Genomic DNA, 62655 nt, shown 5'->3' on the forward strand with positions numbered 1-62655 from the left:
TATGCAGTTTTCTCCTCTTTGTCAGTTAGAGTACAAACCACATTTTGTTTGTACACAGAGAATATAAGCGTACGGATTATTTGTGACGAATCACCTTGTGGTGTGTGATATGTATATATATATAATGTTGTGGGTTGATAATACCTATTATGACGTTAGGATTACGTATACACATTAATTAAATTATTATGTGCATTTATATATATAAACACAGGGATTACAATAAGTATGACGTTTAGGGTAGGTATAGCCCTTGTAGCAAAGGGGGTGCTACATATTTTTGGAACAGCCAGATCATTACTAGAACCATTCCAGATTTAGTGTTACAAGTTGTGTTCCTACGGTCATGTCAACTTTGGAACAATAATATATTACAACACAGTTTGGAACGGTTGCATAAACACTGGAATGACCCACCAATTGCACATAATTACCGTTCCAAAATAAGGTCCAACGTCCGTTGAAAAATAGAAAGTTGAAAAATTAATTTCAAAATGAGGTACAATTTGAAACGGTTTAAGTACTTAGAAAAAGTTGTATTACAATGTCCGTTCCTACATATAGTATTTGTGGGAAACTGTATGTATTCGAAGAACCGTTTCAAAGTGAGTTACAATTCGTCATGGCCTTGATGGATAGAAAATATGGTATTATAATAACCATTCCAACGGCGTTACAACTTTGCCGTACCTACGCATGTTCCAGGACCAGTTCCTAAATGTGTTGCAACAGCTATATTATAAAGCTTATTTTTGGAGTTCCAAACACCATTCTAATGCCCGTTTCAAATTTTCCTATAGATATATGCTTTTTACATTTCATTTAGCCTCACTTGTAAAATTTTTTAGTTTTTTTTTCACTAGGACCAATTTTTTTTCTTAAAATTACTGTTCCACCACAAACAGTTCCAAAATGTACGGTGCATTGGTGAAATTTTAATTTAGAATGATTTGTTTTCAATTTTACAATTTCAATACCCGTTCCACTCCTGCCAAAAAATGGAGGAAAATTCATTCGTTGGAACGATTTTTCAATTTGGCCATTCCAAGATGAATTCTAACATAATTTCATTTGGCACCTCTTGCAAAAAAAAAAAAAGCACCAAAAATAAAACTTTGAATGGTTATATATTAAATAACCGTTCCTAATTATATTTCTAAAAAATCGTTCCTAACTATATTCAGTTATTGTTCCTAATTATAAATTATCGTTAACCATTCCAAATGTTGTTGATAACCATTCCAAAATATGTATAGAAAATGTCTAGTGTACGTTTTGATTAAAATATCTCAACATCCACTTGTCAGATTAGTTCCAAACTTAAACACTTATAAGATTCTCTATATTTGAATACATCTGACATTCTGATTTAAATCAAATGAGCTAATTGAAGGTTGCACCATTTTGAACCTCGCTGACTATGATCAGATACGATATCTCAATATCCGTATAACAAAAATGTCCAAAATTTCATCAAATATAGTCTTTTGATAATTTAATCATATCTAACAGTCTGATCAAATTTTAACAGTTTCATTAGGCGATGCAGTATAATAGTCTAAGATGCTAGTTACATCTATGTAAGACTAATAATTTCGGATATACAAAATATACTTGGCCTTATGAACATGTATCAATTTTAAGAAAGAATTATATGTTTTCAATGGTTTATATTAATTTATGGTCTACTTTTTTTTATAATTAACATGTCTGGAATGATTTTTCCTTCATTATTAAGTTTTTCAGTTAAAAAGAAATATATATTTGGCACTTAAATTGGAATAATTTATTAAATATATGAATGGTCATTTAAATACCCTCTATAAATGATATCATCTTCAAATGTAGGAATGGTTGTAGAAACTGTTATTTTAATATATGATCGTTCCAAAGTGAATTCAAAATGTGACTGTCCACACTACATAAAATGATGACGTATTACTTAGTTAGTAATGATTTTTTAGTACCTGACTGTTCTAAGACCCTTCCAAAATTTTAATATATAAGCAACACGTAGCAGACTTTTCCCCCACTTTCTCTCTTTCTCCTTCTTTATTCCTCCTTTCTCCCACGCACGTCCCTTCCTCTCCCCGCCGCCAGCTCCGTCATTTCTAAAGGACAGATTTCTTGTTATTTTTTTGATAATTATTTATTTTTATTTTTTGGTAAATATTTGTGATAATAGATGTGAAAATATATGTTAACATATATTTGTTATTTTTTTTCTTATTTCAGAAATAATGTGTAAATATATGTAAAAAAAATTTTGAAAAGTATTTGGAAAAATATTTTCTGAAAATATATTTCCTAAATATTTTTCAAAAAACATTTTATGTAATTAATGTGTAATTTTTAGAAAATTTTTTATGTACTTAATGTGTAATTTTCTATAATTACTGTGTAATTTTCTATTATGATGTTTATTATTTTATGTAATTATTGTGTAATTTTCAATAGTTTGAGTGTAATTCTGTGAAATTATTTATGTAATCTTCTGTCATTATTCGTAACATTATGTAATTATTGTATATGTAATTGTAATTATTCTGTATTTTTTGTAATTTAATGTGAAATTTGTGTAATTTAGAACATATTTAGTACAAGAATCACAATATCTTTTTATTTTAATATTATGTTATTTTAAAAATCACTAATTAACATGTTCTTCCAGGTGTAGCCGCAAATTCTTTGAGTGCATCAATACGGTGGTGCGAGGACCCTTGCCCCGAGCGAGGAAGATGTAGATGTCGTTGATGAGGAGGGTTTAGAGTAGATTTTATATTTTTTTATACTTGGTAACTGGATAATTTTTATTTTAATATAATATTTTTCGCTTATTATTCATATTTCATTATATTTATTGTATTCTATTATTTAATATTTATTGATACCTTGATAGTTAATTGCTAACTTGGGTTTACCTCTCTTTATCTCACCATGATTTCTTATCAAAAAACCAGGAGTACTATAAGCAAAGACTCTAGGCTCGGTGAGTTTTAGATTGATATGCTCCTCGATAATCTCCTGTATATCTTTCTTATTCTTTATATTCGTTTGGATAGGCTTGTATCGAACATACTCCTACTTCCAGTTTTCTTTGACATTCAGAGTTGCTTCAGTTTTGTTCCTATCACACAATGCCAGAGGGGTCTCACTGAAATTTTTCTGGATAAATATCTCTTGACATTATCAAGAGAGAGTTTGATTTCTTTGCTTTATGTCTGGTGATCTTAACTCCTATATGGCTTCCTTGAGAATTTTAAGTTATTCTTCAAAAACCTCGTAAGAAAATTCACTGACGCTTGAGACCACGTTGCCTGAAAGATAAAAGAGTTTTACCAAATTTCTTTTATCCTATATTTTCATATGAGCTAATTTGGCATCGTCATAATCACCATGCTTGCTGCAAAAATATATGGGCATTATCCTGTTGAATGTCTTTTCTCTTCGCAGAACCTGTATCTCACTATCACAGTTAGTAGTAAAAATCAACAGAATATTGTGGTTATCCTATATGCGTTTCAAAGGTATGGATAATGTTATTTCCTAGCAGAATATCTGCACTTGTATCATGAAAGTAGATACGAGATGTTTTTACCCTGAATCAAGGTGTTTAGAATGCTCCTTCAGTCATGATTTTGGCTTCTCGTATTTCCTTATTGAGTATTAGGATTTTTTGTGAAAAATCCTCCTGCAATAATGGGTAAGGTTTTCATAGCTTCTCTAGAAAAAATTCTAGGTTTTGCTGTACAAATACTTGATTCTGAATCAATATAAGCTACAAAATATTCTGAAATATATTGCTCGTATAACATACGTACTTTTATGTATATAGAAAAGGGATTGGTCATTCAATCTTTATGGTAACACTGTCTAAACTAAATTTCATATCTTTACCCTTTTTTCCCATGGTTACAATCTTCGAGAAAACTTAACCCCAAAGTCATACTTCCTGCAACACCTGCAACCATGATATCATGGCTTGCTATTTCTAGCAATGCCTTCATATTTACCAACAATAGTTGTTGCAAAATGATATAAGTCATCATAGGAAAAATAATTTTCTTTCTCAGTAAAGTCAAACACAACTTTAATTTGTTTCCATCCTTCAGGGCATCTAAGTTTTACATTATCAACCTTAATTGCCTGTGGAGTTAAAGCTTTAACAACTCATTGTCTTTCCCTTTGTAACCTACAATCCTATCTTTCGAAAGGAACATCCTGCTACTAAACTCAATTCTAGAGCTAAGTGTTCTCTCTAAAACTGGGTGATCCTTTATCACGGTATCAACACCACCTTTTCTAGGGATCCTAATTGGATCTCCTGTCATTACCTTAGCAAATTTCTTGAAAATTTTAGGAATCTCAATATACTCTTTCTTTTAAATAAATCCGAATAATGTGTGTTGGAAAAAGCAAAAGATATTCTATATGTTATAGAATATGGTCGATTTTCTTCTTTTGTAAGATCTTTTCTCTTAAAATCCTAATGAAGGGTCATGACATGACTGATATCTTGGTCAGGTAGGTTGTATGCAATTCTAGGGTGAATATCAAACATTAATTTACCGGCATACAAATTTTCTATCATTGTTTCAAGGCATCCATCTCTCAAGTTATTGATTCTTCTATCCATTAATGATAAATGTATTTCTGAATCAATTTATTCCTTAAAGGTTGCTTTTATTACTACTTCAATAGTTACTATGTGGATTCATTTATATAGTTTATTCTCTAAGGTTACTTAATTTTTTCAAAAATTTCTTCTTTAGGAATAAGTTGCATTTCTATCACATTTCTTGTAAGTTCCATATGAATAGCAAACTCACCTAAACTTACTTTGCAGATTATGTGATGCTTTCTTTAGTTCAACCATATTTGGCTGAGGACTCTATTGATTCCTCTGATCCTAAATCCATCGAATAGGTTGATATTAGAATCTTGATGCATGATTCTTTTTATGGTTTTTTTTTTACACCGTCATCCTTGAAAAGAGTCCAGATAGGCTCTTCGAGGTTTGAAGCTAATCTCCTTCGTTCTAATTATTCTGACTCAGTTGAAGATCCAACTAAATCGGTCTCTATTTCTTCCTTATAGATGTTTTCATGTGAAGGAATGCCCTCGAATTGGTATATGGGTTCCAAGTCGCCATAGTAAACTGTATCTAGGGTGTCATCCATGGCTTCAAATTTTTGTAAGTGACCACATTTCTGTTGTTAGTTTGAAGATATATGTCCCTTTGCTCTGCATGTCCAGCAGTTACGATCCTTGAAGCTTTATTTGGCTCTCGTATGGGCTCATTTGAAAGTTCTCTTTGTAGTTCTTCCCGTGGATCTGGCCTCTGTTCGTCTCGATCTTGAGATGAAACCATTGTTCGTCCTGTTTTCTGTCCAGATTTGTATGATCGGACCTTTGAGTTCAACCATCGTGATCTCCTTCTAAAAGAGGTTTTTTTGGAACTCCTAGAGTAGGATTCACTGCTTTGTTTCTTCCTCTTCCTTGGCTCTCTTGATTCTTTTATAATTGTGGAAAAATCATTATTATCGTAACAGAGAGGGGTTCTTTTGATCTTAACTTTCATCCTCTTCATGTTCTTTTGGACAGATGTTTGATAGCAGCAATACTTTATATTGTTTTTCAGGAAAGACATCCTCCTTGCTCTTGAATCTAACTATTCTTTACGTATTTTGTATGATCGGATTAACATTTTCCTCCATGAACTGTAGATCTTTGCAAAGAACATGGAAGTGGCTACTTCTGTTGCTACTCCATTCTAGAAGAAATACTTGCGAAATGAATAGATATGTTTATCCACTGCGCAAATACTCCTCAATTCAAGGCCAAAAAGAGTTTGTCTGTATTCTCTAGCCTTGTTAGTTCTACTTCCTTCGAAGTATCCATCTCCAATGAAATATATCTTGATAAGTCTTTCTAGTCTTTTTTTCCATTGCACTTTTAGATTCTCTAGTAAGGATACTCGCTTTGGTATCTTGTGAGATATTATCCGATCCGATCTTCACAAAACCTTAAAAGCTTAGCTCCAATAATCTTATGAAGTTTTTTTTATCGAGTTCTAGGATATTTGTTGTTATTTTAATGGTTGCAACCCATTCATCTATCAGATTCTCGATGTTTTGGAAGTCAATAACATCCAGGTTGAGTATAGTGTCGTATGGATGTAAAGGCTGGAGCATTGTCCTTACCCAAGGTGTATTTTCAAGCATTCTTCTTGGGTTCTGTCCTGGATTTTCTCTTAATCTGTTCCCATAAATATCGGGGTGGCGTGGGTGTGAAAATTCGTACTTTCTCACAATGGATGATCTGGTGAAGGATCATTTGAACCTACACTTCCCTCCGGCGGTGGTAGTGTTGGGGTGATTTCATTGATTTAAATGTTAACCAGATCCATAATGTCAAGTTGGAAAAAGGATTTTGCTAACTCCATATAAATGTGATAAATCCGCCCTAGAAACCTTCATTATTTTATGGATATGATGGATAATGTTTTGGATAATTTTACAAATATCCAACTCTATAGAAAAATATAAAAACAATTAATTAAATGTATTATTTTTTATAATTCACCATTTATAAAAAATGATCTTACTTTTTAAAAAATAAAATAAAATAGAAAGCAAGAATAAAAACTTACTTAGATAAGTTATAAGAAAGACAACTAAACAAAAAAAAGATGGATCATAAAAAAAAAAATTCAAAAGCTCAATATTATTTCAGAAATTTGAATAAAAAAAATATAAGGAGTACAAATCAAAATAAAATGGGTAAGTTTAATTAAAATCATAAACATAGCAACATTGTCAATGACCATAAAAGAACAAAATGACTTTCATTAATATAAGATAAGATTTTCATAAAATAAGAATATTTTAAAAAATAACTCGAATTACACAGACATGAAAATACATATATTTTATAAATGTAAATAAAGCATATGATTATAGATTTAGTTGGATCAAATTTAGATAGTCCAAGGAACAAATTATATTTAAATTAAAATATGATGATGATGATGATGATGATAATAATAATAATAATAATTAATAATAATAATAATAATAATTATTATTATTAATAATAAAAAAGAATAAAAAAATTAAACTATAAAAAAGTTTAATGGATGAAACTATAATATATATAAAAAAGTAGGTGTCTAAAAATATAAAAAATAATAAATAAAAATAAAAACTAAAAATATAATTTTAAGTAGAATAATACAAATAAATATTAATTAAAATATGTACCTATTAGCAGTGAAATATAATATATTAAAAAAAATGGTGTATAAAAAATTCACAGGGTAAATATTTAAACAGGAATAAAAACTAAATTGTAGTGTGAGTAGAATTATTACAAACTAATATTAAATAACCTATTAGCACTAAAAGAATTTGTTCCCTTTTGTTGTAAAAAAACTAAAAATAAATAAAAATAATTAAACTATAAAATAAAATTTTAATATACGGACTGAACCGTAATATTCAAAAAAATGGTTTATAAAAAATATAAAAGGAATAAACTTTAAACAGTAATAAAAACTAAATCATAGTTCAAGTAGAGTTATACAAATAAATATTAAATAAAATATATATCGAACAACGGTAAATAAATCTGTTTATCATTGTAGTAAACAAAAATCCAAAAAATATAAAATTTGAAATACAACAATAAAATTAAACTATAAAATAAAATTTTAATGGATGTAATTATAAAAGATAATTATAAAAAGGGAGGGGGGATAAATACTTAAATAAAAGAATTCAAAATTATTATGTTTTATCTATTAAAAATGAAAAAGTTTATTTTACGAAAGTGATTCCTTTATTAAGTAATATATTATAAAATATTTTATTTAAATATTTAAAAAAAATTATAATCATGTATAGCACGAGTTCTACGTTAGTACTCTACGAAAGGAATTTATGGGCCCAAGCCCTTCAATCCCACCACACATCCAGGCTGACTCGACGGAAAAAATATACTTTTAATCTTGTAAATTATAATGTTAGTATTTTTAGTTTTACAGGGACTGTTTATAATTTGGTAATTGAATCTTTTTTTGATTAATTTGGGTGGAAAATTACATGTGATTTGAACATAACCTAATTAAATTGCAATCAATTTTAAACCTAATTAAATTGTATTCAATTTTATAACTTGGGGAATGTTGGTATTTTTAATCCTACAACTCAATTTGACATTTTTTATTCTGTATGAATTTGTTTATAAGACTAAAATTATAAGTAAATTCCGATTTCCGATCAAATTGGCCGAAAAAATAACTAAAATTGTCAAAATTATGAAAAGACTAAATTATGAAAATTAATTCGTGTAGAACTAAAAATACCACACTTTAAGTTACAGTAAATTATGAAAATTAATTCGTGTAGAACTAAAAATCCCACTCTTTAATTTACAGTACTAAAACTATAATTTTCCCTGACATTGGAGCTAATTTGAGAGGTCAATTAATGCTTGCTGTATGTATATATCATTTTTGAGAGGTTAATTAATGCGTGCTATATATATATATATATATATATATATATATATATATCCTCATAAAGAAATGAGCCTCTAATAATATTTGCTCTTTCAAGTTTGGCAATCTCCTTGGATTTAGGGTAAATTACAACGATTTTTCTTGAAATATTGTAAAATTATAAATATCCCTTATTATTTGTTAAATTACAAATATCCTCTTAATATTTAATGAAATTATGTAATTTTTGAATTGAGGTATGAAACTGTCATTTATGTCCTTACAGTATTTTTTTTCTTTTTTAAAAAAAATCAAAAGAGATGGATGTAAAAATTTAAAAAATTATAAAAAAAATTATGCACTTAGTTTATAGAAAAATCAAAATTTTTCAAAAAATAAATAAAAATGATAATTTTTAGTGCATAAGACCATTTTGATCAATTCGCCATAAAAAATAGATGCAAGTCTAATGGAGACTAACTGAATAGGCTAATTGTTAAATGATCGTTAAAATTATGGGGGTATTGATAATTTTTTAAAAAATAAAAAAATATTCATACCTATACCAAATTTTAGGAAAAATCGTTATAATTTACCAATAATTTTCTTTGTCGTATGCGATGTGGGAATTTGAAGATCATGTCCAAATCCATGTCCTTTTACATGGATAGGAATTGATCCAAGAGCAGAATCGTGCACTCTCGGGCAACATATGCTTAATCCGAAACGACAAAGGATTCGTTGACATATATCTCTTCCCTTAACGAACTGTATTATTCTCCTCCCTATAAATATCATCATATCCTCCAAAATTTTGGAAGGTGACAAAATATTCTTTTATCATACTTTTTTCTTTTTTTCTTAAATTATATTTATATTTTTTGAATTTAAATTGAAATAGGATAGAATTGCAATTAATTCCCCGGTGTTAGTAAAAATATTTAAATATCTCGGACATAAAATAATCATACTTTTTTCTTTTTTTCTTAAATTATATTTATATTTTTTGAATTTAAATTGAAATAGGATAGAATTGCAATTAATTCCCCGGTGTTAGTAAAAATATTTAAATATCTCGGAAAACATAAAATACTAAAAAGTTTTCGTGCGAGTTTTAAAACATAACAAATAGCCCCTTCAGCCCCGACGATGTAGCACACACGCCTTTGATGCAGCTTCATCTTAATTTTTAATAATAAATTAATGTTGCTTCTTAATATATGAACCGTAAGATCTTACTTGTTATACATCTAATGGTTGGAATTTTGCAAAAAGTATATCAACAGCTAAATTTCATTAAATGAAATGAAGGTCCAGACTTCACTTAGTTTAAATTAACGGTTCAGATTCAATATACAAATATCTGTCTTATTTTTATTTATTAAATATGAATAAAATATTTAAATATATTAGAAATATATTTTAAGAAAATGTAGTCTTCTTTCCTAAAATTCATTCAGTTCGGTTATTTCTCAAAAAGAAAACGAAGAAAACAGAGGATCTGTTGAATTTCAAGTATTCAGTTTCACCACTAAAATAAGGAGACTTACTTCACATTTGGAATTACACAAAAAAGACTCCTCATCTCAGAGAGGTTTGCGAAAAATTTTGGGAAAACGTCAACGACTGCTGGCCTATTTGTCAAAAAAAAATAGAGGACGCTATAAAGAATTAATTGGTGAGTTGGATATTCGAGAGAGAAAAACTCGTTAATTTAAAGCGTGATACCGTTTGAACTTAGTCGTTTAAATTTTGATGAACTTCTTTTTACTTTCAGCAATCCATGGAAGAATGACTCGGGAAAAAACTTATGATTGCACCAACTACAAGAAAAGACCTCATGATAGTCAATATGGGCCCTCACCACCCATCAATGCATGGTGTTCTTCGACTGATCGTTACTCTCGATGGTGAAGATGTTATTGACTGTGAACCAATATTGGGTTATTTACATAGAGGGATGGAGAAAATTGCGGAAAATCGAACAATTATACAATATTTGCCTTATGTAACGCGTTGGGATTATTTAGCTACTATGTTCACAGAAGCAATAACCGTAAATGGACCCGAACAGCTAGGCAATATTCAAGTACCTAAAAGGGCTAGCTATATCAGAGCTATTATGTTGGAGTTGAGTCGTATCGCTTCCCATTTGTTATGGCTTGGCCCTTTTATGGCAGGTATTGGGGCACAGACCCCTTTCTTCTATATTTTTCGAGAACGAGAATTGATATATGACCTATTCGAAGCTGCTACCGGTATGCGCATGATGCATAATTATTTTCGTATCGGAGGAGTCGCTGCTGATCTACCTTATGGTTGGATAGATAAATGTTTGGATTTTTGCGATTATTTTTTAACCGGGGTTGCTGAATATCAAAAGCTTATTACACGGAATCCTATTTTTTTAGAACGGGTTGAAGGCGTAGGCATTATTGGCGCAGAAGAAGCACTAAATTGGGGTTTATCAGGACCAATGCTACGAGCTTCCGGAATACAATGGGATCTTCGTAAAGTTGATCGTTATGAGTGTTACGACGAATTTGATTGGGAGATCCAATGGCAAAAAGAAGGGGATTCATTAGCTCGGTATTTAGTACGAATCAGTGAAATGACAGAATCCATAAAAATTATCCAACAGGCTCTGGAAGGAATTCCAGGGGGACCCTATGAGAATTTAGAAATCCGACGCTTTGATAGAATAAAAGACCCTGAATGGAATGATTTTGAATATCGATTTATTAGTAAAAAACCTTCTCCAACTTTTGAATTGTCCAAGCAAGAACTTTATGTAAGAGTCGAAGCACCAAAAGGGGAATTGGGAATTTTTCTGATAGGAGATCAGAGTGTTTTTCCTTGGAGATGGAAAATTCGCCCACCGGGTTTTATCAACTTGCAAATTCTTCCTCAGTTAGTTAAAAGAATGAAATTGGCTGATATTATGACGATATTAGGTAGCATAGATATCATTATGGGAGAAGTTGATCGTTGAAATGATAATTGATACAACAGAAATACAAGCTATCAATTCTTTTTCCAGATTTGAATCCTTAAAAGAAGTCTATGGGATCATATGGATGTTTGTCCCTATTTTGACTCTTGTATTAGGAATCACACTAGGTGTACTAGTAATTGTTTGGTTAGAAAGAGAAATATCTGCAGGGATACAACAACGTATTGGACCCGAATACGCCGGGCCTTTGGGAATTCTTCAAGCTCTAGCAGATGGTACAAAACTACTTTTCAAAGAGAATCTTCTTCCATCTAGAGGAGATACTCGTTTATTCAGTATCGGGCCATCCATAGCAGTCATATCCATTTTACTAAGCTATTCAGTAATTCCTTTTAGTTATCGCTTTATTCTAGCCGATCTTAGTATCGGTGTTTTTTTATGGATCGCCGTTTCAAGTCTTGCTCCCATTGGACTTCTTATGTCAGGATATGGATCAAATAATAAATATTCCTTTTTAGGTGGATTAAGGGCTGCTGCTCAATCAATTAGTTATGAAATACCATTAACTCTATGTGTATTATCAATATCTCTACGTGTGATTCGGTGAGACATAAAATTTCCCCTATTTCTTTTCTTTCTAGCAAGAAAATTGAATGAGTGGAATATCTATTTTTTTTTTATTCATCATTGGGGTTGATGAACTAAACCAGATAGTTATATGAGTGAAATAAAACAGCTTACAAATTTGCTGTTAAAGGAATTCAATCTCATTTCCTATGTACAAGAATTAAGTGAAAGTAAACATAAGCAGTCGAGACTGTTTACCCCAAGATTTCTTGATTAGTCATCATGGCTTGAAGCGGGTTCAAAAGATCAACTGTATGGGGTTTTTATTATCTATTACCATAGATGTATTACCCTAATGAGCGATTCAAAAAAATGAGTGGATGGTTAGGAAGACCAAGATACACAAAGGATTAGTAATAGAGATTCTGTAAATTATCCAACAGGATATTTCTTTATAGAAAAGTAATGCGAATTGGGGCTTTAAGTTGGTAGAAATGATTAAGAAGTACTCTCTTTCGATCCAGAGTATGTTCCTATCCACCGATTAAGTAAATAACTATCAAGAACGAAGAAATCTTTTACTTTGGGTAATGTCCCTTTTTCTGAGAAAGGAGAATAGGAACGAAATACAATCGAAAGACTAGAATTGCAAAAACAAAAAGAGATCTTTTTGTTTATTCAAAAGTCTTTCTATTTTATTTAGAGAAATACAATTCTTGTTATATAATGCAATGTCTAATTCTTTTTCGTAATCAAAAACGATAGGTTGAAAAATCTATGTGATATTCAAAAGTCTTTTTTTTTATTCAAGGCAAAGAAAAATGAAAATTCTTAAAAGATGAGATCAATTCAGAAGCACTTTTTTATTATAAATCTAGCAGACAGAATTCCATTGGTCTAATTCTAGGCCTTAGGATAAGAGTTTGACTCTCTATCGATCCTACAAACACATCAAAATAAATAATGCCGAAAGGTCCTTTGATTTATTTGTGACCTATGAGGAGCCGTATGAGGTGAAAATCTCATGTACGGTTCTGTAATAGCGACGGGAACAGTGATGTTATCATCGACTATGATTATCTAACAGTTCAAGTACAGTTGATATAGTTGAAGCGCAGTCAAAATATGGTTTTTGGGGATGGAATTTGTGGCGTCAACCTATAGGGTTTATCGTTTTTCTAATTTCTTCTCTAGCCGAGTGTGAGAGATTACCCTTTGATTTACCAGAAGCAGAAGAAGAATTAGTAGCAGGTTATCAAACCGAATATTCAGGTATCAAATTTGGTTTATTTTACGTTGCTTCGTATCTAAATCTACTAGTTTCTTCATTATTTGTAACAGTTCTTTACTTGGGGGGTTGGAATCTTTCTATTCCATATATATTCGTTCCTGAGCTTTTTGACATAAATAAAAGAAGTCAAGTTTTTGGAACAATAATCAGTATCTTTATTACATTAGCTAAAACTTATTTGTTCTTGTTCATTTCTATTGCAACAAGATGGACTTTACCGAGACTGAGAATGGACCAACTATTAAATCTTGGATGGAAATTTCTTTTACCTATTTCTCTAGGTAATCTATTATTAACAACTTCGTCCCAACTTCTTTCACTGTAAAGGAATAGAATATTCTATCTTCACAACTTGTCTCAAACAAGAGAAAGAAAGAAGTCAAATTATTTATAGCTATTCAGATATGTTCCCTATGCTAACTCAGTTCTTGAATTCTGGTCAACAAACAATACGAGCTGCCAGGTACATTGGTCAAGGTTTCATGATTACCTTGTCCCACGCGAATCGTTTACCTGTAACTATTCAATACCCCTACGAAAAATTGATCACATCGGAACGTTTCCGAGGCCGCATCCATTTTGAATTTGATAAATGCATTGCTTGTGAAGTATGTGTTCGTGTATGTCCTATGGATCTACCCGTTGTTGATTGGAAATTGGAGACTAATATTCGAAAGAAACGATTACTTAATTACAGTATTGATTTTTGAATCTGTATATTTTGTGGTAATAAAAAATAAATAAAAATTATAATTTTTAGTCCATAAGAGCATTTTGGTCAATTCACCATAAAAAATAGATGCAAATCTAATGGAGACTAACTGAATAGGTTAATTGTTAAACGATCGTTAAAATTATGGAGGTATTGATAATTTTTCAAAAAATAAAAAATATTGATAACTATACCAAATTTTAGAAAAAATCATTGTAATTTACCAACAATTTTATTTGTCTTATGCGATGTGGGAATTTGAAGATCATGTCCAAATCCGTGTCCTTTTACATGGATAGGAATTGATCCAAGAGCAGAATCGTGCACTCTCGGGCAACATATGCTTAATCCGAAACGACAAAGGATTCGTTGACATATATCTCTTCCCGTAACGAACTGTATTATTCTCCTCCCTATAAATATCATCATATCCTCCAAAATTTTGGAAGGTGACAAAATATTCTTTTATCATACTTTTTTCTTTTTTTCTTAAATTATATTTATATTTTTTGAATTTAAATTGAAATAGGATAGAATTGCAATTAATTCCCCGGTGTTAGTAAAAATATTTAAATATCTCGGAAAACATAAAATACTAAAAAGTTTTCGTGCGAGTTTTAAAACATAACAAATAGCCCCTTCAGCCCCGACGATGTAGCACACACGCCTTTGATGCAGCTTCATCTTAATTTTTAATAATAAATTAATGTTGCTTCTTAATATATGAACCGTAAGATCTTACTTGTTATACATCTAATGGTTGGAATTTTGCAAAAAGTATATCAACAGCTAAATTTCATTAAATGAAATGAAGGTCCAGACTTCACTTAGTTTAAATTAACGGTTCAGATTCAATATACAAATATCTGTCTTATTTTTATTTATTAAATATGAATAGAATATTTAAATATATTAGAAATATCCCCAACCCCATCGGCGCTTTCTCACCCCCGCCCCTTCAAGCCGTCGACAACCCTCGTCGTTTTCCTCCTCATAGTGACTGATGCTCCAATATTGTTTGCCTCCTCCATGACCCATCATTGTCCATCGCCCCCTCCCCTTCACACCTTGTGCTCCCCTCCCATACGCCTCCTCCCCTTCAGGCTCCTCCGTGCACCCCCTCCTCCTTACTTGGCGATGGCCGGGCAACGATCCGTGTCTCTTCACCCTCTCTTTCTATATTTATATCTAATATTTATATATAATTAACTATCTACAATTTAAAGATATATAAAATTATAATTAAATAAATAAAAATACACACAATTTTAGAATATATTTATAAATTTAAATAATATTAATAAGATATAAACCATTCATTTATATAATTAAGATGAGGCCCTAGGGTGCATATATAGCGTAAAACTCTCATTTCTACTTACGAATAAATAAAAAATAAAAAACAGCGCGTAATGCACCTGTGGCATGAGAGGGGATGTTTTGCTATATTTTGAAAATTATGGAAAGTTTTTAGTGTCTTATTTTTCTTAGAGGGTATTTCAAACAATGTTACGAACACAAGTGTGTAAATTGCATTTTACCCTCAAAATATACAAATATTCTCTATCCTTTATAAAATTATACGGTACACTTCATTTGAGAGTGTTTGTGTAATTTACTTGATGAAATTCAGCAATTCAGGTGAGCAGTTCAGGTGATAGAGGACAGAGCAACATTGCGTGTTGTTTCTGATAGAAGTGTTCCTTTCTTTGTGTTGTAGTCGTGTTTTAGTGATTACGTTTCTGTTTTAGTTATTTTGCAACTTAGTGGTTGTTAGTTTAGTTATATCCAACAGTGTATATATACACTGTTCCATTTTCTTCTTGTGAATAAGTCCGAACTACTCTGATAATTCCCAAGAAATACAAAAGCTTTGTTTTCTTTTCCTACTCATGTCTGCAATTCAGTTTCTCAACATGGCATCGGAGCGGGTGAAACTCTAAAACCCCTTGAAACCACCAATTGCTGCGCCATTGTTATTTGTTTTTTAACCAAGAAACCTGCAGAATCCTACCATGGAAGAGAAAAACTCCTCTGATTTCACCAACTTGAAATCACAAGAAAATGATCAACCTGGAATGAACTTTGTGTTGGCACCTCTGAACGGAAATAATTACGTATCATGGGCAAGATCCATCAAGATAGCCCTAGGAGCAAAACAAAAATTGGGCTTCGTGGATCATACGAGAAACCCACAGAAGGCAAAGAAGCCATAGAGGCTTGGAAAAGGAATGATTACATGGTGGTTTCGTGGATCTTGAGTTCCATTTCAAAGGAAATTGCAGAGGCTTTTCTGTTTGCAAACTCAGCGAAGGACCTGTGGACAGAACTTGAAGCAAGGTTTGGTGACAGCAACGGCCCCCCTACTCTACCAGATTCAAAGAGAAATTGCCTCAATCTCACAAAAGGACATGACAGTAGCTGTATATTTTACAAGGCTTAAAAGACCGTGGGATGAATTAGGACCGTTAGACCCTCTGCCTGAGTGTTCCTGCGGGGCAAGCAAGAAGTTGTCCAATAGGGCGGCCTCTTATCAATTAATGCAGTTCCTCATGGATCTTAGCGATGCCTATGACCATGTTAGAAATCAAATCTTGCTCATGAACCCTCTGGCAACAGCTGCGAAGGACTATTCTATGGTGCACAGGGTTGAAAAACAAAGGCAAGTCAACTCTGGCATCTCTGAATTAGAAAAGGAAGAAGCTATGGCTGTGCGGACTTTTGAACCAAGAAAGCAAGGTGATACAAAACGAAATTTCAAGAAATGGCCATCGGTGGATAAAAGACAAATGCAGTGTGATTACTATAAGAAGAAAGGGCACCTAAAAGAAGGGTGTTTTGAACTAATAGGCTTCCCGGACTGGTATAAAGCAATTCTGGACCAAAGGAAAGCTGCTGGCAGATTGTTGAATCCAAGGGCTATGAATGCTAGGACTGAACAAGAAATGAATGATCTACAGGCTGCATTCAACACTTCCAATGACAAGAGTCTCTCAGAAATAATAAAAAAGGAAGCCCTCAAGGTCATACAAGATCAAAGCGGTAGCCAGATAAGTTCAAATTTTTCAGAACATCAAAGCTATGCAGGTATGACTCCCATTACTGATGATGTGTGGATTATTGACAGTGGGGCTTCTGCCCACATGTGTGCTTCCATAAAGGTCTTTACAAATATTCACATTCTCACAATGAAATTTCTGTAAAATTACCTAATGGATTTACCCAACTTGTTAAGATCTCAGGAGAAGTGCATATCTCTGAAAATATTACACTGAAGCATGTCTTATATGTGCCCACATTCAAACACAACCTGCTATCTGTTAGCAAACTATGTAGAGATGAACATTATAGTGTGAGTTTCACAAATCAAACTTGCATTGTGCAGAACCTATGGACTAGAAGAGTGGTGGCTGTAGGTAAACAACAGAGAGGACTCTATGTGTTAGCGAAGGACCTACCAGCTCACATACTTACTGAATATAGAATGACCACTCCTCTAGATACTGAAAATGTAGATTTTGATATATGCAATGTAAACAAGAGAAAGCCTAATTGTGATGAAAGGCTGTGGCACAATAGGTTAGGTCAAACTAGCCTGAATGTTATGAAACATATGCAACTATGTACTATTAATGTTGATGGCAATATTAAATGTGATGTATGTCCTTTAGCAAAACAGCACAGAATGCCGTTTCCTACTAGTGAGATCAAAACTAAGTCTATTTTTGAGCTGATTCATGTAGATGTATGGGGCCCCTACAGAAATTACTCTATCAATAACTATGAATATATGCTCACAGTTGTAGACAATTACAGTAGAAGCACATGGACTTATCTAATGGTTCACAAATCACAAACTCAATCAAAACTGGAACAGTTTTATAATATGGTTTTAACACAATTTGATGTCAAAATAAAACGGATGAGAACCGATAATGGGACTGAGTTTGTTAACAAAGAATGTCAAAAATTTCTGCATAACAGAGGGATAATACATGAAAGAACATGTGTGCACACACCCCAATAGAATGGTGTTGTTGAAAGAAAACACCAACACCTTCTGCAAATTGTCAGATCTCTTATGTTTCATGCTGGTCTCCCTTCCAAATTCTGGACAGAATCTTTACTTATGGCTACATATCTTGTTAACAGACTGCCAGCTCAAAACTTAGATTGGAAATCCCCCTATGAGCTTCTATATAACAGGAAACCTATGTATGATCATATTAGAGTCTTTGGTTGCCTCTTCTATATTACCAATGTGCTTCCTTTTAAAAGGAAATTTGAACCAAAGGCTCAAAAATGTATCTTCCTGGGGTATGTTCAGGGTATGAAAGGGTATAAGGTTATGGATTTAACCACTGGTAACATACATGTTAGCAGGGATATTGTGTTCCATGAAGACTCATTTCCTTTTGAAGACACTGTGGAAGTAGAAAACAAAGACATAGTGTGTCCATTGCCTATCATCACTGAGCATAATGAGATTAATAATGATAGTGAAACTGACATTGTACCTACTGCTGCTAGTCAAGAACAAGAGACTGATGATTTAGCACCTAGAAGATCCACTAGGCTTGTTAGAAAACCTGTGTGGACGAAGGACTATGAATGTTGCAATGCTGATGACCCCACTAACCTTCAAATGACCCCTGCACATAGCTGTTTTGTGGGAAATGTCTCTAACTTGCAGGAACCAAAGAGCTACATGAAGGCTCAAGACAATCCAAGATGGAAGCAAGCCATGAAAGAGGAAATCAATGCCCTGGAGAGAAACAAAACATGGAGGCTGACAGATCTTCCTCAAAACAAGAAAGTCATTGGATGAAAATGGCTCTACAAGCTAAAGCTCAACCCTGATGGAACCATTGAAAGGTACAAAGTCAGATTAGTGGCGAAGGGATACAGTCAAGTAGAAGGAGAAGACTACAATGACTGCTTTGCACCTGTTGCAAAAGCAGTCACTCTGAGACTTCTCCTTACAGTGGCTGTGGGAAGAGGGTGGCCTTTGCACCACCTTGATGTCGATAATGCCTTCCTGCACGGCACCCTTGATGAAGACATCTACATGGAAGCACACAAGGTTACATAGTACCATTGGGAAAGGTTTGCAAGTTGGAAAAATCTTTGTATGGCTTGAAGCAAGCCTCCAGAAAGTGGAATGAGGAGTTTACTAACAAAATGAAGTTTTATGGCTTCGAACAATGTGATCATGATCACTGTCTATTCATAAGAGGCTCAGGTATGAATTTAACTGCTTTACTAGTGTATGTAGATGACATACTAATCACTGCAGCCTTTGAGGAACAAATCTTAAGTGTTAAGGACTATCTTAATAAATGGTTCACTGTGAAGCACTTGGGAACTGTCAAATACTTCCTAAGACTGGAGTTTGCTCGTTCAGCTGAAGGATTGGTGGTCACACAACACAAATATGCACAGGATATCATCAAAGACATAGGACTAAGCAGAGGTAAACATGCCACCACTCCACTACCTGCGGGACTGAAGTTATCCACAGAAACAGGGGCTGAACTTGTTGAACCTTCCAAGTATAGAAGGCTCGTAGGAAGGCTATTATATCTAGCCTTCACTAGACCAGATTTGTGCTATGCTGTGCAGCAATTAAGCCAGTATCTTTAGCATCCCTATGAAAGCCACTGGAATGCTGCAACTCATGTCGTTAGCTATTTGAAGGGACTGCCTCTACAGGTTTGTATTTTCCTTCTAATACTGATTTCTCACTTCGTGTCTTTTGTGATGCAGATTGGGCTGCATGCCATCTAACAAGAAAGTCACTAAGCGGGTTCTGCATTTTCATTGGGCATACTCCTGTATCCTGGAAAACTAAAAGGCAAACTACAGTGGCAAGATCGTCAGCTGAAGCTGAGTACTGGAGCATGGCAACCACCACATGTGAGGTGACATGGTTGGTTTACCTCTTGAAAAGTTTGGACATCCAAGTGAAACTCCCTATACCATTTTGCTGCGACAACAAGGCGGCGTTGCACATAACCGCGAACCCGGTGTTTCACGAAAGAACAAAACACCTCGAGATAGACTGTCACGTAGTTCGGAACAAGTTTAAGGAAGGTATCATAATGCCAACTTATGTGGCCTCTAAACAACAGGTGGCAGACCTATTCACGAAACCTTTACCTAGCAATTTGTTCATGCATCTCAGGTCCAAGCTGTCCTTGGTGAATCTTAGTCCAAGTTCAGCTTGCGAGGGGGTGATGAAATTCAGCAATTCAGGTGAGCAGTTCAGGTGAAAGAGGACAGAGCAACATTGCGTGTTGTTTCTGATAGAAGTGTTCCTTTCTTTGTGTTGTAGTCGTGTTTTAGTGATTACGTTTCTGTTTTAGTTATTTTGCAACTTAGTGGTTGTTAGTTTAGTTATATCCAATAGTGTATATATACACTGTTCCGTTTTCTTCTTGTGAATAAGTCCGAACTATTCTGATAATTCCCAAGAAATACAAAAGCTCTGTTTTCTTTTCCTACTCATGTCTGCAATTCAGTTTCTCAACATTACTTCAAGCTATATTTTTGTAAATTTATGTTACTGAATATAAGGTATATTCATAATCACAATTATAACCGAAAATCATGAAAAAAGTTACAATTTTTATCCCAAATTATAAGATAATTTGCAAGGTTAAAACAAAATTTTCAGAAATCTATAGTAAATTTCAGTCCCTTATGTACGGAACGTCTAGTGTAACTTTATAAGTCATGTTCTTAGTTGATTAAACAAACGAAAGCATATATGGCTGTAATTTACTCATGAAAAAGTATGATTTTTCATAACGATTAGTAACTATTGTTAAAAAAGCATTACTAATATTAATTAAACACGGTTGAGCAACTATTAACCATTGTCTGTAAGTGACGCAAAAATATTTTCTACAGCTAAACATTCTGAAAAATATTTTGGCTGTAAACAAAATTATAGAGATCAACGTTGATTAATCGTGGACAAAATTTAAGTTTTTCGATTTTATTTGACCTGTGATAGATAGTATTAATTTATTATGATTTGAATAATCAATCTTTTCTAGTGTTACTTCTTGGTGTTTCGTAAATCCAGTACTATATATAAATTAATAAATAAATTTAATTTACTAACTATTCTATATAAGTCGAAATTCGTTTATACTTTGACAAAATTAGAATCCAAATATTCGTTCACAAGGCTAGTACCAAATCTAAAAAATTCTAAATTTAGTACCTAAAGTTCTACAATTTGGTTATTAAAAGATGATATATAATTGGGACAATAAATAGGTACTAGAAAATTAGGAAAGTTAACCATCTTTTGTTCCTATTATGGGATAGAAAAGTAATGCCACTTCTCGATCAACTTTGAAAATTTTGACAAATTTTGATATCGCATTAAAAATATATCAGACTAAATTGTTGTTCTAATAAATTACAGAATTAAAATATCAAATTGTCGCAATTATAAAAAGTATGTATTTAAACTAAAAATAACCTATTTTTGTTCCTACTATAGGACGGGAAAAAAAATATACATAATGTTTGATTTTATTTTTAACTTGTTTTGGGGTGTTTTGTGGAGATAGAGAGAGAAAAATAAAGATAAATAAAAATAAGTTAGAGATAGTGTGTATGTTTAGATTTGTTTTTGGAGATAATATAAAATAAGTATGGTATGTTTGATGTTGGATAGTGGGGAGACAAAAAGTACAGTTAATTATCAAATCATGTCTCTTTAGAGATAGTGTGTATGTCTCTTTTATATATATTTATATATATGTATAAAAATATATATAATTAATTTAGTTGTGAGTGGATTAAGATAAATATTATTTTCTAATTATATATGTATGGAAATGAAAAACAATAATTTATGTAAATACACTTTTAAAAATAATTAAATGCACTCTAATAATGGATTAACAATATTTTTTGTTAGTTATTCTATTCGAGGTGATAAATTCAAATACATTATTCAAATAATGTAATATATGAATTAACCGCGTAGAATAGTTATATTATTTTATATTTTTTAAATTTTTTAATTATTCCAATGATGTAGAAAATATTATGTATAAAATATTAAGTGGTTAAAATAAAATGTATTTGTATTTAAAAATCAAATACTTTTAAACAAGACAAAAATATGACTAAATAAGCAATGCAAAACATTGCTTCGATTTTGAGCCATCTCAAACCGAAGCCAAACATTCCGAGCATTTAGCTTGTACAGTACATCATTTTGCAAAAAAGAAAATTGACCAAAAATATGAATACTGGTAGCACATAATATACCTAGATGAACTAGTAAAATATGATTGAAAGAAATATATGTTTGGAAGCAATTAAATATGAATTATTTACATTATTTTGGTATCCAATTAAATATATTTGGAAGCAATTAAAGAATTATTTATTTTATTTTATATAGGTCACAACCTTATACCATTTATAATGATTACATATGTATATAGCTGAATTTCGCAATAGCATAATTAAATTCTTAAGAGTTCTGTATATGTTGGAAAATTGGCCTAGGATCAAATTCGATAGGCCCAAGCTCACAACCCCAACCCGCCACCTAGAAGGTCTATCCCGATCCACCCATTACTTGACTCGGTTCCCATTTTTAGATGACTGAAACCCTTCGCATTCTTATTATTTTTCCTTGGCCGAATTTATTAACCCTCCTTATTCTTTCCTCTTTCTCGATTTTTTCCTGCATCATCAATGGTTTCTCCCTATTTATTCACTACCTTCAGGAAGAAAAAGAAGAGAGAAACAAGTGAGGAACAAATAAAAGAGATAGGTAAACTTGAGTGGTTCGATGGTATCTTGGTGGTCGTGTGTGTGCCTTGGTGGCGTGGGTTAACCTTGGTGGCTGTCGTCCCTTGGTGGGTTTGAGCAACTGGTGGTTGGGTTGCCAGCCTTTGTGCTTGTGGGCTTTCCCATCGGATCTGGCTCATTTAGCCGAAATTATTTATCATATTTGTTTTTTTCATTGTTCCTATTAATATGTAATCATTGTTACATTGGTTTGTATTATGCTATAATAATTGTATTTTTTTGTGGGCTCACTTTGGGATAAATTCCCAACAGTATCTTAATTGCATGATATATTTAATTAACGGTTGGTCTTGTAAATAATTGTAATAATAATTTATTTTACGTTATGGATGAGAAGCGTAAATTATCTATCAAAATAGAGTAAAATAATTAACACGATTGAAGAAAAATTATCAAAATAACTTTAATATTTAAAGTATATATTTAATTGAAAGAAAATTTGTTGTAATTTACACTGCACTATTTATATGACCCGAATGAAGATTGAAACTTCATAAATTAGTAAATAATTAGTACATGACGATAGAATATTTCTCGAGATTTGAGAGATATTCACATAATTAATTTTATTAATTTACTTGGTATCTAAGTTTTACTTATGGCTTCAAAATATGTATTTTGAGACCATATTTCATGTATTTGGAAAAATTAAAGTTTCAAATTTTCTTGAGTGCCCCAACTCACCATAGCCCAAGAAGACTTGACTTAAGATTTTTCAGAATTGTAAACATTGAGTTGGATCGAAAAATACATTAATTATTGCGACTCATACTGCATACAATCATCGTACTATATACCTGAAGTACACATTACAAAAAATAATGCTAATAGATAATTTAATAATATATTTACTTACTAATTAGCTCGGTGTTGATTTTAATATTATTTTTTAATTAATTAGTAAGTCGTTTTTTTGTAGTGATATTTGAAGAAAGTAAGGTGTATTTAACTCTATTTCATAAACTAGATATATAAATGTCTGAGTTGTATTTTTTAGAAATATTGTACATAAATAAATGTCTATTTAATTAAAAATTAAATTTGGACAAGGATTTAATTGAGCTTATAATAATTAAATAGTTGATTTTTATAACTAAAGATATGGAGGTCAAAATAATACAAAAATATTATTTTATTCAAACACGTCTTATAAATGAGAACTTCAAGAAGTGTAAATGCGATTTATTCGATATCAGTTTAAGGTAATTACACTTTACCCCCTTAGCTGTACTTTAAGTCTCGTTCACCCCTAAACTAATATATGTAATATATCCTCTTGATATAATTATTTGGACAAAAATACCCCTTATACATGCTATACATATTTATACATCCATCATAAGTTTTAAATATTTTGTAAATTAATTTAATATCAGATTATTTATACAAGAAAAAGAGATATTCTTAATTGAAATATAGAAAAAGTAATTAATAACTTGAGCATTATATTTTAAATTAAAAATAAATTAGTATGATATATACCAGATAAATACTAATAAGCCGAATTTATTTAATTCATTTGAACTGAAAATGAGGGTTGGCTTTTCTTGACAATTGGATAAATATATTGGATTAACTTAGATAAAAGATATGAGTAAATACACTTTTATTCTAATTTTTTTGTAAAATATATATGTATATACATATTTATATATGACACATATGACTTAAAAGGAGACCAACCTAAGAAAAAATAAAGAACCTGAAACTTCCCACATTAATCCAATAACCCATGAAGGAGGTAGGAGCCAAGATGCTCACAGACATAGCCCAAAGATATGGCCCAATAAGGTGACTGGCCCAAGGCCAATGCTTAGACATCTCGTCACGTGCCATACTCCTAGCTCGCCAAGTGTACCCCCTAATCATGTAGTCAAGGGGAGGACCCGTCAAAATTTTGGACTCCTTAACCAGGAAGACTCTCTGGTGAGCAGGAATTCTCACCAGTAAAGGACACTCTTAACAACTAGAAGTCCGTACAGATGAAAAATCTCCCCCAACTCGAATATAGGTCTTCAAAAAGTAGACCTAACAGTAGATAAGAACAAATCAAGACTTATCCAAACAACCTTCACCCTCTCTATCCCGAGATTAAGGGAAACCTGAAGACTCCCATTGCAGGAAGGCACTCCTCTATAAATACAGGTTTGGTCTCCAAGCGGGAGACACCTTCTAAACTCTGAAATATTACTGTCAATTTTTACTTTGCGCTCCAATTTCACTTTTAACATCAGTTCTCTCACAGATTTGATAATCATATCTTGATTTCTCATTATAATTTACTTTTGCAATTATTTTCTCTTAAATTCGATACTAACTTGAGCATCAAAGTGTTAATGTGTTGTTTTACAGGTTCTGTTTCTCAAGTCCTTTTACTTGTTGGCCTGAGTCCATAACCAAGGTCCAAATTTATTGGACCCGTGCTATTCTCGCAGGCATCAATATCAAAAAACCAAGATGTAATTATTCATCTTTATCTAAAAATGTTTAGATTGTGTAGTTGATAGTTTAAATTTTTCAAAAGTTAGTAATATCATTTTACATTCGAGATTTTTGTGTATTGATCTTACTCATATATTACTTAATCTTTGGTCTTTGAAGTTTCAACTAGTTTAGTTGCTAATAACTTTTTTTGTTAAAATTAAAAACTTATTTTTTTAGTTGAGGAATATTTTATATTGAATTTAGATGAAAAAATAAGAAAATATTTGTGCTTTTTTGAATATATATACATAATTATTTATAAGGATAATTTTGTCCAAAAATTTAGTCCCAAAAAATTAAGTGTTAATATTACTAATTTAGTGGAATAAATAAAACGTATAAACCCTGTTTTTAATTGAGTAGTCAAACTTGTTAAAAAAGTGGTCACATAAGATACTAAAATTAATGTCTAAATTACAAAAACACCATGAGCAGAGTTAATGCCACACAATCTTTGTACGGCAAATAATATAAAATCTGCTGTGTTATGTGAAATTAGTTAAAAAAAAAAATCGTTTTAAAAATAAGCAAAAAAAAAAAACTATTGAAACCCCCTTTATTTATTTTCTATATGCAAAAATGCAACTTTTTTTTTTTATATTTGTTCTCAACTCTTTTAACTTATGATGACTTAAAATACCCCCCTTTGTCTTATTTGAATCTTTTTTTTTAAGATTGTATTTTGAGATTTTTTAGGTTACTAGTTTTAAATATTTTGATAAATTATTTATTAATTAACTATATTCATTAAACATCAAAATATCTAAAATGTATAGAAAAAGTTAAAAGATACAATTTACATTCACAAATTACTAGACCAAAGTTAATATACTAAAATTCACCTTTTAAATTTAAATATTTATGTACATATAAATATATGTTAATTATAAAAACAATGTATTATTAACTAAATTAAAATATTATTAATTATGCAAAAAATATTAATTAAATATTAAAGTACCAAAAAGTTATATCACACTTAAGTTATATCATTTATTATAAATAATGTTTATATTAAAATTATTATTATATGAATTTAAAAAGTACTTCTTTGTATTATTTTATATTTTAAAATAAATTATTTTTATTTAATTTATTAAAAAATTAAAAACAAAATTATTTTTCCCTCTTCTATTTTTCTTTTTTTTGTTCCTTCTTCCCATCATTCTCCCTGCCTCACGCTCTGCTCTGCGTGATGGCGATCGGCCAAAGCCGTAGCACATAATTACTCAGAGTCCAAAGGGGAGAGGGCGTCACATCAAGGCGTCGTGCCTAGAGAAGTGGGCGATGGCCATTCAAAATGGGGTGATGACCTTGCAGCGCCTCCTTCAGACGTGGACAACCACGATTGAGAGTTTGGGCAGTGCATCACCGTAGCAGACAGAGGCACGATGACGGGCACTTATTTATAATGTATATATATTATATTTATAAATGGTGTATGCATATATATAATTGTACATGTAAAAATTAATAATATTATATTTTAAAATTATTTGAAATCTGAATTCTTTTATTTTTAAATTGTTAAAAATGATGGCTATTATAACAAGAATATAACAGATAACTCAGTACAAATTTTAACACTGTCAAACTCAATAAACGAAAAGTGCATAATTTCTAGAAAGAAACGCGGGAGTTGCTTATTTCTAAAGCATAAAAAAATATTTCACTCAAACAACTATCGATGTAACTAAAGCTGCAACAATTAAGTCATAATACAAGGAACTAAAATTAGATTTTCCTTTTCCGTTTAAATTTGGCACTGACCTTAAAATTAGGTTTTATTGCAGTTTTAGTCTTATAAACAATTATTGGACATTTTGAACTTATAATTTATCTGAATTTAAATTTAGTCTTCTATGTTTTTAATTTTCCCAATTTCAGGACAAAATGTACTGGTCAATTTTCATTACTTACGGCCAGTTTAGATAATTCAGTCAGTTTTATCCTAAAATTGTAAAAATTAAAAACATAAAAAAAATGTCAAAAAGCTACAATTACGGAACCAAAAAAGGTATTTAAATCCTACAAACTATTTAAGCCATAGTTTTGGACGAAAAATATAATTTTCCCGAACATCATATATGGATCAGCAATATTATGGCGGATATTTTCTAGATTTTTATGCTGCTGAAACAGTGAATTACCCTTACCCTCCAAATATAAATTAAGCTCTTCCTCTCTTTCTTTCAGTACTTTCAACTGCCAAAGAAAAATGGATGAGCTTGCAGTTGCAGCTCTAACAGTCATTTCTATTCTAGTCTCTGTTTTCTAGTACTCGTGGATGTTCAAAACATCAAAAGAAGGAACAACTCCATATCCCCCAGGGCCCAGGGGCCTGCCAATTCTTGGTACCTACCATTTTTTGCACGTCAATTTGTATCACTAATTCACGGAACTCGCTAAAAAATACGGCCCTATCTACAAGCTCCGGCTGGGTAGCAAACTTTGAATGGTAACTAGCTCCCCAATTCTGATAAAGGAGGTGGTTAGTGATCAAGACACAATTTTCGCGAATCGGGACCCTTCCGTTGCAGCAGTAGCCGCCACCGATGGGCTACACATCTTCTGGGGGCCTTATGGGCCTTACTGGCGAGACATGCGAAAACTATTCATGCGCTAGATGCTAATCACCAACAATCTCCAGGCTTCCTACATGCTGAGGAAAGAGGAGGTGGCAAAGGTGCTTAGGGATGTGAGTAAGAAGATCGACAAGCCTATTGAAACCGGTGAAATGGTTTTCTTGACTGAGCTCAATGTGATACTGAGCTTGCTCTAGGGTGGGACGATAGATCTGGAGATGTGTGATAGGCTGGGAGCAGAGTTTCGGTATAAGGTAGCAAAACTCGTGGATTTGTTGGGAAAGCCTAATGTTTCTGATTATTTTCAGGTTCTGGCCAAGTTTAACGTTCAGGGAATTGAAAATGAAATGAGCGTTGTTGTGCCTGGTGTGGAGGAAATTCTTGATTCTATTATAGATGAGCGAATCAAGATGATAGCGGCCGAGGGGGGAATCGAGTGCTGAAAGGGGAAAGAACCTTTTGGGGATTCTTTTGGAGTTGAAGGAGCAAGAAGTCGAAGAAGGATCATTATTTGGGCTGACCCAAATAAAGGCCCTTTTGATGGTAATTTCTCGACTTCTCCAACATTTCATTTTCTTGCTGAGAGACATGCTTCTGTTTTCCTTTTCTGATCCCCCAAATTTGGACTTATTTTCTGTTCTAGGGCTAAGTGAAAAATGCTTTCGAATGAAGAAAACTTCTAACCAAACTCGATTTGGTCGGACCTAAACTAATTATACGACAAATACAATATACTTATCGTATGATTGGTATACAATTCAAAAAAAGAGACCAATCACATCATGAGTATATCATACTTGCTCTGTGAGTGGTTAGATTCGGCTAAATTTGGTTTGAGTAAGAATTTGCAATCTCCTCGAAAAGGAAAATTCTTGCCCGAACTAAGTTTAGGCGAATGAAACCAATTAAAAAGCAAGTGTATCACACTTGCCATGTGGTTGGTCACTTTTCCTGAACTGAACACTAATCATACGACAAGTGTATTGTATTTGCCATATGATTGGTTTAATTTGGCCGAGCCGAATCCGGATTAGAATTTCGAAAATTGGGCATGACAAGTAGAATTTGTCTGGATCTACTTGGATTAAAATAGAAAGTTCAATTGTAGAAACATTTAAAACTTCTAAATTAACTTAACAAAATTTATCCACAAACAGGACATTGTCGTAGGTGGGACCGACACCACAGCGACAATAGTGGAGTGGCTGATGGCCGAGCTTCTACAAAACCCCGACATAATGAAAAAGGTGCAAGAAGAACTAACAGATGTCATAGGGGAGAACAACGTCGCGGAAGAATTCCACATAACAAACTACACTATCTGGATGCAGTCATGAAGGAAACCTTCCGCCTTCACCCTCCACTTCCACTCCTCGTCCCTAGGTTTCCCAGCCAATCCTGCGTAGTTGGCGGATACATGATTCCAAAGCACTCAGAAGTCTTCTTGAACATGTGGTCGATTTCCGTGGATCAACAAGTTTGGGAAAATCCTTTTGAATTTTGGTCTGACAGATTTCTATAGCACACTGAAAATTTTGATTACATGGAGAACAATGTTCAATATCTTCCATTTAGATCAGGTAGAAGGGTGTGTCCCGGTCTCCCTCTAGGTGAGAAAATGGTGATGTATTTGCTTGCTACACTCCTTCACTCATTCAAAGGGCAGTTGTTGGAAGGCGAAACTGTAGACATTTCGGAGAAATTTGGGATCGTCATGAGGAAGAAAACACCATTGTTTGCTATTCTATATCGGAGGTTCTAAAACTCTATTTAATATAGTTTTCACAGTCTTCTTTCAGTAAAATCACAATGATATGGTTATATCATTTCGCTCACAACCACGTCAACAGGCAGCGTCCTCACATTCCACAAGTTTCTAGATTTGACATTTCAGCTGCCAAAGAAAAATGGATGGGCTCGCAGTTGTAGCTCTAACAGTCATTTCTGTTCTAGCCTCAATCTTCTGGTGCACGTGGAAATTCAAGAAATCAAATGAAGGAATAGTTCCATATCCACCAGGGCCTAGGGGCCTGCTAGTTCTTGGGTAACTACCATTTTTGCACGTCAACTTGCATCACCAATTCACGGAACTTGCTAAAAAATACAGCCCTATCTACAAGCTCCAGCTGGGTAGAAAACTTTGCATGGTAATAAGCTCCCCATCTCTGATAAAGGAGGTGGTTTGGGATCAAGACACCCTATCGACCCTACTGGCGTGACATGCAAAAACTATTCGTGCGCTAGATGCTAAGTAACAACAATCTCCAGGCTTCCTACGTGTTATGGAAGGAGGAAGTGCAAAGGTGGTCAGAGATGTGAGTAAGAAGATAGGAAAGCCCATTGAAATTGGTGAAATGGTTTTCCTGACTGAGTTCAATATGATACTGAGCTTGCTCTGGGGTGGGACGATCGATGCGGAGACGCGTAATAGACTTGGAGCTGAGTTTCGGGATAAGGTATCAAAACTCATGGATTTATTGGGAAAGCCTAATGTTTCTGATTATTTTCCGATTCTGGCCAAGTTTGATGTTTAGGGAATTGAGAAAAAAATGAGGGCTGTTGTGCATGGCGTGGAGGAAATTCTTGATTCTGTTATTGATGAGTGAATAAAAATGATAGCGGCCGAGGGGAAAGAATCAAGTGCTGAAAGGGGAAAGGACTTTTTGGGAATTCTTTTGGATCTGAAGGAGCAGAAAGTTGGAGAGGGATCATTATTTGGGCCGACTAAAATAAAGGCCATCTTCATGGTAACTTCTCTAAGATTTCATTTTCTCCCTTAGGAATAGACATGTTTATGGTTCTATTTTTCTTTTTTGTTCCCCCAAATTTAAACTTATTTTCTGTTCTGGGGATAAGTGAAAAATTCGAATTTGCAGTCTCCGTAGAAATTATGCCGTTTTAGTCATAATAGAGGATAAACTAAGATAAGGTTTTCTTTTTCCCTTCAATACATATTCGGGAAAATTGGGCATGACATGTTGAATTTACCAGGACCTCATCTGGATTAAAATGGAAAGTTTAATTGCAGAAACACTTAAAACCTCTAAGCTAACTCAAGAAAAATTCTCCACAAACAGGACATTGTCGTCGGCGGGACCATCACCACAGCAACAATAGTAGAGTGGGTGATGGCTGAGCTTCTGCACAACCCCGACATAATGAAAAAGGTGCAAGAAAAACTAACAGATGTTATAGGGGAGAACAACGTCATAGAAGAATTCCACATAACCAAACTACACTATCTGGATGCAGTCGTGAAGAAAACCTTTCGCCTTCACCCTCCACTTCCACTCCACATCCCCAGGTTTCCCAGCCAATCTTGGCGTAGTTGGCGGATACATGATTGCAAAGCACTCACAAGTCTTCTTGAACATGTGGGCAATTTCCATGGATCCATAAATTTCGGAAAATCCTTTTGAATTTCGGCCTGATAGGTTTTAGAAAAACAATGGAAATTTTGATTACATGGGGAACAATGTTCAATATCTTCCATTTGGATCAGGTAGAAGGGTTTGTCCGGATCTCCCTCTGGGTGAGAAAATGGTGATGTATTTGCTTGCTAAACTCCTTCACTCGTTTGAATGGTGGCTGCCAGAGCGTGAAACTGTTGACCTATCGGAGAAATTTGGGATCGTAATGAGGAAGAAAATACCATTGTTTGCTATTCCATATCATAGGTTCTAATACTCTATTCACTATAGTTTTCATAGTCTTTTTCAGTAAAAGCAATAATTATATGATTATATTAATGTTTTAATAAATTGATCAAGTGAACAATATAGTTAATTCAATAATGCTTGAATATAATTAAAAATTATAAATAAATTATAATAAACTCATACAAAAATACTCATAAATCAAGAAATATTTACACATATTGATAAAACTTGAACGCATAGTTTCTAGCTTCTTCAAAAACTCAACCATAATCACTATTGTTAAGACATTATTTATTGGTTTAAAAAAGCTATTGAAAATAACATTGTGGCACGAACTTATCTACAATATAAAGAGCGCGAGCATGAAACAGCAGACGACTACTTTGTTTCTACGTTTTGGTCTTTTTGATACCATATGTTGCAAAGATTGTCGAAATAAATCATGCATTTCTTGCGATTTTGGTATTTATATTCTTTATGATTTTCAGCGTTGCAAAAGAGGTCCTGTAATATTTTTATATTTCGTAACTTTAGTCCTTCTAGTTTCGGATTTTGCAAAAATTGCTGAAATAAATCATGTATATCACATCATTTTATTTTTAATTTTTTGCCCATATTGGTAAAACTGAACCAATCAGAACAAGAGCCCCAATTTAAATGAAACTTGTAAAGCATACGTGATTTATTCCGACCATTTTTGCAAAATTCAGCATTGGAAGGACCATAATACAAAATATCAAAAAGTTACAGGACCCTTTTGTAATTCTAGAAAAATAACGGATGAAAGTACCAAATCTAAAAATATATTAATTAATCTCTATATTTTTAATTTTAACTATAATTTGAATTGAATGTTGATAAAAACCAAAAATATTATAATAATTATAGAACATTAAGTTGCGATTACAAAAATAAAATATAGATTACTTTATATAAAGGTATGTATTTCATCAAAATAATATAAAATAAATCTCTATGATCAAATGAAGATATCTAGATCTTTTATCAATTACCATGCATATATGTTAAATTCAACACCAAGAAATGAGGCATAATTAAAAATGAGCATGCAAACTCAAGATGAAATCAAATTATTTCAAATATTTCCACCAACTATTTAATTAATAACGTTCTTAACTATAAAGATACGTATGGAACCCCAGAAAATATTCAATATAAAAAATACATTTATATGAAAATTTGAATTTTACTATAGTCAAGAAATTAAAATTTAACTAAAGAAATGAAGAAGTATTAGTTAGGTACCATCCTAGAGATAATAAAATTAAATGTATTAGCTATAGGGGTAGATATATAATTATAACCTAAAATGTGTACTTTCCAATTTATTTTTTTTAAAAATAATTATAGCCGCAACGTAGATCGATAATTAATGGAGGTTTATCTATATATCCTTACATTTAAAAATAGGTGGTCATCTGGCTCACAACTAGGGGTGTGCAAAAAAACCAAAAACCGGCCGAACCGAACCGAAACCGAAAATTCGGTTCGAACCGAAAACCGAACCGAATTTTCGGTTCGGTTTTCGGTTTTTTAAAAAAGAAAAATTCGGTTTTCGGTTCGGTTTTTTAGTCACCAATTCGGTAACCGAACCGAACCGAAAACCGAAATTTTGTAAATAATAAAAAAATATATATTTTTTATACATATAAAAATTATATAATTATATATATATATTATAATATTAATATTATATAATTTATATTAGTAAAACTAAAGAAAAGTGTACCATTTCTAGATATTGAATATTAACATATTGAAGTTGTTCTACACTTGTGACTTATACTATTAAATTAGAATTTAATTTTGGTATTTTGGTATTTGTATTTTTGGATAAAAGTGCAACATTATCACAATTTCGACTTAAAATATCAAAATATATTATTTTAAAAAATAAAAAATAAAAAGACGGTTTTTTTCGGTTTTAAAACCGAAAAAACCGAACTTCCGTTCGGTTTTAACCGAACCGAACCGGTACCAACCGGTTCGGTTTTCGGTTTTCCAAATGGCCGAACCGAATTTTCGGTTAACCGAAAAATCGGTTCGGTTCGGTTCGATTAACCGAAATGGACACCCCTACTCACAACCACTAGTGATAGTAACTGAGTCCAATTTTTTCGACTCGGACCCGTTTTGAATGTGACGGATTTGGTACTTATATTATTAAGTTCGAGGTGCATTTGGGTCCTAAATTATTGGGCCCGATCGGGTCTGGGGCGGGTTACAGATTTTGAACCGAATTTTATAATTAATCTCTACTTTTTTATTATTTATTTATTCATATGTAATATATTATTAATTGAAAATTATAATATTAAAGGTACATTTTTACATAATTTGCATATATCTTACTCTATATATAAAATAATTAAATGTATTATTTGTAGTGTATAATTTAGTTTAGATAAAACTGTGTTAATTTAAATTGGATATTACTTATTGTGAACTTAAAACATTAGATAGTGTTTTGTTTATATTATATAATTCATTTTAGACTAAAATCTATGTTAAATTACTAAATTTTAAATAGTATTACTCAAATAAAAAACAAAAATTTAGATTTTGTCTTATACAATTAATTTGATATTGAAAACTATGTTAAAGTACTTAAATCTAAACTAATGTTACTTATTGAAAAAAAAAATATTAGTTGAATATATTTTTTGTATTATATAATTCATTTTAGGTTAAAAAAACTATGTTAAATTATTAAATTTAAATTGATATTATTTAATTAAAAAGTAAAAATTTAAATCGAACGAAACGGGGCGAATTTGGTGCAGCAGGGAAATCTAGGGCCTGGTTTTTGAGGGGAAAGGGCGAGGTGGACGGGTATAGGATTTTATGAAGCTGGGCGGGTATGGGGTCCGGGCAAACCCACCCCGAACCCGCCTTGTTGCCATCACTAGCAACCACATTGATAGGCAGTGTCCTTACAATCTGTAAGTTTCTAGTTTTGATATTAATACTACGTAAATGTATTTTAATAAAATATTATAATTAAATTAAGTAATTATTGTATAAAATAATATTTTAATTAAATAATTATTATAAAAAATAATATTTTATTATTAATAAATATAATATATATATATATTAATGTGAGAGAAGGATAAAAATGTCAAAAAAGGTACTTTCACAGGAAAATCGCAGTCAAAGCACGTGTGACCTTATTTTTGTACGGAGGGGGTTCTTTTAACTTTATTTTATATTATAGGGGAGGTATTTGATACTTTAATTTTCATAGGGATTTTTTTAACATTCTTATTATTACAGGGGGTCTTTGAATTTTTCCCGTAATAATTATGGTAGATATTTTCTAGATCTCTATGCTACTGAACTAGTGAATTACTCTTATCAACCAAATATAAGTTAAGCTCTTTCTCCATTAATTTTTTTCCAATACTTTCAGCTACCAAAGAACAATGGATGGGTTCTCAGTTGTAGCTCTAACAGTCATTTCTATTCTAGCCTCAGTCTTCTGGTGCTCGTGGAAATTCAAGAAATCAAAAGAAGGAACAGCTCCATATCCACCAGGGCCCAGGGGCCTGCCAATTCTTGGGTACCTACCATTTCTGCACGTCAACTTGCATCACCAATTCACGGAACTCGCTAAAAAATACGGCCCTATCTACAAGCTCCAGCTGGGTAGCAAACTTTGCATGGTAATAAGCTCCCCAGCTCTGATAAAGGAGGTGGTTCGGGATCAAGACACGATTTTCGCGAATCGGGACCCCCCGGTTGCAGCAATAGCTGCCACCGGTGGGCTAGGCATCTTGTGGGCGCCCTATGGACCCTACTGGCGTGACATGCGAAAACTATTTGTGCGTCAGATGCTAAGTAACAACAATCTCCAGGCTTCCTACGTGCTAAGGAAGGAGGAAGTGGCAAAGGTGGTCAGGGATGTGAGTAAGAAGATAGGCAAACCTATTGAAATTGGTGAAATGGTTTTCATAACTGAGCTCAATGTGATACTGAGCTTGCTCTGGGGTGGGACGATCGATGCTGAGATGCGTGATAGACTGGGAGCTGAGTTTCGGGATAAGGTATCAAAACTTGTGGATTTGTTGGGAAAGCCTAATGTTTCTGATTATTTTCCAGTTCTGGCCAAGTTTGATGTTCAGGGAATTGAGAAAAAAATGAGGGCTGTTGTGCCTGGCGTGGAGGAAATTCTTGATTCTGTTATTGATGAGCGAATGAAGATGATAGCGGCCGAGGGGGGAAAATCAAGTGCTGGAAGGGCAAAGGACTTTCTGGGAATTCTTTTGGATCTGAAGGAGCAGAAAGTTGGAGAGGGATCATCATTTGGGCTTACTCAAATAAAGGCCATCTTGATGGTAATTTCTCAACTTCCCTAACATTTCATTTCTCCCTTAGAAATAGACATGTTTATTGTCTGTTTTTCTTTACTGTTCCCCCAATGTGGACTTATTTTCTGTTCTGGGGATAAGTGAAAAATTCAAATTTGCAGTCTCCGTAGAAATTATGCCGTTTTAGTCATAATAGAGGATAAACTAGGATAAGGTTTTGTTTTTTCCTTCAATACATATTTGGGAAAATTGGGCATGACATGTTGAATTTACCTGAATCTCATCTGGATTAAAATGGAAAGTTCAATTGCAGAAACACTTAAAACTTCTAAGCTAACTCAAAAAAAATTCTCCTCAAATAGGACATTGTCCTTGGCGGGACCGACACCACAGCAACAATAGTAGAGTGGGTGATGGCTGAGCTTCTGCACAACCCCGACATAATGAAAAAGGTGCAAGAAGAACTAACAGATGTCATAGGGGAGAACAACGCCGCAGAAGAATTCCACATAACCAAACTACACTATCTGGATGCAGTCGTGAAGGAAACCTTTCGCCTTCACCCTCCACTTCCACTCCTCATCCCCAGGTTTCCCAGCCAATCTTGCGTAGTTGGCGGATACATGATTCCAAAGCACTCACAAGTTTTCTTGAACATGTGGGCGATTTCCATGGATCCACAAATTTGGGAAAATCCTTCTGAATTTCGACCTGACAGGTTTCTGAAAAAAAATGGAAATTTTGATTATATGGGGAGCAATGTTCAGTATCTTCCATTTGGATCAGGTAGAAGGGTTTGTCCGGCTCTCCCTCTGGGTGAGAAAATGGTGATGTATTTGCTTGCTACACTCCTTCACACGTTTGAATGGTGCCTGCCGGAGCGCGAAACTGTTGATGTTTCGGAGAAATTTGGAATCGTAATGAGGAAGAAGACACCATTGTTTGCTATTCCATATAATAGGTTCTAATACTCTATTCACTATAGTTTTCATAGTCTTTTTCAGTAAAAGCAATAATTATATGATTATATTAGTATTTTGATAAATTGATCAATTGAACAATATAGTTAATTCAATAATGCGTGAATATAATTAAAAATTATAAATAAATTATAATAAACTCACACAAAAATACTCATAAATTAAGATATATTTACACATATTGATAAAACTTGAACGCATAGTTTCTAGCTTATTCACAAAACTCAACCAAAATCACTATTGTTAAGACATTATTTATTGGTTTCACACAGCTATTGAAAATAACATTGTGACACGAACTTATCTACAATATAAAGAGGGTAAGCATGAAACAGCAGACGACTACTTTTTCTACGTTTTGGTCTTTTTGATACCATATGTTGCAAAAATTGTCGAAATAAATCATGCATTTCTTGCGATTTTGGTATTTATATTCTTTATCATTTTTAGCGTTGCAAAAGAGGTCCTATAACATTTTTATATTTCGTAACTTTAGTCCTTCTAGTTTCGGATTTTGCAAAAATTGTTGAAATAAATCATGTATATCACATCATTTTATTTTTAATTTTTTGCCCATATTGGTAAAACTGAACCAATCAGAACAAGAGCCCCAATTTAAATGAAACTTGTAAAGCATACGTGATTTATTCCGACCAATTTTGCAAAATCCAGCATCGGAAGGACCACAATGCAAAATATCAAAAAGTTACAGGACCCTTTTGTAATTCTAGAAAAATAAAGGATAAAAGTACTAAATCTTAAAATATATTAATTAATCTCTATATTTTAAATTTTAACTATAATTTGAATTGAATATTGATAAAAACCAAAAATATTATAATAATTATAGAACATTAAGTTGCGACTACAAAAATAAAATATAGATTACTTTATATAGAACATGGTTGTTATTTCATATGCTTGATAAAGGTATGTACTTCATCAAAATAATATAAAATAAATCTCTATGATCAAATGAAGATATCTAGATCTTTTATCAATTACCATGCATATATGTTAAATTCAACACCAATAAATGGGGCATAATTAAAAATGAGCATGTTCTCAAGATGAAATTAAATTATTTCAAATATTTCCACCAACTATTTAATTAATAACATTCTTAACTATAAAGATACGTATGGAACCCCAGAAAAATATTCAATATAAAAAATACATTTATATGAAAATTTGAATTTTACTATAGTCAAGAAATTAAAATTTAACTAAAAAAATGAAGAAGTCTTAGTTAGGTACCATCCTAGAGATAATAAAATTAAATGTATTAGCTATAGGGTAGATATATAATTATAACCTAAAATGTGCACGTTCCAATTAGGTAATTTAAAAATAATTATAGCCAAAAAGTAGACCGATAATTAATGGAGGTTTATCTATATATCCTTATACTTAAAAATAGGTGTTGTCTGGCTCACGACAACTAGGGATAGCAATTGAATCTAGGGGTGGCAACGAGTCGAGCTCGAGCTTGCTTCTGGAATTTTGAGCTCGAGCTCGCCTCCTATATATTGAGCTCGAGCTCGAGCTCCAATTGTTTTTTTTTTTTAATATTTTTGATTTTTTATTTTATTTTGTATTTTTTTAATTATTATTATTGTTATAAATTTTGGAAATCACCAATTTTTTACATAAATTTTTAAGTAATAAAATAAATTATATAATGCATACTATATTATTGTTATTATTATTATATTATTAGATTATTAAGGGGTTTATCGTAATTTACCTCCTCTCATATTATAAATAATTAAATTATCCCCCTATAAAAAAAATAACAATTTATCCCCGTATTATTTAAAATAAAACAGTTTAGGTAAATTGTTTCATTTAAAAAATATGAGGGAGTAAATTACTGCTAAAAAATACAAGAGGAGTTAAATTACTAATTTTTTTTTTCATAAGGAGATAGATTACTCATTTGCAATATGACATAGAATTATTTGCATTTTTTTCTATTATGAAGTACATTTGTTTGTATGTATTGTAGGGGTGTGCAAAAAAACCGAAAACCGGCCGAACCGAACCGAAACCGAAAATTCGGTTCGGTTTTTTGGTCACCAATTCGGTAACCGATCCGAACCGAAAATCGAAATTCTATAAATAATAAAAAAAAATATATTTTTTATACATATAAACATTATATAATTATATATATAATAATATTAATATTATATAATTTATATTAGTAAAACTAAAGAAAAGTGTACTATTTTTAGATATTGAATGTTAACATATTGAAGTTGTTCTACACTTGTGACTTGTACTATTAAATTAGAATTTAATTTTGGTATTTGTATTTTTGGATAAAATTGCAACATTATCCCAATTTCGGCTTAAAATATCAAAATATATTATTTTAAAAAATAAAAAATAAAAAAACGGTTTTTTTCGGTTTTAAAACCGAAAAAACCGAACTTCCGTTCGGTTTTAACCGAACCGAACCGGTACCAACCGGTTCGGTTTTCGGTTTTCCAAATGGCCGAACCGAATTTTCGGTTAACCGAAAAATCGGTTCGGTTCGGTTCGATTAACCGAAATGGACACCCCTACTCACAACCACTAGTGATAGTAACTGAGTCCAATTTTTTCGACTCGGACCCGTTTTGAATGTGACGGATTTGGTACTTATAGTAAAAGTTCAGGGTGCATCCAGGTCCTAAATTATTGGGCCCGATCGGGTCTGGGGCGGGTTACAACTTTTGAACCGGATTTTGTAACTAATCTCTACTTTTTTATTATTTATTTATTCATATGTGATATATTATTAATAGAAAATTATAATATTAAAGGTACATTTTTAAATAATTTGCATATGTCTAATTCTATATATAAAATATCAAAAATAAAATAATTAAATGTATTATTTGTAGTGTATAATTTAGTTTAGATAAAACTGTGTTAATTTAAATTGGATATACTTATTGTGAACTTAAAACATTAGATAGTGTTTTGTTTATATTATATAATTCATTTTAAACCAAAATCTATTAGACTAAAATCTATGTTAAATTACTAAATTTTAAATAGTATTACTCAAATAAAAAACAAAAATTATATTATTTTCTTATACAATTAATTTGATATTGAAAACTATGTTAAAGTACTTAAATCTAAACTAATGTTACTTATTGAAAAAATAAAATATTAGTTGAATATATTTTTATATTATATAATTTATTTTAGATTAAAAAGACTATGTTAAATTATTAAATTTAAATTGATATTTTTAATTAAAAAATAAAAATTTAAATTGAACGAAATGGGCAAATTTGGTGCAGTAGGGAAATCTAGGGCGGGGTGGTGGGGTGGGGCCAGATTTTTGAGGGGAAAGGGTGGACGGGTACGGGATTTATGAAGCAAGGCGGGTCTGGGGTCCAGGCAAATCCATCCCAAACTCGCCTCGTTGCCATCACTAACAACCACATTGACAGGCAGTGTCCTTACATTCTGCAAGTTTCTAGTTTTGATATTAATACTATGTAAATGTGTTTTAATAAAATATTATAATTAATTTAACTCCAAATTAAAATTCTATAAAAGTTAAAAAATTGATGGAAAAGTATACATATATAATTATGCTAGTCGAATATGAACTAGCTAGATACATAAATGATTTTTTTTTTGTATGTGTGTGTTAATCGCAATGACTATTTTTATTCACCTAATTTATATTATCTTGAATCTATATTTATTTCTAAATATAATATCAGTGGCAATCTTAATTTTGTTCAACTATACTAATTATGGTTAAATAATTAATGTCTTCTTCAAATGCAAGAAAAATTAAATAGAAAATAAGATTCTTTAAAATTATGTACAAATAAAAATACTCATTCACTATCATGACTAAAATACAGTAAAACCTTTATAAATTAATACTCTATAAATTAATAAACTCTCTAAAATAATAAAATTTTTCTGTCCCGACTTGGGCCTTTGTAAAAAATCATCAAATTCGATAAGATAATAAGATAATAATGTTTCGAAAAATTTCTTTATAAATATTAGATCCCATTAAAACTCTAAATTAATAATTCATAAATATTACAATTATAAATATTATGGTAATTTGCTAAAATATGAAGTTTGTAACACTTTATGCATTTGATCATTCATAGGTGATTTTGCGATCCCTTTTAGATGAGAAGCATGGTTGGGTGTTATGAATTATTTTATTTTCATATTGAGATTTATATAGTATATGTTTCATTCATCATGCATGAATATATTTAATTGGCTATAATAATTATTTAAGTGCAACGAATTAATATAAACATAGTAATTCCAATGATACATGCGTCCATGAAGATAATAGTTAATTGTATAGAATTAATTGATATTATACATGAATATATTTAATTAGTTACACAAAATTGGTTGATGCATGAATATAATCAATGATACATATATGAATTCATTTATTTTCAATACATATGTACTAAATTTAGGGATTTTGATACAACCCTTAATACTGAATTGACTGAACCTACTAGTACTGATGACACTGTGAAATCAAAACAATGGCTGAGTGCCATGAATGAAGAAATGAAGTCGTTAAAGGAAAATAAAACCTGGATTTTAGTTCCAAAATCGAATAATGCCTCCATAGTAGACTACAAGTGAATTTTTAAAATCAAACAAGAAAATCCTTTTAAATACAAACCTAGGCTAGAGCTAAAGGGTTTACCCAAAAGGAAGGAATCGATTACAATGAAATATCTTCTCCTGTTATTAAAATACACCATTGTTCGTATCATTCTTGCTCTCACTGCACACTACAACTGGGAATTAAAACAAATGGATGTTAAAACTGCTTTCCTGCATGGTGACTTAGATGAAAATATTTATATGAAACAACCTGTTGGATTTGTTGATAATTCTAAATCTAATTATGTGTGTGTATTAGAAAGTCACTTTATGGGTTAAAACAGTCCTCGAAAACAATGGAATAGGAAATTTGGCTCATTCATGCTTCCTTAAGCTTCAATAGAAGTCATTATGATCACTATCTTTATTTTAAGCATGTGGATAACACTCCTATCTTTCTTGTCCTTTACATTGATGACGTGCTAATTGCTAGCCTTAGTTCTCATCTTATCAGTGATTTACAAAAACAGTTATGCAAAGTTTTTGAAGTGAAAGATCTTGAAAATGCAAAGCAAATCCTTAGCATGAACATCTCTAGAAATAGAGAAAACTCTACTATACTTTTAAATCAAAAATCTTAAATCTTATCTGTTTTGGAAAGGTTTTCTATGGAAAATGCAAAATCTACATCAGTGTCTTTAGCTGCACATATTCAACTTTGCAAAGACAAATGTCCTAAAACAAACAATGAAAAGGTCAAAATGGAAAAAGTTCCTGGTGGGTGTCGAGATCACAAAAAATAATTCCTACTACACTTGTGAAAGTGGGAGTAGGGTCGATCCACAGGGATTGATTTTAAGTTAATTTCTTTTAGAGAAATAGAAAATAATGGGGGAAGATTGATGGTAAAAGGAATTGATCGAAAACTAAATAAATAATTAAAAATACCTGGTGAAGATATGAGAGGAGATTTTCTGGTTAAGGCTAGGATTATGCTTGATTCTTGTGAGTTGATCATTGATGCAAGAATAACACATGTATAGACAAATAAACCAGTTATGGTTGTTGGTACGACCTAACAACCTCACCTTTCCTTACCTTTTCGTCAGCCAAGGTACGACCGTTGGCTAGGTCCCTAATTAACAGACAACCCTGGGAATGTCCACAAGATTTAATCTATTAACAGCATTAAGAATTAGAAAGGCCTGATTTTAATTAACAAACTCCTATGAGGATAATTCGTTTAAACTAGATCATGCATTCCCCATAACATAACTAATTACTATGACATAATTAATTATGCTACGTTGCTACTAAGCATTGAACCAAATAAACAATTACATGGATTTATAAAGTCCAATTAGCTAAGCAAACCTTCTTGATAATGAACAATCGGCCGAATTATTCATAAATCAGACGTTTGTAATTAAAGCACAGAGAATAGCATGAATATTCGTTTGACAAGTGTAGAATGCAGATTAGATCTCACAACATAATGAGAATCAAGCAATCACCATACCTTAATCAGAAAATAAGGAATTTAGCCGGGCATGTTAATGGAAGAACACACTAGAAAGTGGAATTCCATTAATTCCGGTAGTAAAATAAAAATAAAAGAGAAAGGACGAACAAAGAATTCTATAGAGTTCTAATCAATAACCGAATCCCCTCAAATGAAGAGACTCTCCCCTATTTATAATAAAAGTCTCCTACGAATCTAGACGTAGAGAGGGATAAATATATGATAAACTCTAAAAAGGTAAATAAATCATAAGAGATAACCTTTAAAGAATCCTTTCTAAACCTAAACACTTCATTCCTTTATCTTTTGCGGAAATTGCTCGTGCTTATCCTTATCCCGAGTTGACCACTCCACTAAGCGTGGGCACGCTTAGTCAATTCTGCAGAAATTTCCTTGTAATCTTCCTTTTTTTTTCTTTTTGATGCCTTCAATTTCGATTTTAGCTTGATTTTTGCCATCTTTGCCTTATATCTTCCTTTTTTGCTGAATATGCAATAAAATCACATAATTAGGGATTTTTTGGCTTAAAAAGAAAGATTAAATCGCTATAAAATCATGACAATTACAGAGTTATCAAATACCCCCACACTTAGCTATTTGCTTGTCCTCAAGCAAAGTCAAGATGCATTCAAAAATTTATCAAATACCCCCACACTTAGCTATTTGCTTGTCCTCAAGCAAAGTCAAGATGCATTCAAAAATTCCCTTCAAATTTTAAACTATTCAAGGCAATTTGTAATCATGTGCAAAGTAAATGACATAGTTTATGAAGAAGATAATTAAACATGTATCAAACAAGTTTTCACGTGATGACCATCATCAAAATCAATCACATAAAACTAGTGGACTATTTTCTCTCCGCTTTCCATTCTCTCAAGTGTATATATGGCTCAAGTGTATCTCTCGACACTTACCACGACAATGATTCACCATAGGCTTGCCTATACACCACATCTCCACCACTTTTGAAATATGCACATATATGGATCAAAAGGTCTTGAATTTTGATTGTAATGGGGCTTTGGTTTGGGGTAGGATAAAAGGTCAATGAGGTTAAATTCCAAAAAACTAATTAGAGCACCAAAAAATTTGAGTGAACAATAATTCGAAGCTCTCAAAGCTTACTCATCTCCCTTCAAGATCTTTCGACAATTTTTTGAACTATGCCTTTCTTATTCCTTTTGGAGAGTTCATATATTTTTTTTTCTTTTTTTTTTGTGGCAAGAAAATTGCTTTCTTTTTTCTCATTTTTTCTTTTTGCCACTTGGATTTTTCTTTCCTTTTTTTTTATTTTTTTTTCTCCTCTCCATTTTTTGTAATAGGCATAGACCAAGAAAATTGATGTCGGTTCCCACAAAGTAAAGAAGAACACAATTTTAGAACCCCCACACTCATTTCGAGATACATCTTTTAAGCACGTAAATCAAAAATGTCAATTTCCTATCTTGAGAACTTGTTCTTTTGAATATAAACCCATTGCCCTTGATGCTCTAATAATTCTTCGAGGGATCAAAATCAAGATTTTAAACAAACAACGGGATAGGTTCGTATATGACAGGTTATTCAACAAAATAGGTCAAAAGGCTCAAAGGGGTTCTCTAACGTTAAAATGTGTTGGGTGGTTAAAGAAGGCCGAAAGTGATTTCTAATGCCTTTATCATATCCAAATAAATGCACATTTGTGTGGCCTCGATGTGGTTCAAGGCAAGTTCTAAGAAGATAAAGCCATAGAAGTGTTATTATCTCAAGAAAGAATGAAGATTTTTTTATGGACATATCAAGCTCAAAATCTCACGAGGTATGTTTTAGTCCACTAATCCTACATCAGAAGATTTTAACTCAAGTCATTTTGGTAAAAACAAGCTTTCAACTAGTGAATTATCCTCAAACATAAAACATGTATTCTTTTTACACATAACATCATCAAGCCAAGATTAGTCCAAAATTGAAAGGGTTTCATAATGCCAAATTTTTTTCAAACCAAGCAATTTCAACTAAAAATTTCCACAAGACTCAATCTTCAAAAGTCAAGGAAATCAAGCACAAAAATATCTTTTCAAGTAGTTTCAACAATCAACAAGAGCAACAACCATTTTCAACAACACCCAATTCAAGAAACATGCTCAACAATAATACCCCCACACTTAAAATTCACATTATCCTCAATGTGGACATTGACATGCAACTCAAGGATTAAAAATTAAAATGAGAGAGAGTTTAAGGAAGCGTCCCTGAGTGCATGCCGCGAAGAGTTCATGGCGTGGTTGGGCTGGTGGCAGATGGTGTCAGCCCAAAGTGTTCAAATTTCCAGTGAGCGACGACGGCAAACGAAGGCGGGGAGCTTTTCCGGTGAGATGGCTTTGTTGACAGAGATGAAGAGTTCTTGGCGGACTTAAAGTTGCTGTGGATGAGCTGAGAAAGTTAAAAAGAAAATATCGGTCAAACATTTTGAAGTGTGATGGAAAGATTTGACTGATTTCCTTATTTCTTTTGATTTTTCGAACTTTTGATTTTTTTTAAATAAATAAAAATAACTAAAAAAATAAATAAATAAATGAAGAAAAATGAAAGTGAATAACAGCCTACGAAGTGCGACTAAGCGTGGGTACGATTAGTGGAAGCTCCAAATCTGTTTTGGTGAAGTGAGTTAAAATAGTTTTGAAAAATCGACTAAGCGTGGGCACGCTTAGTGGAAGCTCCAAATCTGTTTTGGTGAAGTGAGGTAAAACAGTTTTGAAAGATCGACTAAGCGTGGGCACGCTTAGTGGAAACTTCAAATCTGTCCAATTTAGCTATCCAAACAGATTTGGATGCTTCATTAAGCGTGACATGCATCGCAAAACTTGAATAAAATTGTAAAAACTAAAATCAAACGAAAGAGGAAAGGAGAAGATAGAGATTTCATGGGTTGCCTCCCATGTAGCGCCTTCCTTTAACGTCTTTGGCTAGACATTGTTGTTCCTCAACTTAAATAAGTTGGACACACTAAATCCACTTCTTCTATGTAATGCACCCGGTGATGGTGTGGATTTAGGGGAACTTGGCAGTCCATGGATGACTTCTTCCTTGAACTTATTTTGTCATGAAAGACTTTTTTCTTGTAAGTTCTTCGACTCGATCTTTTGGCAATTGTTGTCTTGAATGCTCCTCTATCATTGAACATAGTATTTTTTTGCAACAAAGGATCAATAGAATCAATGAGAAAAATAGAATGCACATCATTAGAATATTTCATTGCACCATCAATTTTAAAACTCATAACCTCATTATCAAATTTCATAGAGAGAATTCGGGCATAAACATCAATTTGGTTTTTGAGGTTTTAAGGAATGGTCTTCCTAGCAAGATGGATGTGGAATTGGGAGAAATATCCCCCCTCATATCAAGCACATAAAAATCAGCAGAAAAAATCAATTCATTAACTTGCACAAGTACATCCTCAAGAACTCCTTCGGGGTAAACTACGGAACGATCGGCAAGTTGAAGAATGACCCCCATTTCTTTCAATGGGCCACTATTCAAAGATTCATATATTGTAAGAGGCATAATATTGATAGAAGCACCTAAATCACACATTGTTTTTTCTATTCCAATCTTTTCAATTTTGCAAGGGATAGAAAACGTACCTGGATCATTGCATTTAGGAAGTAGTTTTCTTTGAACAATGGCAGATATATTCTCTCCCATACTTACCCGTTCGTTTTCCTTGAGTTTTCCTTTGCTAGTGCACAGTTCTTTGAGGAATTTCGCGTAGCGGGGTATTTGCTTGATGGCATCGAGCAGCGGGATGTTTACCTCCACTATGCGAAACGTTTCAAGGATTTCTTTTTCCTCCTCTTCTTTTTTTGCTTTGGTGAATCTTTTCGGGAAGGGGGGTCTGGTTACCAAAGGCTTCGGATGGTCCGGGTTCGGCTTGTTCTTGTTGGACCTCAATTTCCTTTTCCGGCTTTGTTTTCACACCGTGCCCACGTTTAGTGTCATCTTCGTTCACATTTTCCTGCAATTCTTTTCCACTACGAAGCATAATAGCACTAACATTTTGTCTAGGGTTAATGACAGATTGAGAAGGTAGCTTACCTTGAGATTCTAGCTTGCCAACAGACGATGCCAGTTGATTGATTTGAAATTCTAGGTTTTGAATGCTCGTCTGGGTCTGTTGCTGGAATTGTTGTGTGTTGGTCACTAGTGCTTTCATCATGTCTTCGAGAGATGGGCTAGGCATGGGATTAGGTTGCGGAGGTGGTCTGTATTGGGGTTTTTGAAAGTGTTGGTTACCGTAACTCAGATTCGGGTGATCCCTCCATCCGGGGTTGTATGTGTTGGAGAAAGGATCATATCTTCTCTGTTGTTGTCTGGCGAATCCTCCTACAGCGTCGGCATGTTCGGTAGTTGACTCTTGAAGAGTTGGGCACATGTCGGTAGCGTGCCCCGTTAAAGTGCAAATACCACACGCTTTGACTTGTTGATAATTATCTGCAACAACTTTTTCAACAATGGACATGAGTTGATTTAAACGTTCTTCAAGATTACTTACCTTGTTGCTTGTCCTTGGTGGATCATCATTTCTAACCCGAAAATGTTGCGTGTTGGACGCCATAATCGAGATTAGGTTACGCGCTTCGGTGGGGGTTTTGTTGAACAGTGCTCCGCCACTTGCCGCATCTATCAGTTTCCTATCCATATTTGATAGACCTTCATAGAAATACTGGATCAACAGGTGGTTCGAGATTTGATGATGGGGGAAACTTTCCACTAGTCGATTGAATCTTTCCCAATATTCGAAAAGACTCTCTCCCGCGAATTGTCGAATCCCGCTGATCTCTTTCCGGATCGTTGTGGCTCTTGAGGCAGGGAAATATTTCTCAAGAAACTGCCTCTTGAGATCATTCCATCTTGTAATGGATCCTGAAGGTAGAAAGTACAGTCAATCCTTCGCTTGGTCGGCAAGGGAGAATGGGAATGCTCTCAGTTTGACTTGTTCTTCGCTTATACCTTGTGGTCGCAATCCGGAGCATACCACATGGAATTCATTCAGATTCTTGTGTGGATCTTCACCTGCGAGGCCACGGAAAGTGGGAAGTAAATGAATTAATCCAGATTTCAGTTCAAAATTTACCTCTAAGTCAGGGTACTCAATGCACAGTGGCTGTTGGTTCAGATCGGGCGACGTCATGTCATTGATCGATCTTTCAGGAATCAAAGCCATTATCTCTTCTTCGGATTCACTTAGGGATTCCTCAAACTCCAAAGTTATGTCTTCTTCGTCTTCGTATGGAGCGGATGTTCCTTCCGATTGTTGCTTAGTGTCCCGACGAAGTCTTCGTGCGGTCTTTTCGATTTCGGGGTCGTATACCAATTTACCTGTACGAGAAGACCTTGGCATCAATGGTGATAAAAATCAAGTAACTAAAAATAAAGAAATATACTTAAAAACGCCAATCCCCGGCAACGGCGCCAAAATTCGGTGGGTGTCGAGATCACCAAAAATAATTCCTACTACACTTGTGAAAGTAGGAGTAGGGTCGATCCACAGGGATTGGTTTTAAGTTAATTTCTTTTAGAGAAATAGAAAATAATGGGGGAAGATTGATGGTAAAAGGAATTGATCAAAAACTAAATAAATAATTAAAAATACCTGGTGAAGATATGAGAGGGAGATTTTTCAGTTAAGGCTAGGATTATGCTTGATTCTTGTGAGTTGATCATTGATGCAAGAATAACACATGTATAGACAAATAAATCAGTTATGGTTGTTGGTACGACCTACCAATCTCACCTTTCCTTACCTTTTCGTCAGCCAAGGTACGACCGTTGGCTAGGTCCCTAATTAACAGACAACCCTGGGAACATCCACAAGATTTAATCTATTAACAGCATTAAGAATTAGAAAGGCCTGATTCTAATTAACAAACTCCTACGAGGATAATTCGTTTAAACTAGATCATGCATTCCCCATAACATAACTAATTACTATGACATAATTAATCATTCTACGTCGCTACTAAGCATTGAACCAAATAAACAATTACACGGATTTATAAAGTCCAATTAGCTAAGAAAACCTTCTTGATAATAAACAATCGACCGAATCATTCATAAATCAGACGTTTGTAATTAAAGCACAGAGAATAGCATGAATATTCGTTTGACAAGTGTAGAATGCAGATTAGATCTCACAACATAATGAGAATCAAGCAATCACCATACCTAAACCAAAAAATAAGGAATTTAGCCAGACATGTTAATGGAAGAACACACTAGAAAGTGGAATTCCATTAATTCCGGTAGTAAAATAAAAACAAAAGAGAGAGGACGAATAAAGAATTCTATAGAGTTCTAATCAATAACTGAATCCCCTCAAATGAAGAGACTCCCCCCTATTTATAATAAAAGTCTCCTATGAATCTAGACGTAGAGGGGGGATAAATATATGATAAACTCTAAAAAGGTAAATAAATCACAAGAGATAAGTTTTAAAAAATCCTTTCTAAACCTAAACACTTCATTCCTTTATCTTTTGCAGAATGCTCGTGCTTATCCTTATCCCGAGTTGACCACTCTACTAAGCGTGGGCACGCTTAGTCAATTCTGCAGAAATTTCCTTGTAATCTTTCTTTTTTTTTCTTTTTGATGCCTTCAATTTTGATTTTAGCTTGATTTTTGCCATCTTTGCCTCATATCTTCCTTTTTTGCTGAATATGCAATAAAATCACATAATTAGGGATGTTTTGGCTTAAAAAGAATGATTAAATCGCTATAAAATCATGACAATTACAGAGTTATCAGTTCCTGACTCTAATATTATTGGATCAATCATGTATCTTATGGTGTGCACTAAACCTGATATTGTATATGCCATTAGTTGTCTTAGTAGATATATGTCTAATCCTGGTCCCCCCACTAGGAAGCTTTGAGATGGTTGCTTAGATACTTACGTGGATCTATTGATATATGTGGACTCAAATTATACTAATGATAGGGATAGTCGTAAATCCACTACATCTTATGTGTTTACTTTTTGCGGTGCATGCATTAGTTGAAAATCCCAACTACAATACATTGTTGTTTTATCTACTACCGAGGCTAAATACATTGCCACAATTGAAGCTTTTAAAGAAGCCATTTGGCTAGATGGTTTAATAAAGGAAATTGGTTTTCTAATAGAGAAATTAGTTGTATTTTCGGACATTCAATCTTCTATACAACTTTGTAAAAATCCCATTTTTCACGATCGAACAAAACACATAGATGTCAGATATCACTTCATTCGTGACATGGGGACCAAAAACTGGAAATTGGAAAGAAAGTTATAAAACTGGAAAAGATCAAAACTGAGGAAAACCCTGTTGATATGGGGACCAAAAACTTACCATTGGAGAAATTCATTACTTGTTTAAAAATTTTGAGTTTGATTCATGACTAACCTTTTCTCTGTCATAGTTGTATTTTTCCTGCAGGTACACCTAGGGAGGGTTCCTTGGCTATGATGATATTCCAGATCCAAAATTAGAACTCCGGACAATGTTTCCCTATGGGTTATTGGTCTAAGGTGGAGTATGTTGGTATATGGCCCAAATGATCACTAAAGTAACAGGCCCACAAGTCGGCCCACTTGGCATGACCCACAATCGACTCAGTCCATTAACCAATAACCCGACCCAAGCCTCTTACTATGTATTCTCTAGCCCTAGCCCTAATCTCTCGTTCTCTCCCTTTCCCTCTTCTTGCGCCGTCTGGTGCCTGTCTATTCTCTCTGTCTAAATCCGCCATGGATTTCCCTTGATTCTTCCTTCCTCTTCACCATCATTTTAGGTGGTGTCTTTCCAAAAGCCATTCCACCTAACCTTCCATCCTTATGATTCTTCTCATCCCTATTTAAAGGAGTCTTCTCCTTTTGCTTAACAATCATCGAATATAATATTCTTACTTCTACCCCTAAAGTTTCTGAGTGAACTTGACCTTGGGTCTCTGTGACCAAGGAAATCCTGATCTCTGTGATCTGTGGAGTTGGAAACTTGTGGTGAAACCGTGGGTTCGACTTTGTGTGGTGGTTGAGTCTTTGTGACCATCTTCTGGAGCTCGTTGGCCATTTGGATCTGGTTTTATTTGAGCCTCTTTTATTATTCATTCATATTTCTTTCTGTTAAATTTGTTTATATCTTCTGTTTATTTTTTGGTCTGTATCCATAAGGAATTTCGTACTTCACAATTTCTGTAATAGTTGGTTAGGTGATTTCTTGTAAAATAGATATCACTAGGCTTTTGTGCCCTACAATCTTAAAATTCCGTCTTCAATTTCAAATTCTAAGGTGAAATTAGATATCAATTTTGAAATATATATTTTTTTAAATTTCTGTCTTTATTTTTGTTTCAGAATTAAAAAATTCTGACAGAACAAAGACAGATTTAATAAATTTTTTTTTAACTTTTTAAAATATATATTAGAGATGCTAATAAAATATTTATAGATAAATAAAAAATTATTCTCCCCCAAAGAAGATCGTATTTCTCTTATTTCAATCCAAGCCCTAATATCTCTCATTTTAATTCAAAGAAGATGATTACGCCGTTGCTTACTCTGGCGACGAAGGTCCTCACTCACGCCATTGCTTGCTTCGGCGACAAAGGTCGTCGCTTCATCTCTCAGGCCGTTGCTTGCTTCGGCAACTGCATTTCTCTCCTTGGAGTGCCAGAGGTCGTAGCCGTGAAAGCAGATCGTGTAGGCCATCTCCCTGTCTTGCTTGGACTCTCACGCCGACTGCAACAGTCCTCAAACTCCTTCAAAGGTTGGTATTTGCTTATTTCCAATTCCAATTCCTGTTGCTTTGTTATTTTGGGTGAGGAAGATGATTTTGTTCATACACCTAATTAGTCGATGGGATGTTCAATTGACTTCTATTCCACATTTAGTTTTCTCCATGGCCATCTTTACAGCATCTCTACAATGTAGCAATAATATTCACAAAGCTTAAATTTCAATTAATTTTCTGTCTTTATGTCGAGGCTCCTGCAAATCATCTCTCTTTTTTGCTGGATAGCAGTTCTTGATAATTAATAAAGATCGTTGCTTGAGGAAATCTATAAATTCACCTACATTTTGTACAAGTTCTTCTATTTGTTAATTTGTTTTTTCAATTCCAAGAATACATTGTTTAAGCTCATAGATCTCTCCACGAGGTGAAATATTGTTTACAATTTACTCATTCTTTAAACTAATGAACCTATCATGAAAATCCCATAGTAACACATGATGTTAGTGAAATTTCATGGACAATTTAAGTGTGCAGGTTATTAGATTAGAAGTAGTAACATGCATGCTCGTAAAATCTTGTACTCGCACACGTTGAAATTGAGACCGAAGTGTAATGGGTAAAGGCGATATTGCATAAAAAATATTTTATGCATGAGAAGAGACACAAACTTTTTCATCCTATTTTATTTAATTAATCTTCAGGAAATGTTTCGGCTGCTAGCTTTGATGACACTAGAAAAATGGAAAGATCACAACTTGATGCTAGCAGTGTGATCTCTCAATTAGGTGTCTAGATTAGAATTTTGAATCACGAAAGAAAATAGAGAGTCAACTAGGAGTCTGGAGAAGCAACAAATAAGAGGAAGTGATATAACACTAATCAGTGTTTTCTCAATAAGCACTGCAGCATGCAAGTTTTGGGCTTGGGTGAGTGCAGAGATGTTGACCACGTCATGCAACAACAGAGAGTATTTTTAGTATCTCCAATTTTGTTGCTTTGATTATATAAATGTTGAGCAGCTTACAACACTAACTAGTATTGTTCTCAAGACAACTTGCAAAGTGGAGTATGCTACTGCTTGTACTCTAAGCAATTGTGGATTGAGTTAAGGATGTAGAACCATACAGGGATTGGGGCAAAGGAGCAATGACAACTTTTACACAACATTAGGGAGTATTTTTTAGTATTCTTTGTTAATTGTGGTCTTTAGCTGTTTAATGTTGCATATAAATATATATAATGATATATATATCTACTAGCCGAGGTATTAGTTGTGTTTGTATTTCAAATTGGGACTTGGTTAATCAGTTTTGAATTGAACAAATTACATCGATATTCAATTGTGCAAGAGAGCATGGGAAGCGAAGGGCTTCATGACTGATGGCCGAAGTCTAAATTAGGAGGGTGGTGCAACAAGGGGTTTAGCATTGCAATGTGAAGAAGCTACACTGCAGCAAATCTGCAGTAGCATTTTGCGACGGACTATGTTAGGGCAGCAGCTAGCAGGTGTTATTGCTTAGATTTTATGATTATGGATGGTTATGAATGTGCTGCATTAGCATTATTGCTTTACTGTTGTAGTGTTGCATTTATATTTAAGGGAAGTAAACTTCGTTCTAAATCTTAAGAAACCAGTGGTCAGTTTTCAAACATGACGGCGTTGCAACAACTAAACAAGAACACACCTCATACTTATAATTTCTAGGTAATTGTACTTAAATAGTAAAAGGGAATAGTTATTGCTTTAATTGTTCCTCATTGAAGTGTGTTTTAATCTTTTCCTTATAATCTATTTCTATTAGGAATATTGAAGGATCTTGGTGCTTAGCTTGAAGGCAAATCATACAGTGTTAGCATGTACCAAAAAGGGATTGCTTTGTGGATGTTCGTTTAATCATTTTTACTACTAGTTGGGAATTATTTGGATTTGGGAGAAAATACATTTGCATTGTGCCTAAGTTGTGAACTTAGTAATAGGCTAGTGAGGAGATTCTAGTAAAAAGTTGACATAGCAGTTTAGTTTCATCTAGTGTCTCGTGCATGCTTTAGTGATTAGAAAATTATGGTTAGATCCTCCAAGATATAAGCCATGGGCTAAGATAGAAAATTAAATGTGGATAGTAATTCGATACCATTCTTATTCATAAATTCTTACTTGATATCCTCGTAATACTCATTTGATATGAGTTAAGGTGTTCTTCGGTAAAGTTTAGAAATCTTATTTTAAACTAGTGCATACTGTTAATTTGTTTTTACTGCATTAGCCATTTGAATTTCACTAATTTTGAATTCTTTATTTATTTTGCTCAATTTGTTTACTTATCATGTATATTTGCATATTCTCTGCTGGATTTTTATTGCATATGTGACATTAGATAGAGCTTGTACCTTCTTTTTTTGGGATATTACATGTAATGCTTAGTATTAATATCTTGTACTATCACTTCTATTTGTAGTATTAATTTCTATTACATCAAAAATATATTTGGATTGACTGGTGTTTTGTTTATTGCATTTTCAGCCTACTGTAACCAAGTCATTACACTCTCAAGTCTCGGTCGATTTTAAGGAGGAGCGAAGTTGATAGTGATTATCCTAGGATTTAAGTAAAGAGTGCAAGTTCTTGGACTATGGTTTGTCAAACATTTCTATGGTTGAATTTGGTATAGTACTTGTGAACACGAAGAGTTGTATTTCTTTTTGGTAGACAATGATAGTGTTTCCTCACTTTCATTTTAAGTATATTAATTGGTTTCTTTATTGTTTTAAGATTCTATGGGAACATCTGATGCGTGTTGCTTTTGTTATTAGGTGTGGTAACTCATTTTGTTCTAGCTTTAATTTATTGTAAATTAAGAATTTATTCAGAATGAGTTTTGTCTTCAGCAACAAAATTAGAGATGGATTCAAAGACGGAACAGAGATGAAATAAAGAATATTACAAAACAACCTTGGATAGTGTTAAAGACGGATTTTGAGACACATGAAAGACGGACTTAAAGGATTTGGCTAAGGTTGTTTGGTAATTGAACAGACTTTAAGATGATTACTTTCCGTCTTAAAGTTCAGTGACAGATTCAGCAACAGAATTAGCCAAGCAACTTTCAGCAATATATTTTTAATGGAAACTTTCCGTCTCTAATACTATAGCAATGGAAGTTTCAAAATCCGTCTCTAAAACTCCATTTTCTTGTAGTGATATTTTTAAAATATATATATTTCCAGTTGGTTCAGAAAAGGTGTGGGAGGCCTCTAGTTCTTGGAAAGGGTGTTTGCAATAGTTTTATATTTGTGGTGAAAATAAGTTGTAGATAAATTTATAAGTTAAATAGTAATAAAAATTTTGAGGTGTATGAAAATGATGTTTAAAAGTGAAAAAAAAATTGAAGTTGGAGTGTTTAAAAAAATAGCTTGACATTTATAGTTTTATCAATAAGCTGCTGAAGTTGGTAGTAAGAGTGTTCAACAAAACCACCTGATTCCCCAATCGATCGGCCCGATTTAAACCACACCGCAATTAATGGATTGAGTTGGCCTTAAACTAATGAAAAAAAAATGAAATTTAATAATCAGATTGCATGGACTCTCGACCATAATTATAATAATAACAACAACGATGATAATAATAATAACAATAATACACTAGCTAGGATTCTATAAATTTATACAAATGTACTAATAATACATAAATTAATATTTAAGATAATAATAACAATTACGAGATTTTTTTATTAATGATGTATAATATATATGTATGCATATGCAAATGAAATCAATTAGTCAACCAATTGTTGATTATTGGTAGTCTTTTATACTTTTTATACAATTAAAAAATGCAAGAAGTCAAAATAAATAATATCATTGTATTGTTATAATATAGTTTCATAACCATCTTAATATCTTATTTTATTTTAAATAATATTCTTTTAATATTTATATATTATTAGATAAATTTCTTATATAATTTGATTTTAAAGAAGGCCTTTTTCACAATGGTCTTCCACTACAAAAAAAAAAAATCATTTTATTGAAATGGATTTTGGAATGACTTTTTTATTTATAACGGATTTTGTAATGAAAAAGCCTACTGCAGCTAAATGAGACGTTACAAAGTATTCGTAACGGCTTGACAAAAAACCATTAGTAACAGTTTTTGTGGCGACTTATTGTAGCTGTTAGAAACCCAGTGACATGAAAAAAAATTAATTTGGAAACCGCTTTTCTAATGGCTCGGTTGGATTTGATATAATTGTTATTGTAACAGTGTTTGTAACATATTTAGGTACGGTTTTGCTAGATATCTAGAATGTTTTTTGTAATATTCTTTGTAGCTATTTTGTATATATTTTTTGCACTGCTTTTGATACTTTTTTTTGTAACTGTCTTTGAAACGGCAATTTTCTAATTAGTAACTGTTTTTGTCACATTCTTTGTAATGGCCTGACGATTTTATCTTTTATTAGTGTATTACAAAAACCTTTACAAATATAGTTACAAAAATTATTAATTTTTAATATATTTAAGTATTAATTTTATTAAATTTATTTAATATATTTTAATACTTATTTCATTTAATATATTTTAATATTATTTTATTTAATATATTTTAATATTTTTTGGTATAATTAAGTAAACGAATTTATAAAAAAAACATAAAATAAAAAAATAATTTAATTATAAAAATTAAAATATAATTTCAAAATTATATTTTTACAAAATAGAAAAAAAAAATCCCCAACAGTGTTCGTCGTTGTTGTCATTGCAATCGGGTGTCGTAGGATCAGCTAGAGGCTCGAGTGCTAGATAATCGGGCTAATTGGAATCGACGCTTCTGATGTAGCACTCGAGTGCCAACACCTTATCATCTATGTTGGGGCATAGCGACTGTGGTGGCAAGGGTGAGGGAGCAGTCGAATGGGTCGCCTATGATGGTCCAGCAATCGAGTGGGTGGGCCTCGAAGCTGAGACCGAATACTCGGCCCTCTTCCGGTCTCCCTCTATTGACATTCAAACCTACTGCTCGTTCGGGACCATGGAGCCTTAAGAGGAAAATGGAAGCTCTTCACCATTGTTCTGTTGTCTCCTACGAATATGTTAAATAATCAGATTAAAACAAATATAAAATTAAAAAAATGAACGACGTATAGATTTTTAATTACTTACTGCGACCTCCTCAACCCTTGGTCCCCTACACTGGTTGTCCTTCTTTTTGTAGACCTTCTCGTACACCTCCATCTGAGTGACGGGGCGTCCGAGTTGTGTCTCATATTCAAAATGAATAACACTGAACTATCCTCGACAACCTGAACACAGTTCTCCATAGGAGTTTGCACTTTGATGAGGGTGATTTTATCTAAAGACGAATTTACCCCTCAGTAAGGGCAAAATGGACTACCAACACATAAAATCTCTTAAAAAGGTAAAAATCCCACTAAGTACTCCCATGGCTGATATCACGCAGCTCCAATTAAGGAATATCAATTAGCTGCAATCCAGGAGCATGATCTGAGCACAATTACTATTAATCAGCATTTGCCAAATATGCATGGGGACAGTTTATAAATATGCTGGGATATATTCATTGAAAGGTAATGTTCATATATACTGAAAAGATCACTCTATCTATCCACTCTTCTGATATCTAAACTTTAACTTGGGTGTCAAAGTGTCTTCATCGAGAACCAACCCGACTAGCTTAATCGCTTCTGTGTTCTCAGGATTAGAGGTATGTTCGAGGAATTTATTACAGTCGCAGGGCGAGTTCATGACAACTTTTCTTGGACGGATCAGTTGGCGCCGTCTGTGGGAAAGAATTCCTGAAACATTCTGAGAATATGGAAGGAGATCTAGGGAGGAACATCCTTGGCTTGGAAACGACGATCGGGACTATTGAGCCGGTCATTCAATTGAAAAAAATAGAACTATAGCAACTGATGGAAGAAGCTGGGAGAAATGCGATCGTGGCGTACGAGCGTAGAACAACAACGCCCATTGAAAGACAAGTAACCAAAAGAAATCTGTTTGGAGAAAAAGAACCAGAAAAAATATCCGGGACCAGCAGAAAGGACCTAGACAGGAGTAAATGCCCCCCGTCAAAAGTGGGTTCGAACAACCGAGATAAGAGCCAAATGAGGGGACCCGCCATCTCGCACATAGAGGTCAACAGTGTGTCAAAACAGATCGCTAAACTGAGAAAAAAATTGACGAGCTTAAAAAACGAGGAGAGATAGTATCTCAATACAGAAATTCACCTTTCTGCAATTAGATACTGATGGAGATTGTTAGCCCAAATTTTCGGATGCCAAACCTGCCAAAGTATGATGGAGCAAGAGACCAGCTGGAACATCTGGCAGAATTCAACATGGTAATGAACCTTTACGGGCAATCGGGCCCAATTAACGCTAAACTTTTTGTCACAACTTTGACAGGCAAAGCACAGGAATGATTCACTAATTTACCACCCGGAAGCATTGAGTCACATAAATAGTTGGTGCAAAAATTTACTTTCCACTTCGCCAGCAAGAGAAAACAAAAATGATTGGCAACGCACTTGTTCACCATAAGGCAGCAAGACAACGAGACGTTGAAGTGCTTCATTGGAAGATTCAACAACGAGACGCTTAAAGTACAGGATTTAAGAATCGACATGATGGTCAGCATCTTAACACACGGCTTGAAGAAAGGTGCGTTCGCATCAGCTTTAGCAAGAGATCCCCCATCTGATGTGGAACAGCTTATGAATCTGGCTCAAAAGTATATTGACGAGGAGCTGCCAGGAGTGTTATAGGCTTACAGAACGATCCCACGGTCATCTACAGGTGAAAGTCCTTTTTGTTTAGTTTACGGTTCTGAAGCTGTTATTCCTGCAGAGATTGGTGAAGAAACACAAAGGATAGCAAACTATGATCCAGAAGCCAACAATGAAGCAAGGGCATACGACCTCACCATGGTAGAACAAAAAAGGGATGTAGCCTATGCGAAGATACTCCAGCACAAAGGTTTAATGCTGAGAAACTACAACAAAAGGCTGCGACCGAGAGAATTTCAGATTGGCGACCTAGTCTTGAAAAAGGTTGAGGTCTCTAAACATGTTGGGAAACCATTGAAGGTGTTCGAGATAAAGAGAAAAGGGCTTTACATACTTCAAGATTCCAAAGGTTGGAATCTTCCACGACCTTGGAACATACAGAATCTCAGAAAGTTCTACGCATAGGCAAATGCCTGGAAAAGGCCGAATAATGTAAATGATCTGATAATGCAATCATATTTCCTTTGAGCCTGAAAAAGGTTGAATAAATTGGTCTTCCGAACGCGACCATATTTCCATAGCCTGATAGGCCTAATAAAATGTTTATGACCCGCGATGGGTTATACTTTACTACCTGAAAAAGGCCAATATATGCCTGCAAAAGGTATGCTTGAGAAAGGTTCCCATATTTAGTTAACACATGAGCATTCTAAAAGATCAAATTACTTTGTCTGCAAAAGACCAGAAGAATAATTACCTATTCTTAAATAGATCGCATGATTCAATTACGAAAAGTTCAAACATCTAAATTACAAAAGGACAACATTTAAGGCATCAATGGTTTTCGATCTCAACCAAGAGAACAGTGAACTTGTCTTCAACTTGGGGAGGGGCCTCCTCATTAGGGAAAAGTTGCATATTACCACCTAGACCTGGATCCAGCTTGGTCTCATCAAATTCAGGGGCAAATCTGTTCAAAGTGGATACCTGAGCCTTGCATCTTTCAAAACCTTCGATCAGGTAATCTGCAGCATTTATTTCCAAAGCTATTTCAAATGCAGGAGCCTTAATAAAATCACGAGCACCTTGGATGCGAGCTTCGTGAATGCGTGCAGAAAAGTCATCCGAGTTAAGTTATTCCGCTCGACGTTCTATAGCACCCGCGATCTTCCCGGCTGCATGACCAGCTGCGAATCCAATTTCCTTCCCCAACTCAGTCGCTTTAGAAATTTCTGAAGACATTTTCACCTCTAGTTTCTTGCTGCGAGCTTCCAGAGTCGCACGTTGATTCTCCAAGTCTTCTCCTCGAGCAGAGGCCTCCAGAACTTTAGCTTGCAGATCGTGATTCCTACGTTCAGTTATGATTTGGTTCCTACAGAACCCAGCCCATTTCAGGGAGAGACCATGAACAAAGTTTGTAGCCTAGAAAGATGCTCACATCAGAAGAAGAAGATAAGAATAAAAAACGCAGAAGATAAATAGAAACCTGAATGAACGAATGAGCAGCGTGTTTTTCAAGACAAGTAAAAGAGGTCTGCAGCACGGTTGCCTGGTCGCGAGGCAAACAGCTCGCATTGTACAACTCCCAAGTTTCTTGACCCGATTGAGACCCTAAGACAGTACTGTTAGAAGACACCTTCCAATCAGGGATAAGCTTTTCACCATTCAGCTCGGCAATAAGATGGTTAGGAGTTTGCAAATCCTCGCAAACCTTATGCCAATAGTTAGTAACATCGTTCAACATTTCCATATTTCTTCGCTCCTCAATGGCAGCAGAATCTGATTAAGGGTCAACTCTAAGAGACTGAGATCGAGCGTGTTATCATCGGACTCTTACCTTTTCTTCTCCTTCGACCCAGTAAACCACCTGGACTAGATTCATCAGTGCGAGATATGTTTGGTAACCCCAATACTTCGTGGGAGACGTCTCGAAGTAAACCCCTTGATCGCGTGTTTTCACTCCCAATGTCAATTGGAAGGGGATTCCTAGGTGGAGAGCCCTCTGGAGCCATGGAACTATCGGCAACAGGTCTGGATGAGGTAGCATATGGAGGAGCGATCGATTCTGCAGCTGCTCTGGCTTGGGCAGCATGAATACGCTGAGTAAGGCAAGCTTGGGTAACCATATCGTCTGCAAAGGAATTGAAACAAGTTAGTGAATGAATATGGCAACATGAAAGGGTAAAAGGAAAAGGTGAATCTTTCACTTAAAGAGCCCTCAACTGGGATGGGTGCAGGAGAGAGATGCGCGAGCCTGAGGACTACCTCTACCAAAATTTTTCTTCGGGTCATACCGGTAGGAGGTGAGACTGTTAATTTGATCACCTTCCAACCCACCCCTTTCGATTACAGGTTTTAGTTTTTCTAAGACCAACTCACACTTAAAAGGCCATTCTCGACCCGGAGGAGGACGAATGAAAATAAACCTTTCCTTCCAAGGGCCAACATTTGATGTGAGAGGATGCAAATACCTACAATCCCTACGGGCAGATAGGTAAAAGAACCCGCTATCCGCAGATCTAGCCGAAGTGGTAAACGAATACAGGGTCCAAAAATTGTCGAAGTTGGGTTCGAATTGATGGACCCTCATTATGATTGTAAAGAGAATTATATGGCGGATGGAATTTGGGGATAACTGCATACGGCATATTTCAAGACGCCTAAGAATCAGAGCTACATAGGGGCAAGCGGTAATCTCGAACCTGCGTCGAAATGGTTCAATGAAAAGGCACAAAAACCCCAGGGTGGACGATGCATGCGATCAAAGGACCTCGGAATCATAACCTCAAAACTACGGGATATAGTATTTCTCTTTTATGAGGTGAACCTGTTGTTTAACAGTACTTACTATACCCTCCCAAGGATTATGTTCAAGCATAATGTAAGTAGGGGCATCATCAGAGTTAGATTCTTCTACATGCTGATCGCGACGCACCCTATGTCGCGACCTGATCCTAGATGGACCCTCATGAGGAATAGATGATCCTATTCTATGAGAAACGGTAGCTAAAGAAGAATTTGAATCAGAACTAGAATTGGAAGAGGACATTGTACCTTATATGCAGGAGATCGAGAACTCGAACAGTAGAGTAGCGGAAGACTACTATCTTGAAGAAAATGGAGCCGGTAAGAAATTTGAATGAGAACTCCTTATATATATGGTAATGAACGAGTCTGTACGGAACATTAAAAGCCATTCCAGAAGCGACGTGTGGCAATGCGGCCTGAAGAAGCAGCTCCATGACAATGCGTGTCACTCCCAGATCAAGGTAATTAATGCCCGATGTAATTTTTCGACTTCTGCACGCAAGAAAACTGTGCGTGCGGAACTGGGGGGGCTAATGATGAGGGTGATTTTATCTAAAGACAAATTTACTCCTCAGTAAGGGCAAACTGGACTGCCAACACATAAAATCTCTTAAAAAGGTAAAAATCCCACTAAGTACTCCCATGGCTGATATCACGCAGCTCCAATCAAGGAATATCAATTAGCTGCGATCCAGGAGCATGATCTGAGCACAATTACTATTTATCAGCATCTGCGGCAAATATGCATGGGGATAGTTTATAAATATGCTGGGATATTTTCATTGAAAGGTAATGTTCATATATACTGAAAAGATCACTCTATCTATCCACTCTTCTGATATCTAAACTCTAACTTTGGCGTCGGAGTGTTTTCGTCGGGGACCAACCAGACTAGCTTAATCGCTTCTGTGTTCTCAGGATTAGAGGTCTGCTCGAAGAATTAATTACAGTCGCAGGGCGAGTTCGTGAAAACTTTTCTTGGACGGATCACACTTGAACATGGTTAAATTAACTATTTATACTTAGAATTAGTTTAGTAAATTCCAAAGTATAAATAAAAAAGGATTATAATCGATAATTAATATATTATTTGATTTGATGAAAAATTACTTTGTACACACAGAGTTGGAAGAGAATTAGTGGATAATAGCATACATATAAGCGATGAAATTTGAAAGAATGGGGCCTTCATGAGATTGAGTATATACTTCACAGAAATGGAAAGATACTTGGAGATTTTCCTCCTATGCCTCTACTACCTTTTCATCCTTTAGTGACATAACAAATAGGCTTATAAGGGAAGAGCG

At 33.6% G+C, this 62655-nt stretch overlaps 1 protein-coding gene and 2 pseudogenes across 1 annotated transcript; all 3 read left to right on the forward strand.

The window, feature by feature from the left end:
- On the forward strand, positions 27981 to 29701 carry LOC105156368 (annotated as a pseudogene).
- On the forward strand, positions 30552 to 31623 carry LOC105156379 (annotated as a pseudogene).
- LOC105156386 (cytochrome P450 76C2-like) lies at positions 35045 to 36897 on the forward strand. The gene is made up of 2 exons (XM_011072506.1): positions 35045 to 35956; positions 36292 to 36897. Exons 1-2 carry the CDS (start codon positions 35045 to 35047, stop codon positions 36895 to 36897), a joined length of 1518 nt encoding a protein of 505 aa, XP_011070808.1.

Source organism: Sesamum indicum, linkage group LG1 (genome assembly GCF_000512975.1).
Source record: "Sesamum indicum cultivar Zhongzhi No. 13 linkage group LG1, S_indicum_v1.0, whole genome shotgun sequence".
Classification (NCBI taxonomy): Eukaryota; Viridiplantae; Streptophyta; class Magnoliopsida; order Lamiales; family Pedaliaceae; genus Sesamum; species Sesamum indicum.

Coding starts and splice junctions, on each gene's coding strand:
- LOC105156386 (XM_011072506.1), top strand. CDS start 35,045: ATGGATGGGTTCTCAGTTGTAGCTCTAACAGTCATTTCTATTCTAGCC. Junction 35,957..36,291: donor AAATAAAGGCCATCTTGATG/GTAATTTCTCAA, acceptor CTCCTCAAATAG/GACATTGTCCTTGGCGGGAC.